Below are 51,225 nucleotides of genomic sequence, written 5' to 3'. Positions count from 1 at the left end.
ATAACCCCTCAATTTCCAATTCTTTGTCACCACAAAAAAAGCTGCTATAAATATTTGTGTAGATATGTGTCCTTTTAAAAAAAATCTCTTTGGGAGACAAATCTAGTAGTGATACTGCTAGGTCAAAAGATATGTAATGTTTTATAACCCTTTGAGCATAGTTTCAAATTGCTCTTTAGAATGGTTGAATTACTTCACAATTTTCTGTGCTTTTTCCTTCTCTTCATTCATGTCATTATTTTCCATTTTTGTTTATTGTACACTTTTATTTTCTGATTCATGACCTTTATACTTATTTAATCCTTCTTTCATCTCCATCTTTAGTCATGGGATTAAAGTTCTAAGGTATCTGTTTGGGATTCCAAATTTTTTTTCAGTCAATTTTTTTAAAATTAAAGCTTTTTATTTACAAAACATATGCATGGGCAATTTTTCCAACACTGACCCTTGCAAAACCTTCTATTCCAAATTTTTCCCTCCTTTCCCTAGATGGCAGTTAGTCTAATACATGATAAATATGTCAAATTATATATTAGATCCAATATATGTATATTATATTTATACAGTTATCTTGTTGCACAAGAAAAATCAGATCAAGAAGGAAGAAAAAGAAAAACTGAGAAAGAAAAATGCTAGCAAATAACAACAGAGAGAGTGAGAATGCTATGTTGTGTTCTACACTCTGTTCCCATGGTTCTCTCTCTGGGTATAGATGGCTCTCTTCATCACTGAACAAGTGGAACTGGTTTGAATCCTCTCATTGTTGAAGAGAGCCATGTCCATCAGAATTGATCTTCATATATAGTCTTGTTGTTGCCGGGTATAATGATCTCCTGGTTCTGCTCATTTCACTCACTATCAGTTCATGTAAGTCTCTCCAGGCTTCTCTGAAAACATCCTATTGATCATTTCTTACAGAACAATAATATTCCATAACAATCATATACCATAACTGATTCAGCCATTCTCCAACTGATGGGCATCCACTCAGTTTTCAATTTATTGCCACTATGAAAAGGGCTGCCACAAACATTTTTGCACATGTGGGTCCCTTTCCCTTCTTTAATATCTCTTTGGGATATGATCCCAGTAGAAACACTGTTGGGACAAAGGGTATGCACAGTTTCATAACTTTTTGAACATAGTTCCAAATTGCTCTCCAGAATGGTTGGATCCATGGGGTCCCATCTTTTAACAGTTTCTATTGTTGCCTTGTAGGTATTCTCTCGGGCCTAGTTTTTCTGTTATATCTCAATTGTAGAAATATTAATTCCTGCAAGTTTTAGAGTAAATGTTTCCCCATGGCAGGAATTTTCCTGTATCACTGATTGAGCAGTTTATTATTAACTTTTGTCCTCCACATGGTTATTTTTTCCCCATTTGTCATGCAATCTTTTCCATGAGTCAATGTTCTCTCCCTCTTCAGAGGATCACTTGCCCCAAGAATGCCAGTTCCCCTATGCTTGGGGTAGAATGAGTGATTTCTGTACTTACCAATTCCCTAAGGATTGCACACATTGCAGAGTTCTCATTTCTAAGGGAAATATATAATATTTCTTTATATAACATTTTTCTTTCTCCATAAGAATATTCAGCCGTGGAACATCCTCTCACCATCGAAACAAGATTCCTCCCATTGTCTTTTTTCTTTAGTATTTTATTTTTGCCCAATTATATTTTTAATATTCCTTTTTAAAATTTTGAGTTCCTATGCTCAAAAAGTTATCAAACTGTGCATACCCTTTGATCCAGCAGTGTTACTACTGGGATTATATCCCAAAGAGATTATAAAGAAGGGAAAGGGACCTGTATGTGCACGAATGTTTGTGGCAGCCCTTTTTGTAGTGGCTAGAAACTGGAAACTGAATGGATGTCCATCAGTTGGAGAATGGCTGAATAAATTGTGGTATATGAAAATTATGGAATATTACTGTTCTGTAAGAAATGACCAACAGGATGATTTCAGAAAGGCCTGGAGAGACTTACACGAACTGATGCTAAGTGAAATGAGCAGGACCAGGAGATCATTATATACTTCAACAACAATACTAGATGATGACCAGTCCTGATAGATCAGGCCATACTCAGCAACGAGATCAACCAAATCATTTCTAATGGAGCAGTAATGAACTGAACTAGCTATACCCAGAAAAAGAACTCTGGGAGATGACTAAAAACCATTACATTGAATTCCCAGTCCCTATATTTATGCACACCTGCATTTTTGATTTCCTTCACAAGCTAATTGTACAATATTTCAGAGTCTGATTCTTTTTGTACAGCAAAATAACGTTTTGGTCATGTATACTTATTGTGTATCTAATTTATATTTTAATATATTTAACATCTACTGGTCATCCTGCCATCTAGGGGAGGGGGTGGGGGGGTAAGAGGTGAAAAATTGGAAAGAGGTTTGGCAATTGTTAATGCTGTAAAGTTACCCATGTATATATCCTGTAAATTAAAGGCTATTAAATAAAAAATTAAAAAAAAAATAAAATAAAATTTTGAGTTCCTAATTATCTCCCTCCTTCCCAACTCCACTCATTGAGATGGCAAACATTTTTCAGTCATGAAAAACATATTTCTATTAGTCACATTGTAAAAGAAAACATAGACCAAAGAATCAAGAAAAATAAAAATTAAATTAAAAAGTATGCTTCAATCTGTGTTCAGATTCCATCATTTTTTCTCTGGGAGTAGATAGCATTTTTTCATCATAATTCCTTCAGAATTATCTTGGATCATTGTATTGCTGAGAATAACAGCTGATGATCATATAATATTGCTGTTGTTTTGTACAATGTTCTCTTGCTTCTCCTCACTTCACTTTGCATCAGTTTAAGTAAGTCTTTCCAGTTTTTTTTCTGAAATCATCCTCTTCATGTTATAACACAATAATATTCCATCACAATCATATACCACAACTTATTCAGCTATTCCCCCAATTGATGAGTATCCCCTCAATTTCTAATTCTTTGCCAGCAGAGAAAATATTCACTATAAAAATTTTTGTAGGTATAGGTCCTTTTCCTTTTATTTTTTAATCTCTTTTGGTATATAGACCTCATAGGTATTACTTGGTCAAAGGGTAATGCAGTTTTATAGCCCTTTATGCATAACTCCAAATGGATCTACATAATGGTTTACAATTCCACTAACAGAGCATTAGTGTCTCAATTTTCCCATACTCCATTCAACATTTATCATTTTTCTTTTCTGACCTACTAGTCAAATCTAATAAGTATTAGGTAGTATCATAGAATAGTTTTATTTGCATTTGTCCAAACAATGGTGATTTATAAAGCTTTGATTACTTTATCTAAAAGATGACTGTTCATATGTTTTGATCATTCATCAATACGGGAATGGCTCTTATTTTTATAAATTTGACATAAATTATAAATTCCATATATCTGGAAAATGAAATCAGACAAACTTACTTCAAAGATTTTATTCACAGTTATGTTTGCTAACTGTATTTTCCCTCCTCTTTATTCTATTCTTTCTCCTTTCCCCTATCCCTCCTCAAAAGTGTTTTACTCACTACCATCTTCCCTAATCCTCCCTTCCTTCTATCAGCACTATACTTTTTCTTAACCCTTTCTCCTCTTACTTCCTATAGAATAAGATATATTTCTATAATATTCTCTCTTTGAGTCAATTCCAATGAGAGCAAGGTTCATGTATTCCCTGATATCTCCTCCACCTTCCCCTCCACTATAAAAGTTCTTTCTTCCCTCTTTTTTTCTGAGATAATTTACCTCATTTTACCTCTCCCTTTTCTTTTCTCCCAGTGCAGTCCTTTTTCTTACCCCTTAATTTTAATTTTTAGATATCATCCCATCAACTTTGAGTTCTATCTTGGGCTCCCTTGCTCTTTGAAACATACCACTCCATTATTTCTTGTGATTTCTGGTGGGTGAAGCATGGTTTTGAGTCATTAAAATTTCCTTTTTCCCTAGTCACCTTTAAGAATTTGTTGTTTGTCAGTAAAATGATTGAATTTAACTATTATGTGTCTTGGAGTTTGCAGCAGCATGGATTTTTTATTGCTATTATTTTTCCTAGAAATAATCTGTTAATTATTTTAACTGGAATTTTGGCTTTTTGTTTAGATGTTTTGGGCAGTTCTCCTGTATGATTTATTTCATCGTGCTATTCAGGTTTTTTGACTTGTGTTCTTCTGGAAAACTTATGCAGTAATGCATAAGTTGTCTCTATGCATCTTGTATTCAGGATCAATTTTCCTACATGAAGATCATGTTTTCTTTTGATGATATTACTTTTTGCTTCTCTTCCTTCAGATTGTTTTTCACTTCTCTATATTTCCATGTCCTATCATTTAAGAATCTTTTGGTTTTTTGGTGAGACGTGCTTGGATTTTTCTATTCCCTGTCAATTATTTCTGCTGTGTTTTTATAAATTCTTATTTCTTTTTGAACCAGTCAGGAATATCCTTCTGTGGTTCTAAACTTTCTTGGGAATCAACAAATGTCAGTTAATTTTCCCTTTTCTTGCAATATTTATTCATAGATGTCTATCCTCTTTTTTTTTCCTGAGGCAACTGGGGTTAAGTGACTTGCCCAGGATCACACAGTTAGGAAGTGTTAAGTGTCTGAGGTTAAATTTGAACTCAGGTCCTCCTGACTTTAGGGTTTGTGCTGTATCCACTGTGCCAACTAACTGCCCCATAGATGCCTGTACTCTTTTAGCTAATGTGAAGGTTATATTCCCTGCTATTATTATCTATCCTGTCACTTTATCTGTTTATTCTCAAGTTCTCTAACTAATTAGACTTTTTCCTGAGATATCTGATATTTTCCATATTTTCCTCCTATTTTTCCGTTATCCATATTCTGACTCCTTTCTCTTTGATGGAGATTTTCCTGGAGACTAGACCTCAAAGCTTAAGTCCAGCTAGATGCTAGACTCTTTCTCTCAAGTTTAGTGACACAGCAAACTGACCAAAATACATACCGTATCTGTTCTCAGTACTCATCAGTATCAGAATCAGTATCAGCCCAACAGTGAGAGGAGAATACAATTCAATGAGTTGTTAATTTCACTTGTTTTACTTTTGGAAGGATTTATTTCCTTTCCTTTCCTTTCTTGCCCCAGGAGCAGTAAAAAAAAAAAAAAAAAAAAAAACAACAAAAACCCTTTGGGAAGTTTACTTCCCAAACTGCCACAGAGTGTCAGCCACAGAGTGAACAGTGGAAGAATTCAGGCAACAGAGGTCATATCCAAGCAAAAACCACTAGGGAGGGTTGTGACAGATCCAGTCCCTGGTCTCCCATGGTCGACTCAACTTCTATTACTGCAAATGACTGCTGGGGAATCTGCATGAAACAAGGACCCTTGAGTGGAGCAGTATGATTTCTTCATCATCTACAGAGACCAAAAATGCAAAAACTCTCATAGGGGTTGAGAGGGTGGAAAGAAGTACAGGAAGTCCCAGAAGAACCAACTGAGCTGACCACAGGTTCAGCCCCAACTCCCTGCCTCCCCTAGGGCCTGTTCTTTAATTTTTCCATTCCTGGTAGAGCCCCTTCCTTTTGTTTGGTAGAAGAGACCTATCCAAATTGACTACTCAGAGATCACTCATAAAAAGCAGAATTATTTATTAGAATCTCGAGAAGCGGACCATCCCAGTCTGTGAGCCAAAGCTCACAGAAGGAGGGCCATTCCCTTGAGAGTGCTCACAGTTTTTATACATTTCAGACAAAGAACCCCAAAAATCCCACCCTCTATATGGTGTGATGGCCACATAACTCTCTATTGTCCTCTTTGGTCAGTGGAAAGCAGTAGACAAGATGGTGAACAGCTTTCTACCAGTATCCTTCTTTGAACAATGGAATGTAGTCCAGGCCTTATCTAAAATCACATGCTTCCTAAACTGAGGCCTTTAAGGCTTTAGCTACCAGTCCCTGATCAATATGTGCTTGATCTGTAAGTTCTTCACTTTTTTCATACACTTTCCTACAAATACAGGCTTCATGTCATCCCTAAAGAATCACAGCAAAGAACAGGTAAAAAGTGTCACATCTCATTATAATGAGAAATCAGAGAAATCGATGACTTTCGGCTGAGCATAGGGGCAGAGGCAGCCATATTTGAAGCTTTTGTGTCAGTAGGATGAGAAGGAGATTTGGGATGGGGATGGAGGGGGAAAAACGGGGAGTGGAGAAAACCAGTCAGAGAACCAGGCTTTCTGCAGCTTGCCCAGTACAATCCTGAAGAAATCAAGACTTGCTATGCTGTGCTTTTAGCCTTTAGTCATAATTGGCCAATAGAAAAAAAAAGATGATTTTGATTAGAGTTATACCAGTAATTCCTATGACTCTTGAGCAATAATAATTATAGTGCTCTAAGAAAATGCGTTGTTGTATTTGATCCTCACAATTCTGTGAGATGTAATTATCCCCATTTTACAGATGAGGAAACTGAGGCTGAGAGAGGTTAAGTGGCTTGCCCAGAGTCACACAATTAGTTTCTAATTATTGGTTATATTTGCCAAAGAACCTTAGAAGACAAATTTTTTTTTCCTGCGATTTTCTTTCATTATGTCACTGACTCTTGTGTGGTAATGAACCAGGCATAGTTTTTAAGAGGTTCTGAGCACGATTCCTACTCACCATTCCCACCAAACTACAAGCTAAGCAGTGGAATTGCCTTCTGAGTCCTGTTCATATTTATGATACTAAAAGTCTTTGGTCTTGGGAGGCCTGATAGAATTAAAAGGGTGACAATGTGTAACTTGGTTGTGTATTTCCCCTGTGGGATAGAGAAGGAAATTATTTTGGGGAAATATCATTTCTGGTGTCTTTTGAAAAACAGTCTATTTTTTTTCCAAAGCAGTCTATTAATAGTTTGCCTGACTGTCAGTAGGTCATCAGTGATTAATAGACAGAATGATTTTGCAGAATTTCCTCTCAATATGCTTTTTCAGCATTTTACAGCTGGAGAATGTGAAGGGGAAGGAAAGGAAGAGTACATGTGACTTCTTGAAAGTCTCATAACTGACTTCTTCAAAATAGACATACCAAAAAAATTGAGAGAGAAATCAGCATAATTGATCATACATAAAAAAGTCTAAAAATGCATCACAGTTCTACAAGGAGATTGGGTGTAGATGTCAGAGTGTTTTCTCATCTCTCTTCTTTGGAGCCATGCTTGTTCTCTGAAATTTTGCCACATTCTTTTTTTTTTTCCTTTTTTGGTGTTGGAAGTGGTTTGTTCCTTTTACATTGTTGTAGTAATTTTGTATGTTGTTTCCTTGACTTAGCTTACTTCACTATGCTTGTTTTATTCCATGCTATTCTGTATTCAGCATATTCATCATTTCTTATAGTACAATAGTATTCCAGTACATTAATATGCCACAATTTATTTAACCATTTTCCAATCAATGACCATCTACTTTTCTCCTTTTTTTTCCCCCCTGTGGTAATTGGGATTAAGTGACTTGCCCAGGGTCACATAGCCAGGAAGTGTTAACTGTGAGGTCAGATTTGAACTCAGATCCTCCTAACGTCAAGGCTGGTACTCTATCCATTACACCAACTAGCTGCCCCTCCAATTCTTTATTACCATAAAAATGTTGCTATAAATACTTTGAAGTGTATGGGGAATTTCTTCTTATCAATGGCCTCCTTGGGATATAAGACTAGTAGTAGAATCTCTGGGTCAAAGAGTAAAGACATTTTTATCACTTTCCAAATTTCAAATTAGAATGGAAAATCCATTGGAATTCATTAATTACAAATTGCTTTCCAAAATGGCTATACTGACTTACAGATCTACCAACAATGACTAGTGGTGTGCCCGTCTTCCTACAGTCTCTCCAACATTGGTTAATCCCATCTTTTGTCATTTTGCAAATTTAAAATTTATGAGGTGAAATATTGTTTTGCTTTCCTTTTTTTTATTATTATTATTAGGGATTTGGACCATTCTTTCTTGTGGTTGTAAACAGATTCAAAATTTGCTGTGTTGGTGTTCTCAGAAGTAAAAATAACAGATCAATAGTCTTAAAAAAAAAAGAAAAATTTTGCTAGTTGGTGTAGTGGATAGAGCACCAGCCCTGAAGTCAGAAGGACCTGAGTTCAAATCTGACCTCAGACATTTAACACTTCTTGGCTGTGTGACCTTGGGCAAGTCACTTAACCCCAATTGCTTCAAGGGAAAAAAGTTTTATTGACTTGTTTTGTTTTCTCACAATAATCACTTCCCAGCAACACTTCCACCCTTTTTCCATTGTATGTTCCCTTAAAAACACTCAACAAATAATTAAGGATGACCATCTGTTATGGTGATTATGACTAACAGAAAATATTACACTCTTCTACCCTTAAAGCTTATCATTTCTTACTAGAGGAAGAAAATGTGATTTAATATTATCATCTGGAGTCAACATGTTAGCTAAGTAACAGAGTGGATAGAGCTCTGAGTATGAAGTTAGGTAGATCTGAGTTCAAATTTGTCCATTTAATACTTGTGACTTGAGCAAGTCATCAAACCTCTATTTGCCTCAGTTTCCTCATTTGTAAAATGAGAATAGAAAAAATAATAATAATATCACCACCAAAAAAGACAATAGCAACTATCTTCCAGGGTTGTTGTGAGCATTAAATTAAATAATAAATATGAAGTACTTAATACACAATAAGTACTATATAAATGTTAGCTATCAATCTTCATCATTCTACTTTAGTTGCATTCAAATTCTTATGCTTATTGAATCATTAATTTTGAGCTAGAAGAGATCTTAAAAATCACTTCAACTAAATCCCTTCATTTTGTAGAGAAGGAAATGTGTAATGTCCGGGCTAGCTCTCTGGAGGGCCTCAGGATGAGTCAGAATCAGGATCAGTAAAAGTCCTTGGTCTTTAGGAGGAGAAGTGAAGAAGACAGGAGAGCTGCCACATGGCTCATCAAAGATGGATCCTGGACTCTGGAGTCTGGAGCCTGAAGTCTTCCCTCCTAAGCGGGCTGAGGCAGAGAGACTCTGACCCTCTCCCTCAGCCCTCCAATCCTTCCCCACGATTACCTCACCACCACACATTCAGCAGTGCCAATTGTAAGGAGAGCCATCACATCATCATGTCATCTAAGAATATGTTTATAGAACCATTATCTCACATTGAGTAGGTACTTAGCCTTAAGTATTCCACTGTCTTAGATTCAAATACGCCTTTTCAGAGTTTCAGTCCTCTGCAATCATTCCAGCCCTCTACAGAAACTGAGGCCCCAGCCGGATGAAGTATCTTGCCCAGGGTTTCATAAATGGTTAAGTAGAAAAGGTAGGATTTGAATCCCGGTCCACTAATTAGTGCCAAATCCATTTTTCTTTTCCACTGTATTGTGCTGCCTCCAGTCAAAGAGACTCATTGCAGTAACCAAAGGGTAATTGCAGCTTAACCTTGCATACTTGTTAGCTTTGACACAGTAAGTTATTTCCTGCTTCTTAGCAACTAATCTACTTTTATATTTAGAAGGGAAACATTTGGTTCCCATTGGTTTTGTCATGAGGCAACTAATTTTTATTTTGACTTTCTCACTCTTGGCAAACTAATTACAGAAGATTAGCTGTCTGGGAATAATGATTCTATCTGTTAGTACAAAAATATGTGGAAAGACACCATATTTTGCAAATTTAGAAATTTGGCAAAGTCTCATTCCTATTAAAGAAGAGTTACTTGTTTCCAAAAATTTGCCCTCCCATCATTCTGTCTTCTGATTTTCTTGGTCTCTGTGTTACCTCTGTCTCTCTCTGTGCATCTTCAATCTCTCCTATTGACTCCCTCTGTGCTATATATGAACATGGCCAAGTTTCCCCCACCCCTTCACTTAACCATGCCCATGCCTTAAGTTTACCAAAATAGATATATGGACTTTTTGTTGTGTGACCAATCATGTATTTTTCTAATAACATCCCTTTTGCCATTTCTCCCCTTCAAGTCCATATTTGTAAGGTGTTATCAACTACTCATATCCATTACATTCAATGCCCTTTTGAGGAATACTCAAATTCAATTCTTTGCATACTGGAATATTCAATGACTCACACTCAATCAGTAGTTTCAGAAAAATATTGGTGTCAAAAAGATAGATCTTTGCTCAGACAGAAATTTCAAAGAATTGTATCATTTCCCAAAAGATGATTCAGCCTCCTGTTTTCCTCCTGTTCTGCCCTGAGCACAGAAGATTGCCCATTTGTAGTGTCTGTTCAAGATATGTGTGTGTTCTTTGAGTTGTTTATACAAAAGCGTATCATTTTTGTTATTCAGTCATTTTTCAGTCATTAACTCCTTATGAGTCCATTTGGGATTTTCTTGGCAAACAAACTGAAATGGTTTGCCATTTACTTCTCGAGTTCATTTTATAAGTGAGAAACTGAAGCAAACAGGGTTAAATGACTCGCACATGGTCACAAGCCATACTTAAGCACAGAAAGATGAGTCTTTTTGACACCAGGCCCAGAACTCCATCCACTGTGCCATCTGGGGGCTACCTGGAATCCCATAATCTGGGCAAAATGTCAGTTATAGACATTAATAAAAGAATTCCTGGGGAAAATATGTCCTCTCCATGCCGTAACCCAGACCAAGAAAAAAAATTGGCATGTGATAATATGGATCCAACTTTTTCTTGTAAAATATCATTTTATTACTTAACCCTGAGCAATCACTTCATCTGTGAAAGCTCTAGCATTACCTGATATTTCACATTGCCAGTCTCTCCTAATTCTCAAGGTGTCAGAATATCTCTGGCCACTGATCTTTGCAGTGTCAACTACTTCTACCCGGCTTCCTCCTCTGAGTCCTTCAGAGATCTCCGCCTACGATGTCTTGAATCGTAGTTTAATAACTGATAGCGCGCTCAAGAACAGCCATGTGCAAACTTAAAGCCTTTATTGTACTTGCTCACATAATGCTCTGACCTGTTAACTCCCAATTGAACACCTGGTCTGTGAGAGACCCACATGTTCACTATCGAGCTCCTTACCTCTCTTGGCTATCCATCCACTTGGCTCGGTTACCCCAGGATAAAGAGAGTGACCTCCAGCTGCAGTGGGCTTAAGAAGGGTCTGTCAGGTCACACTCACAGCCAATCAGAGAGGGAGCCGTCTCCCCTTAAGAAGCTATCTCAATATATCCGGGATCCCGCCCATGGGGCAGTCCCTAGCCACAGAGATTAATGCCGGGCCACTCAAACCTTCTGTTGCACTGTTCTGGCCCATTTAAAGAACCATTACATTTTCTTAAGCAAGAATTTTTCTTGAACTTTGTCTCTCTTGTACCAAATGGAATGAATCCAGAAGTGTGTCTATTAAGAAATTTTCTTTCTTATACCTGAATATGGTTTACAGAACTGATTTATTGCCACTGAATGATGTTAATAAATATCTAGTTTTAAGTCAAAGAATGAGAGCTTTAACTATAGGGAATAAGATGAGACAATGCATTAAGGCCATTCAGTATAAAACAATATAAGCATTGGAGATTTAGGAGATGTGATCTACTTTTCCCTCAATTCTTCACTTTTTTATTTCTGAGAAATAGAGCATCACGTTTGTCACCTTGTCTTGACTTGATAATCTCTGACCTAGCTAGCTGGGTTTTTTAATTCAGTCTCTCTTTCACATCACAACTTTCCCCATCAAAGTTTCAATATATTGCAAGTTGGCACAAGAATTTAAAAGAGAATTTTGGGGGAATTTTGTGGAAGCTGCAGACAATATGTGAAGACCAGAAGATATTACAGCGTTATGACCAAATAATTAATGCAAATTTTACTCAAAATTACTGTAAATATTCCACAAAAAGAAAAAGTCCAAACTTCTTCTCTGATAAGAAGAGAGGGCCAAAAAATTTATATGAATTTTCCATATCAGAGGCATACTCTGCCCTTAATTCCTATGATGTGGAAAGGATAATTATTATAAAAGACCTTATACATCAATCCATGAGTACTGGGAGGGGAGATTATTATTATCTGCCAAATAGATCAATGAAAACAATTTCAAAGGCCATCTTATCTTACCCCCTCATTTCATTTAGAAATACTTTTTTTAAATTTCTGAACTTAAATAACAAATAAAACGAGTATTTCTACATATATAGAATTTAAAAGGATATTATCCATGAAATTGCAGATTTTTATTATATATAGTTTTTTTGAAATGCATAGTGAATTCAACCTGAAACTTTCAGAGCTATCCTTCCTGTCTATGACTCTTTCTGACCTTTCTTCTGTTCTCTTTTGTGCATTTTGAAAAAATGTTTCAATAAATCTATTTTTTTTTCTGTTTCATAGATGTCTTATGCCTAAATGTACTTCCTTCTTCCATTTTCCCCAAATTGAAAAAAAGAAAAGAAAATAGCCTTGGAATGAATATGCATAATCAAATAAAACAAATTCCCACATCGGTCAAGTCTGAAAATATATTGAAAGGGGAGGGAAACTGTTCTCTTTACTGAAACTGTGTTCCCTTTAAGATTATCACTCTGAAACTATGTTCCCTTTTGATTTGTGATCCCTTTGGGAGTCTCATCCCCTCCTGGGAAGGCATATCCCCCCAGGGAAATTATCTTTTGGGGATGTCAGAGCCTTTGATTCAATTAGAAATCCTGGTCAAAAAGCACCCCTTGGAAGTGTGGTTAATTCCAATAGGAGATCTGGGCCAGATAATGATAAGCATCTAGGCTGGGAACCTTGGCTTCCTGAAGCCTTAAGACTCCTTTTAAAGGGCAATTTCTAAACTAACTCTTTGCAGAGGCTCAAGCAGCTTGCTAATACCCTGCCAGCTGAGAAGGCATTCTCTTCTCAGTGCCAGACTCCATTTCCCTAATAGGACTTTGCCATTATAGCAGTCAGTCTCTTAGCAAACTGGTTTCTATCCAACAATAAACTTTCATTTTTGCTAATTAATAATTTGGGGTTTCATGAATTCTTTGATGAAGAACCTTTGCGCTGATCATAAAGGGATTTTAACAACTCTCTGACTGCCACTAACCTAATCAGTATGACTTCTCTGTCAGGAAGTACCACCTATCATTTGAGAAAATTGATTTTTCAATGAGAAAACTGAAGACTAGGAAGTGCAATTGTTCAAAATTATACAAGTAGAAAATAGCAGAAGCAGAATTTGCATTCAAGGTCTCTGAATCCAGAGCCAATTCTAGTATGCAATTGTATATCCCCTTTTATATGTCTAAGTTGGATAGAATCTCAGGAAAGAAGGAAATAAATATTTATTGAGTTTATTGATAGGGGCATGTAGGTGTCGCAGTGTATCCAGAGCACCTGCCCTGAAGTCAGGAGGACATGAGTTCAAATCTGGCCTCAGACACTTAACACTTTCTAACTGGGTGACCCTGGACAAATTACTTAACCCCAATTGCCTCAGGGGAAAAAACTATTGATAGATACTATGTGCCAGCTGCTTTTTTTATTTATATTAACTTATTTGTATTTATATTATTTTGGTTGATCCTCAACAACTCTGGGAGGTAGGTGCTGTTATTACACCCATTTTATAACTGAAGAAACTGAGGCAGTCTGAGACTATTTGACTTGTGCAAAGTAACACAGCTAGGAAATATTTAAGGCTGGATTTGAACCTAGGGTGTTCCTGGCTCTGGCCCAACACACTAATCTCTGCAACATCTGTCTATGGAAAGAATGTTAGATTTGAAGGGAAAATACCTTGTTCCAAATCCCAGTTCTGCTACTTATTTATTGCAACATCAGATTTCTCTGGGTCTTAAGTCTTCTCATCTGAAAGGACTAGATCAGTGGTGTCAAACTGAACAGAAGCAGCAGGGGCTACATTCAATCCATACTAAGGGTTCCTGCTGGCCACACATAGATTTAGTTTTACAATATAATATGATCTATATTTTGCTGTATTTTTATTTATTTTAATAAATATTTTCCAATTGCATTTTTATCTGATTCTGGCTTCACTCAAGAGTATTGTGGTCTGTCTTGTAATCAATTTGATACTTCTGGACTATGTTACCTTCTGGCTCTTAAATTGTGATCTAAATATGTGGTCTTAGATATGCTATCTTAGGTGAGCACAAGAAAAAAGAACAAAGAAAAAGCCTTCATTATCAGAGAGGATAGAAGTACTGATTATGCATCTGCACCCAGAGAGTGGTAGTAAGTAAGAAAGGAAAATACAGCCCTTGGGCTCATCAATTCTGTTCAAGTCTTTTTTTTTGGGGGGGGGGTTGTGTTTGGTTCTCATAATAACTGCATTTAGGATTTTCTTGGCAAAGACACTGGAGTGATTTGCTATTTCTTTTCCATCTCATTTTACAAAATTTTAAACTGAGGCAAGCAAAACTGAGAGTTAAGTGACTTGCCCAGAAACACACAGCTAGTAAGGGCTAAGACTATGTTCAGTTCAGGTCTTCCTGACTCCAGACCCAGCACTCTATCTCCTGCCCCGGATTTCTCCTTTAGAAAAGGAATAGCAGGTCTAAGTCCTTCCTCTAGGTCTTTTTTCCTTCCAGATACAATCCCTCATTCTTCATGTTACACCAATTCATCAACATCCCATAATCCCAAACACATGTTCTTATATATTCCACATATATTATGTTTCCCTGACTTCCATCCCTTACATGAGTCCCATGGTAAAAATTGTTAGCTTATGTTCTCCTTTCGGACTAAACACCGCTGAACCAGGGAAGTTCCAAAGGTCCTTCAGGCTGATAAAGAAGGATCAAGCTTGGTGTTTTTCATGAATGGGGATGAGGAGCTTAGGCCCCCCTGAGCCTGAATACACATGGGAAAGGGAAAAGGGGGAACACCCAACCCAAACTCTGGATTTTGCTGATGGTATATTAGCTCATCACTTTATCTTTTCTTCTGGCCACCTGCAAATGTGAATAAGTACAAGATCCCTGAGAGGAGAGCACAGAACTAGACTTTTAAGGCTCTCCTGTGATTTTGATTCTATTACCTCCATCCCCCATCCTAGTGCCATTTCTCCCTGTCTGAGAGGAAAATACTTATGTTTAGATTGTTCTGGTGCTGAGTCTGCAACAGGAATGACAACCTGGCAGGGATAACTTATGTATAGGATGACAGAGTCTAGATCCAAAAAGGTTCTATCAGATTGGAACAGTGAACTGAAACTTCTGAAGTGAAATTAGATATATAGATAGGCGGACAGATAGATGCATCCAGTTTTAAAATATCTATTGTATGGCAATAACTGTGCTAAGTGCTGGGTTTACAAATGCAAGTGCACCCTGCCATCAAGAAGCTTATATTCTAATGGGAAAAGAGAAAATACAAAGAGAAACTGAAATGGGGAGTGACTGCACACTAATGACATCATGGTTTGGAAATGTTGGCTAGGAAGTGATGTGGATCTAATAAAATTGGGACATTAATGCATTGTTGATGGAGTTGTGAATCAATCCAATCATTCTGGAGAACAATTTGGAACTACACTTAAAATGCAATAAAACTTAGTATATCTTTTTTTTCCTTTTCTTTTCTTTTTTGCTGAGGCAATTGGGGTTAAATGACTTGTCCAGGGTCACACAGCTAGGAAGTGTTAAGTATCTGAGGTCAAATTTGAATTCAGGTCCTCCTGACTTCAAGGCTGGTGCTCTAACCACTGTGCACCTAGCTGCCCCCTTTGTATATCTTTTGACCTAGAAATATTACTACTAGGTCTGTATCCTGAAGAGATGGAAGAAAAGAAAAAGGACAGATTTGTGCAAAAATATTTATAACAGCTTTTTGTGATATCAAAGAATTGGAAATTGAGGGGATTTCTATCAACTGGGGAACAGTTGAATAAATTCTATATGATTGTAATGGTAGACTATTGTGTTGTAAGAAATGATGAGCAGATTTCAGAAAAACCTGAAAGATACGTGATTTGATACAAAGTGAAGTGAGTAGAACCAGGAGAACATTGTACACAGTAAAACAATATTGTTAGTCTTTTTCGTTCTTCTTAAAGAGGACCAATGACCTCACTTGCATATAAATTGAATTTGCATATAAATTTGAATTGAAGCAGAACTGTGCAAAGCACCAGACACTATACTTTTGATGACTCTGGAAGAGAAAATGAGTCATAGCTTTGTGTAATTGTCTCAAATCAGTTTTCCCCAAATCCTTCTGTCTTCCCAATTATTATTATTTTTAAAACTAAACTTTATTTTTATTTTCACAAAGATTGAATATTCCTTTATACCTCTACTCCATTCCCAATTGAGAAAGCAAGAAAAACAAAATATTTGTAACAAATATGTACAGTCAAGCAACACAAATTATAGCATTGGCCATGTCAAAAAAAAAGTCTCAATCTATACATCTGTATCAGGAAATGGATTTCATCATAAATCCTCTGGAATTGTGACCCTAAATAAAGATCATATAATATAAAAACTAAAAATATAATATAATAATAAATGATGTAGTATTATATTATAATATGTTATGATAAATATAAAAATTAAAAGGAAAATGGAGAAATCTTTCACAACTATGGGTTAGAGATGATCATAAAAGAATTATCCATTTCACTTACATAAAATTGAAAAACTGCACAAACAAAATAAATATGGTCAGAATCAGAAGGGGAAACAATTGATTTGAAAAATAAAAACTCCATCATAAATTCCTCTGAGGGAGGTTGTTATCTAAGATATATCCAATCCAATCCAATTCAATAAAAATTTATTAAGAGCTTACTATGAGTTAGTCCCTATGCAAAGTGCTAGGAATAGAATCAATAAATAGACATTTCCTGCTGTCAAGGAGCATGCAATATAATAGAGAAGACAATATATAAAAAGAGGAAGGTTGGGGTACAATAATGGGTATGTAGGGGGGGCATCTTGTTCCATGGAGTTAAAGCCAGACAGAGCTGCAGATGAAAAAAGATACATAAAGAATGTGTTGTTTCCATGTTTCTTTAATTGAATACAGGTATTTGATTGGGGTGAGGAAAGACATCTCTCTGATTTCAGGGAATTGTACTTGTTCACTTTGCCCCTCCCAAATTGGAAAGTCCCTAATTTTCCCTCCAATTAGAAATCAGATTTTATTTTATAGAAATCAGATTAATTTAATGTCCTGGTTAATAAATTAGTCTAAAACACAAAAATCTATTTCATTCTGTATTGAAAGTCTTTAGACTGACTGGGGAGTCCACTGACCCATTTATTATGCCTGTTTTGTTAATAAAATGTATATCTCAGTCTCTTTCTTCAGTTATTATTAATTATTCCACCACACTCAGGCTCCTTTACCTTCTGCTTGGAAGGATTGAAGGACAGAGCACTACACGCCTCCCAAAGTTTTCCTTTATAAAAGGATAAATTGGACTTCTGTTCACTCCACTTTGTATCTGAAGCTTTGCTTGGCTTCATCTCCATGCTTTTTGGCCAGGAACCCTCTAGAATCCCCCCTCCACCCTTGCTTCCTGACTCCTTTTGAATATTGTCTTCCCTCATTAGACTGTAATTTTTTGGAGGTCAGAGACTGTCTTTCTCTTTTATTATTTGTATACCTGGCATTTAATATAGTACCTGGCACATAGTGGCCACTTAATGTTTATGGAATACAATTGAAAAAGTTATCAATAACTATATGAAAAAATGCTCCAAATCACTATCATTAAAAGAAATATAAGTGAAAATAATTCAGAGGATTTATCTTCTTCCAATTAGATTAGCAACAAAAGAGAAATATTAACTACTGTTGGAAGGCTTGTGGGAGAATAAACATGTTATTTTACTCCTAATAGAGTTGTAAATTGGTACGACCATTCTGGAAAATAATTGGAAGCTATAAACATCACCAAGCTATATATACTTAGTGGCCCTGTCTGTGATGCTATTATTAGGCATGTACCCAAATGAGGTCAAGGACAGACAAAAAGAATCCATGTGTAAAAGAATATTTATAGCAGCACTTTCTGTTCTGTAGCAAAGAACAGGAAACAAAATAAATATCCAGCAACTGAGGAATAGATAGACAAAATAAGAAAAATAGAACTTTACTGTGCTATAAAAAATTAATAATATGACAGATTCCTAGAAACTTGGAAAAACTTGTATGAAGTGACATAGAATGGAAGGAAAATTTACTTGATAACCACAATCACAAGGTGAAGAGGAAAAAACTCTTAAATGTCTTAGAACTATGACCAAAGTATTGATCAATAATGATTTCAAAAGATTATAGATGAAGCGTAATTCCCAATTTGTAGAAAGATGATCAATTGGAGCAATGGCCTCCAGAGTGAGTTCTGAGACTGTGTGGGAGAGGTCATGACTTCATCTCCGGGGGTCCCAAGAACTCATCTCAAGGAATATTTGATCAACCAATCAGAGAGTAGAAAAATGAGTGGCAGACTTCCTCCCACAGCATTAGTCAAATATGGGCATCACCTTCAATAGACCTGTACCTAGCCTTATCTTCCAACACTAGAACACTGCATATAATGTGATATTTTTCTGTATTGATTAGTTTTGCTGAACTTTTTCCTGTCTTTTTTTATTCTTTGTCGTAAGATATGGCTCTGTGAGAGGAGGCAGCAATACGATGGAAAATACAGGTAATGTAAAAACAAACAAAAAATCCATTAAGTTTATTTTTGAAAGAAAAACATTATAATAAATCAACTCCAAATTGTATATGCACATGATAGCAAGTTTTAATTATATATAATGTGCCTTTCTTCTGGGATTGTCTTCAGTTTATCCTATAACTGGCTTATTTGTACATAGTTGTTTTCAATAATCTCTCTCACTAGACTGTGAGATCCTTGGGAGGAAAAACTGTTTTCTGTCTCTGTATCCTCAGTACTTAGCACAGACCCTGGCATATAGTAGGCACCTAACAACTTTTCTTTTTCTTTTTGGTCATATAGCCATGAAGCTGGCCCTCACTGACTTTTAAAAAAGTATATATTATTCGGTATATTATATTATTCAAAATCTTATGAAAATAAATGTTAAAAATGATTTCTACATGTAATTGGAAAAATAATATACTATTAAAATGAAAAAAAAGATTATGAAGAGTATCCCAATAGGAAAAAAGAAAGGGGAAATCCATTTAAAAGTCCTTCACAATATGGCTCCAACTTCTCTTTTTTAGGTTGCATATAATTTCTCAAATGTGCATAGTAAAGCAAAAAAATTTTTTTTGGTAATTAACTTTAAAAATGAGGAAACTGACACCCAAGATGTGATTTCCCCAAGTCTTGCCCAATATTGTTTTCCCAAATTGACTCCAGATCAGCTGACTCCAAATCCTGCATTCTTTTCTTTATTCTAAGATATTTCTCAAATGACTTGTCATGAAAATAATAAATGGGAGAGATAGAATTTGAAACTAAGGTCCTCTGACTCCAAAAGTAGTATTTATTACATTGCAACACTCTTCTCACCAATGTAGAATAAATAGCTTACAGTCTCTCATACCTTAGTTTCCTAAGTTATTATAGCAAAAAAATAATAATTTATCACTTAGCAGGCAACTATGACTTTGGGTTGGGTTGTTGTTTAACTTGTCCAGGTTTGCCATTTCCTTTTCCCGGTCATTTTACAGATGAGGAACTGAGGCAAATAGTGTAGAGTGATTTGTCCAGGATCACACATCTAGGAAGTGATTGAGATCAGATTTAAACTCAGGTCTTTCTGGCACCAGGTCTGGCGTTCTGTCCACTGCACTATCTAATTGGGTTGGGGTAGGTGTGGGAACTATAAAACTTTGCACTGGATGTTTATTATATGTTTGTTATATGTATATTATAGTGTTGTGATGGAGAGAGCCATCTTCATACAGACTATGGAGAATAAATGTGAATCACAACATAGTTTTTTCACCTTTGTTGTTGTTTTTATTTGTTTGCTTTTCTCTCTCATTTTTTTGCTTTTTGATTTGATTTTTCTTCTGTAGCATGCATGATAAGTGAAGAAATATGTTTAGAAGAATTGCATGTTTAACCAATATGGGATTACTTACTATCTAGGGGAGGGAGGAAAGAGAGAAAAAATTATGGAACACAAGGTTTTGTAAGGGTGAATGTTGAAAACTATCTTTGCATATATTTTGAAAAATAAAAAAAACTATTATTCAAAAGAATGAAATTTTTTATCTCAATATTTTTCCAAAAATGTAAAGATAGTTTCCAACATTAGTTTTTGTAAGACTTTGTGTTCCAAATTTTTCTTCTTCCTTCCCTTCCACAGCAAACAACTTGATATAGGTTAAATATGAGCAGTCCTTTTAAATGTATTTTCATATTTGTCATGTTGTGCAAGAAAAATCAGAACAAAAGGGAGAAAACCACGAGAAATAAAAAGCAAACAAATAAACAAAGGTGAAAATACTAAGCTTTGCTCCACATCCATTATCCATAGTTCTCTCTGGATGCAGATGGCATTTTCCATTACAAGTCTTTTGGAACTGTCTTGAATCATCACATTGCTGAGAAGTCATGTCTGTCACATTTGATCATCACATAATTTTGTTGCTGTATACAATGTTCTCCTGATTCTGCTCACTTCATTCAGCATCAGTTCAAGTAAATCTTTCCAGACGGTTCTGAAATCAGTCTGCTCATCATTTCTTATAGAATAATAATATTCTATTACATTCATATTCCATAACTTATTCAGCCATTCCCCAACTGATAGGCATCCACTTAATTTCCAGTTTCTTGCCATTACAAAACAGCTGCTACAAACATTTTTACACAAGTAAGTCTTTTCCCCTTCTTTATGATATTTTTGAGATACAGCTCCAGTAGAGACACTATTGGATCAAAGAATATGCACAGTCTTATAGCCCTTTGGGCATAGTTTCAAATTGCTCTTCAGAATGGTTGGATCAGTTCACAACTCCACCAACAATGCATTAGTGTCCCAGTTTTCTCACATTCTCTCCAACATTTATCATTATCTTTTCCTGTTATCTTAACTGATCTGAAAAGTTTGAAGTGGTACCTTAGAATTGTCTTAATTTGCATTTATTTAATCAAAAGTAAATTTAAAGCATTTTTACATAAATAGAAATGGCTTTAATTTCTTTATCTGAGAATTGTTCATATCCTTTGACTATTTATTAATTGGGGAATGACTTGTATTCCTATAAATTTGACTCAGTTCCCTATATATTTTAGAAATGAGGCCTTAATCAGAAACACTAGCTGCAAAAATTGTTTCCCAGCTTTCTGCTTCCCTTCTAATCTTGGCTTCATTGATTTTGTTTGTGCAAAACTTTTTTAATTTAATGGAATCAAAATTATTCATTTTTCATTTTATGATGTTCACTAGTTCTTCTTTGTCCATAAATTCTTTCCTTCTCTAAAAATCTGACAGGTAAACTATCCCTTGTCCTCTTAATTTGCTTGTACTATAACTCTTCATGTTTAAATCATGAACACATCTCCACCTTATCTTTGAATAACGAATGTTGGTCAATGTCTAATTTCTACCATACCATTTTCCAATTTTTCTAGCAAATTTTGTCAAATAGTAAGTTGTTATCCCAGAAGTTAAAGTATTTGAGTTTATCAAATAGTAGATGACCATAGTCAATGGTCTTGTGCTTAACAAATCTCTTAATAAACTCTAGTTCTGGAAGGCTAGAGAGAAGTTTAATAAACAAATGTATTTCTCAATCAGAAGATTTTTTGAACATTCTAACAAAATCCTAACAGACATCTCAAATGTAAAAACCAGAGCTAAAGGGGTTTTCAGTTATGAGCCTAACTTTTAAAAATGACTATAACTGAAATACAACAAATATTTTTGGTCTAGGTTGAACGATCTGTGAAAAGCTTCAAACCTAATTCTAGATTTGTTTATTTTCAAACTAACTCCCCAAAGGATACTCAATGACAAAAATATACACACTATTGAAATAATAACAAACTTGTTGAACTTTCTATCTTCTATCTTCTATTTTTCTATCTTTATCCAAAGGACAAACCTTTGGATTTGGAGACATTTGGGCAGAGCTCTTAGAACCAAGCGGAGAGATAGGCCTGAGCTAACCAGGCTATATTGAAGGTTGTAATAAAAGATCTGAACTTTTATCACCTGGCTGCAATTTTGGAACAAGAATCCAACAATTTTTTATTATAACTTTTTATTTACAAGTTATATATGCATGGGTAATTTTTCAGCATTGATAATTGCAAAACCTTTTGTTCCAACTTTTCCCCTCTTTCCTCCCATCCTCTCCCCTAGATGGCAGGTTGCCCAATACATGTTAAATATGTTAAACTACATGTTAAATACAATATATGTATACATGCCCATACAGTTATTTTGCCGAATAAAAAGAATCGGACTTTGATATAGTGTACAATTAGCCTGTGAAGGAAATAAAAAATGCAGGAGGACAAAAATAGAAGGATTGGGAATTCTATGTTGTGGTTCATACTCATTTCCCAGAGTTCTTTCACTGGGTGTAGCTGGTTCAATTCATTACTGCTCTATTGGAACTGATTTAGTTCATCTCATTGTTGAAGAGGGCCACGTCCATCAGAATTTTTAATCATAATTCTTAATTTCTCTGCAACATTTGACACTGTTGACTTGCTCAATATTCTCTCCTTTCTGTGTTTTCATGATACTGCTCTCTCCTGGTTCTCCTCTTGTTTGTCTGCCTTCTGCTTCTTAGCCTCCTCTAGGGTTCGTCATCAATCATATATCCTCACAAAAACCTGTAGGACTACTCTAAATTGAGGAGTCAGGGCTTTTTAGGTTTAAGAAACTTCTCACCAGAATCTCCTTATACCAATGAAAAAAGGTCGCATTTTATAAATAAATATATGTGGAATGGAACTTATACACATATGTGTATATACACAGAAATATATGTATACACCCACATACACAACCTATATGGATACAAATTATTTCTTCCAAAAGTATATAAGCATAGTTAGAGAAAGGATTCTCCTGCTTTTCTATTTTCACGCCCAGTTGCACTGGGCTTTGCATTAGTAAAAGCTTAATTTTTCTTTTCTATTCATTCATTCACCCATTCTTCCTTCCTTCATTCCCTCACTAATTCCATTTCTTTCTTCCCTGGGCTATTGCATTTGTTCTAGCAGTTGAACCCCTGTTCTCATTATGCTTAACTAGAAGATGGAAGTCGTCCCAGGCAACGTCATCTTTTTACCTACACAACATCCCTGACACCTCCCTGACACCACTGCCTATTTTCTCTTTCTTTACTCCACTCTTTAAAAACAGGGACCTTTCTTCTTCTCAATTCCCACCACCTCTATTTGCAACCGTGAGCAATTCTCATTCCTTCCTAGTCCTTCCATTAAGCAATAAACAAGCATTTCTGTGCGCTAAGCACACAGGTGTCAAGGTTACCAAGATGAAAATAAAACTCCTTGCTTTCCAGGAACTTACAAAGAAACGAAAAGTAATTTTTTACATTATCAGTTAGGAAAAATCAAGAAAGAGGAAGCTCCAGTTGAGTTCTGAAAGGAAGTTAGAACAAGAGGAGGAAGAACTGGAGTGGCGGTAGTGGGTCTGTGATGCCTTATTTAGAAACACGCCTACATATTAAATGAAAATAAATAATAAATTTAAATAAATAGAAATAATGAAAGAACAAGATTATTTTATTTTATTTTTTTTTATTTAATAGCCTTTTATTTACAGGTTATATGTAGGGGTAACTTTACAGCATTAACAATTGCCAAACCTCTTGTTCCAATTTTTCACCTCTTACCCCCCCACCCCCTCCCCTAGATGGCAGGATGACCAGTAGATGTTAAATATATTAATATAAATTAGATACACAATAAGCATACATGACCAAAACGTTATTTTGCTGTACAAAAAGAATCAGACTCTGAAATATTGTACAATTAGCTTGTGAAGGAAATCAAAAATGCAGGTGTGCATAAATATAGGGATTGGGAATTCAATGTAATGGTTTTTAGTCATCTCCCAGAGTTCTTTCTCTGGGCATAGCTAGCTCAGTTCATTACTGCTCCATTGGAAATGATTTGGTTGATCTCGTTGCTGAGGATGGCCGAACAAGATAATTTTAAAGGAAGCAGTCGAAAATCTGGAACGAAACCATTTTGGACTCTGCACGTTTCTGCAGCCTGAGATGGGAATGAAAAAGTGGAGGGAGAGGAGTGATTTGAATCTCTCTTTATCTTCTTCCCGTTATCACTCTCTTTCCCTCCTCGCTGGACCAAAAGGACAACAACCAATGAGAAAGTAACTCCAGCCGCGTCGGCCAGCGATTGGACGACGGCTATGGAGGAAGCTAGCGAGGCTGGGGGGAGGAGGGGAGACGCAGCCTTAGAGCATCACTTTCGGCGCTACCTAGACGTCACTTCCGGTGGCTCGGCGCGGATCGGTACGATCAACGGACCGCGGAGCACCATGCCCAAGTGAGGGGGAGGCCGAGAGGAGGGCGCGCCGGGGCTCCGTGCGGGGGCGGGGGTGGGCTCGGACGGGGGTGGGGCTCCCGGGTCTGCCCGAGAGAGGGTGGGGGAAAGAGAGAAGCAGGGCGTGCTCCAAAGAAAGGCCCTTCAACCTCCTTCCTGCCTTCTCCCCTCCCCATCTTTTCCTATTGCTTCCCTCCCTCCCCGCATCCCTCTCTTCCCCTCCCCCTCTTTGTCACCGGACTCGCCCCCACCCCCAGCGTCTCTCCGACCCGCCTGAGAATCTGGCCCAAACGTGATCCTAAGTCCCCGTTACATCGGACAAAAGAACCCGCGGACGTTCTTGCTTTTGAAGACCAAATGGGAAAGAACTCACTACCTCCTGAGGCGGTTCATTCAGTTTCTCTGTCTAGCTTTGTCATTGTTAGAAAGGTTTTTATTTTATTTTATTCCCAGTCGAGGACAAATTCGTTTCTTTGAAACTTCTACCCATCCATCCTATTTCTGACCCCCGAGGCCAAGGACAACACATTTCTTGATAGTCCGTTATGCACTTGGAAGATGGCCGTCACATTCCTTGTTAAGTCATTCCCCCAGTTCCTTAAACAGAACCTCATAGGTCTCAACCTATCAACAGCCTGATTGCTTTTCCCCCCCCTCCCCCTTGAAGAGCTTAGTGTACCCATAATATGGTGCTTGCTTGAGACTAAATTACGCGAGTGTTACAAGTTATGATGAAGAAGACCACCACTCTAATCCTAGATATTTTTTTTACCTCTTAAGGTGGACTCCTTTCATTTATTGGCAATCCACTAAGATTCCCCCAACCCGGGTGTTTTTCAGAGGAATTACTAGTTTAATTTTGCCTCTCCATCTTGTATTTGTAAAGTTGAAATTTTCAATCCAACATTGAACATTTAGATGCCGGCTAAAAAGCCAAAGTGAATTTATCTCTGACTTCAAGAAGTTTACATTCTATTGGGCAGACATATGTACATATTTGGGAATATACAAAGTAGAATGTGGATTTCGGGGGAGGAAGGGAAGTAGAAACAAAGTTAATTAGGTGCATGAGCTGAATCTTGAAGGAACAGGGATTCTAAAAGGCAGAGGTGAAAGGAGTAACAGATTACATTTTTCACTATTTACATTTGATTTTATTTTGGCTTTACATTCAACACAAAAATATTTTTGGATCCCAACTCTTGTCTAATAATGCTTCAAGTTAGCCTTCCTTTGTGTCATCTGCAAAGTTTATAAAACATACCATTTATACTTTTGTCCAAAATCATTAATAAAAGTATTAAAACTGCATAGGACCAAGGATGCTCTGGAAGACCTCATTTTATGTGATTTAAATGAAGTACATGAGAAAAGTTAGTGATGCCATCATCACTCACAATGTTCCACCACCAACTGTACATAATACTTGTATTTATCTGACCATAACCTCATTCCATATCTCCCCCACTTAAGCCCTTCTAAATCTTTCTTTGTCTTCCCTACAACCTTGTTACTCCATATCTCTGAATTCTTCTGCATCAAGTCTTAACTTCCTTTAAAATCTTAACTCTTAAATTAACTAATTCAACTTTATACTGTATTCTTCCCTCCTTCATCTTTGTTTTTATGCATGAGTTTGAACTTTGAAAGAGGAAATTATATGGCTATTCTGACTGAGTCTGTTATAGTCTTCACTGAGCCTTCAAATTACATGCCAATCCTTTTCTTTAACTTTCTTTCCTGGTCCCCTTCAACTTCTACAGCAACTTTTTCTTCTTTCAGCAGAGGACTTCATCAAATATATACTTAAGTGAAAAAGTTGAGACTATCTATTGCTACCTCCCCAATTCTATACTCCACATCATCTCCCACTTTTTTGTTCTTTGTAACAGGTTTGGAGGAAGTCCTTCTTGAATATATCAACTTTTTCATTTCTGGTTCAGTTCCTCATTTTTCTTTCAGAAGTTTCTACTTTCATCATTCTGCCCTCTCTCTCAGTAATTTCTTTCTTTATCCACTAACTTCTTTCCTGCTGTCTTCAAAGATGACCAGATCTTCCCCTAACCTTAAAAAACTTCAGTGAATTCTACCATTGCCTCAAATTATTTAGGTATGCTTTTCTTTTTCACAGCCAAACTCCTAGAAAAAAAGCTGCCTTACACTCATTGCCTCTGCTTTCTCATCTTGTATTCACTTTTCAACTCTAGTGAAAATTTCAAAATCCAATGGTCTTTTAATTAGTTTTTATTCTTGTTGATTTTTTTTTAAGCATCTGACATAGTTGACACATCTTTTCTCCTCTGGGTTTTTATAATACTGCTTTCTCCTAGTTTTTATTTCTTTTTTACTTTTTAATCTTCTTTGAGGAATCATCATCCTTATCCTATCTGCTATGTGTAAATGTATCTGAGGGCTCTATCTTGATTCCTTTTCCTCCTGTGTTCTTCTTTTTGTGGGTCTTTTAGCTGGTATGCATTCAACTACTTCTATGCAAATAATTCTGAAATCTATATGTCCAGTCCTGCTTTTTTCTGAATTCCATTCTCATACCACATACTGCCTATTGGACTTCTCTAACTTCTTATCTTATTGGTTTTTCAAACTCAGCATGTCTAAAAAGAAAATAATTCCCTTCCCCAAAATCTCACATTTCTCTCCTACTTCCTTCTTTTTGCTTAGAATATCATCCTTCATGTTATCCAGGTTTGCAAACAATATTCCATCCTTACCTGTTCCATGTTGTTTACCCTTCATATTCAATCAGTTGCTAAGTAAGATTTATTTTATCTCCATAACATATCATGTATCATTTTCCTCTTCTGTGCTTATCAGAGCCATTACCCTAGTTCAAATCATGACACCTCATCTAGACTGGTCCTTCTAATTGATCTGCCATCCTCTAGTCTTTTTCTTCTCCAATCCATCCTCTATATGACTGCTAAATTGATGTTTCAAAAGCACAGACATCATTGCTCAAAAAGCTCCTAAGGGTTCTTACCGCAAATCAAAATGAGTATGTGGCTAGAGGGGAACTATGAACTTGGAGTGAAAAAAAAGTACAACATTATTTTCATTAACCTTTAATTGAAATTTAGCATTTCTTTCAATTTTGAATTTAGGCAACACAACATTTCACCAGATTGCCAAAGGCATACACAACACAAAAAAGGTTAAGAACTCTTGGTTCTTTTTTTTTTTATTATAAATGATTTTATTCATTAAACTTGTATGAAAATTCAGAGGTTTCATAATTACAAATTATTTTCTTCATCAAATTTAAAAAATCTTTTAAAATTTATAACTAAATTTTAAACATACAGACTTTAAAACAAGGCAAAACAAAAATCCCAAACTGATTAAACAGATTAAAGTTTATTCATCTTACTGTCTTACAAAATAAAATGTGACTCACCAGGTACTATGGGCTTAAAATCTTTAATCATATCATTGTAATTAATTGACAGTTGCAATTCTTGAAGAACTCTTGGTTCTAAGACAAAAAATAAAAGACTCTTGTGTTTGGTTTCTGCCTATCTTTCCAGGCTTATTGCACTTTATTCTTTTGCATACCCTGCATTAAACCAAACTGGCCTGCATGGGGTTTCTTGTTCATGGCATTTCCATTCTCACATTTATGCCTTAAATAGACCTTAAACAGACTGTCACCCATGTGTGGAAAGCACTACCCCATTTCTCACCTCTGCTTCTCGGAATTCCTCATTTGAATAAAAACTCAGCTCAAATGCCACCTCTTACAAGAAGATTGTCCCAATGCTTCCAATTATTAATATTTTCCCAGGAGATTACTTTGTATATATTTTGTATTTAGTTTTTTATATGCATGTTTCTTCCCTTCAATAGACTGTAAGCTCTTTAAGGGCAAAGGCTATATTGTTTATGTCTTTATGTTCTAGATCCTTGCATATATTAGGCACTTAATAAATGCTTGTTGAATTTATAAATAAATAAAACCTCTTTCCAGGTTGATATTGAACCATTCATTAATGACTGTTCTTTGGATATAGCTATTCAATTGTTCTGAAGCTATTGTATTATTGTGTAGCCAAATGGTCTCCAAAGTTTTTGATTGTGCATCCCTATCAGTAAAATTATTTTCAGTATATGGGGGAGATGGAGGTGGTGGTGGACCTATGCTGAGAAAAGTGGGACTTCCCCAATGCAGCTGCAGTTATAGGTGCCCAGATCTGAGTTAGGTTATAACTGCCCTGAAGGGCTGATGTTGGACTCACATTGGGAAAGGCTGGGAGTTTGTACAACTGTGGAAGTTGGGGCAGTGGGGGAATATTGGACTACTATGGGTGATAGGTGTGGCTGTGTTGGACAGATGCCCATGTTGATTATAGTCGGGAGAGTGAGATCCAACCTATTTTCCCACCCTTTAGTTGTTCACATTCTCCTTGGTTATCAAGCCATAACTCCCACTTTAGAGCATACTGGTCTAACCCACATCCCCAACTTTCCACAAGAACATTAAAAGTGATTTTTGTCAAATGCTTTTCCAAACTATACAATATTTCCTGATTTGCCAGTTTAATAACCTTGTCAAAAAAAGGAAATGAAGTTTCCTACTCTTCCTGCCTCTCTTCCTTCCTTCCTCCTTTGCCCTCCCTCTCACTTTCCTTCCTTCTTTCCCTTCTTTATCTTCCACATCCTTTTCCCTTCTCATCCTCCTCCTCCTTCTCCTTTTTTCCTCTTCCCTTTTGCTTCACAGTGGGCAAGAAGAAGAGTGCTGCTCCTCAGGTAGGGAATTAAAGTCCTTTTCAGGACTCAAGTCAGATACCACATGATCCACTATGATTGCCCTCAGTTGGAAGTCCCCTACAATTTTTGCAAGGATTCTTTGTCTAGATCTCTCCTTTGTCCCCATCACAATCTATGTTGTATAGTCTTTATTAGTGAAAATTACATCTCCATAGGGTTTCCTCATCCCCTCTTAGACTATAAACTCCTCATAGGCAGGGACTGTCTTCTTGTTTCATCTTTGTAATAGTTTACTCATAGGAGGTGCTTTTTTTGTTTTGTTTTGTTTTTGTTATTTGTTTAAATTGAACTAGAAAAAGGGAAATGAAAACAAGTTTGTCTCAAAGGTTTTGCTTTCAGTCAGAATTTGCTGAACTGCCTGGCGTTGCTGTTCAGGTGATTATACCAGCTCCGACCCCTTTAGCTGAGTTAAAGCAACTTAATATTGTTAACATGGTGGTGGCCATCTCTCTCCTTCTCCCCCACAGATTTTACTGTGACTACTGCGATACGTACCTCACCCATGACTCTGTAAGTAGTGTTGCTCGTGTGCTGTAGTTTGTACACCATGGGATGATGCAAAGTAAATTCTTTTTGCACAAAGTGTGCTGTCCTCCCCACCATGTTGTATTCTTAGTATCCCTACACTTTTCAGGCCTTTGAGTTACAGTGTTGCTCAAGAAGTTGCACTGAACTTGGAGATAGGAAGCCTAGATTCCCAAAACCTGATTCATGCCAATTAGAGCTGAGAAGCCCTTGGTAAGGCATTTTTCCTCTTTTTGGGCTTCAGTTTCATCCATTAAATTCACTTGTACTACCCTCCTCACAGAGTTGTGAGGAAAGTAGATTGTAAACTGCAAAGTGTTACATAGATAAACTGTGATTGTTGCTTTGGAGAAAATCAGTCTGGATTTTCCTTTAGTGATTTTATTTTCTCTCAAGTATCTACTCCAATGTTTGTGCAGCTAAAGTGGTCTTTTTATAGCCTTTCAATAGGCAGAATTCTCTTGTGTGAGACCAAAAGTTGGATTTCTCAAGTGTGGTTTTTGTGACAAGGAAAAAATTGGGAGAAGCTGTTTTATGAATGGCATAGCAATTACTTTGAACTATTAATCATGTTTTTGTTTGATTCTACAAACTTAGAGCCTTAGAAGTTGCCTTGCAAGTTAATTTATTTTAGAAATAATGAAGCCAGAGACCTTAGTTTGTATATATAAAACTAATCGTGTCAGAGAAATCTTTATCTTCTGTCTTCCTCCCAGCTGAGATATGATATAAAGTGAACACCTTTTTAAGTAAGACACCAGAACACATCCAATCATTTCTATATTATTAGTCTTTACTTACTGTATTCTAATCCTACAGTTTTGGAAATGCTTCTGGTTAGATATATTGTGTTATATTTCATTATTGATGGTAAATATCATGCAGTAATTGCTCCTATAGAGACTAATTGTAAATATTCTTATAATATTGTTATATTGAGATTCCCACTGAGAAGATTAAGATCTGCCAATAGATCTTAAACCATATCTGGTAGATCTTCAGTCTGGCTGCAGCTGGCAATATTCTTTCTTGAAAGCTTTCATGGTCTATATTTGCATAGCTACTTACCTTCTAGTTATCCCATGCTTTCACAGAAATAAAAAGTAGTTCTCCAGGAAAGGGTTAGAGATTTTTGTAATATTGTTATTTTTTAGCGGTCCATTTGAGATACTGAACAATTGCCAAGGTTCAGGAGCAGCTCCCACAGATGGGCTTAAAACAGTTCAGTTCTGTAACATTTTTATCTTCTGACTTTGGGGACATTTCCATAGGCTTGCTTTTCTTACTTAGGGTAATCTTTTCTGTTACCTTGTGGCATCTAATATAACTTGTGTTTAGGTGAACAGTTTTTTAACGGCTTAGCATTTATTGAAAAGTTGACCTTTTCCTTCAAGACATTAGCGTCATTTTTGTATTTTGAGATTCTCTGACAGCTTTATCTGTTGTCTATTGTTCTGTGGGAACTTGGAAGGCAAATTGGGGAGCAGTGCTTCTAGTATTTCGTTTGGACTGTGGGAATATTTGGTGCATTATATTCTGATAGACTATGAGACCTGTATAATTGGTGCATTGGGATTTCTGACATATATTTAAAATAACAAATTTGATCCTTTAGAGAATATATTGGGCACAGAAACTTTTGGCACTGGGCCACTGTGCTGAATGTATATGAGTTAAAAAAGTGATCCCTTGGAGAGGTACTTCCAAGATAGGTGTCTTGTAATGGTCGGACTTTATATGATTTTTGGTTTTGCTTTTGTTAAAATCTGGATGTGGCAAATTTCAACCTGGTATCTTTTTTATTTTGCAGCCATCTGTACGAAAGACACATTGCAGTGGTAGGAAACACAAAGAGAATGTGAAAGATTACTATCAAAAATGGATGGAAGAGCAAGCTCAGAGCCTGATCGATAAAACCAGTAAGGACTCATCTCTTGTTCCCTCTGGTCAGCTGGTGCCTTCCTTCTGCCAGCTGCACCTGGCTACATCTATGGTATTGGGGGTAGTTTCATCATTACTCAATTAACAAGACTTTATTAAGCACCTATTTTGTTCTGAGCCCTTGGGATAAAAAAACAATCCTTGCCTTCAAGGAGCTTGTTTTCTTTTGAGGGAAGTAACATGTGTACATATAAGTAAATACAAAATACACACTTAGTAAATAAATACAAGGTAATTTTTTGAACAGAGCTAGCAGTAGTGGGCTAAGAGATGCCAAAAGGTCTTATATTTAAAGTTGAATTTAAACTTTGAAAGAAGCTGAAGATTCTAAGGAATAATGATGAGGAGGCAGAACATTCCAGGTATGGAAGGAGGGACTTGGAGGAAAGCCTTTGCAGAAAATGGAAATAGGAATAGGAAGAATAAGGTCATTTTGGCTAGGCTGAAGAATAATTGAAGGGAATAATGTAATAAGCTTGAAAAATAATGTGTAAGAAGTTACTTAGGACTTTAAATGCCAAGCAATGGTCCTAAGTATTAAGTAGGGAGTTTTTTAAAGCAGGGGATTGACATATCTAGAGCTTTGCTTTAGGAATATTTAGTTTGACAGCTCTGTAATTTGGAATTGGAAAAGGGAGATATTTGAGACAGGGAAGCCACTTAGGAGGCTATTGCAATATTTAAGTCTAGAGGTCCAAAAATAGGGTAATCATGTGAATGAGGAGAAAGAGATGGATGGGAGAGATGTTGAGGTAGAATTGACAAGATTTATCATATGGATAAAAAGAGTATCTTTCTGTTTCTTAAGGTTGTGTAAATTGTTTAGTTAATTATTGGTGATAAAACTTGCTGAGATCTTTCATAGCTAAAAGGAGGAGGAAAGAAATTTGTCATTTTACAAGTCATTCCCCAATTGATAAAAAATTATGAACAGAATATAAACACAAAATTTTCAGATGAAGAAATTAAAGCCATTTCTATTCATGAAAAAAATGCTCAAAATCAGTATTGATTAGAGAAATGCAAATTAAGATAACTCTGAAGTACCCTTTCACACCTCTCAGATTAGAATGGCTGAGATGACAGGAAAAGATAATGATAAATGTTGAAGGGTATGTGGGCAAACTGTAACACTAATACATTGTTGATGGAGTTGTGAAATGATCCAACCATTCTGGAGATCAATTTGGAACTTTGCCCAAAGGGCTAAAAAACTGTGCATACCCTTTGATCCTGCAATCTCATTACTGGGTCTGTGACCCAGAGAGAAAATTAAAAAGGGAAAAAGACCCATATGTGCAAAAATGTTTGTTAGCAGCTCTTTTTCTAGCAGCAGGGAACTGGTAACTTTAGATGCCTTTTGGGCATCTCAAGAACAGCTCATCTATCAGACCTTTCCCAATTTACCTATAACTATTGAGGGCATTTTCAGCCTCCTAATACCCCAACCTGTGACCTTGTTGCCATTTTAGACTCATCACTCACCTTTCATATCCAATTCACTTCCAAACTTTTTTTCTATGCTCACAATATATATCTTATACATATTCCCTTTTCTCTTCTTTTTCATCCATAATCTAGTTCATGCCCTAACCAACTTTATCACCCCTTACTGAGACATCTAATTGGTTTCCTTGCTTTGAAACCTCTAGGTCATCCTCCACTCTGATGTGAGGTGGTTTCCTTGCAGAATAGGTTTGGCCATGTTACCACTCTGCTCAAGAATTTTCAGTGGCTCCCTTTTATCTTCAGAATCAAATGTAAATTTCTCTATTTGGCATTCAAAGCCTTATAGCCTACCCCTTCCCTACTATTCCTCCTTAATATTCTGCTCTACTATACCATCTAGTTTCACTGACCAAATTACAAGTTTCTTCAAAACAGCATATTATCTCCCTCCAATGGCTGTCCCACATCTTGAGTGCTTTTCCTCCTCCTTTGCTAGGTTTCTTCAAGGCTCAGCTTATACTCCACCTTCTGCAGGAGGCTTTTCCTAATTCTTTCAAATTAGCTTTATATGCTCATCAAAGATCTTCTATGTACCTAAATATTTACAGGTTAGAATATATGCTCCTCAATATGGAACTATGCCCAAAGGGCTATCAAACTGTGCATACCCCTTGATCCAGCAGTGTTTCTACTGGGGCTGTATGCCAAAGAGATCATAAAAAAAAGAAGAGGACCCACATGTGCAAAAATGTTTGTAGCAGCCCTTTTTTTGTAGTAGCAAGGAACTAGAAACTGAGTGGATACCCATCAGTTGGAGAATGGCTGGATAAATTATGATATATAAATGTTATGGAATATTATTGTTCTCTAAGAAAATATCAGCAGGATAATTTCAGAAAGGCTTGTAGAGACTTACATGCAGTGATGATAAGTGAAGTGAGTAGAACTATGAGAACATTGTACACAGCAATAGCAAGAAAGACCATGATAAATTCTGATGAATGTGATTCTTTTAAACAACTAGGTGATTCAGGCCAGTATCAATGGTCTTGTGATGAAGAGAGCCATCTGCACCCAGAGAGAGGACGGTGGGGGGGACTAAATGTGGATCACAACATAGTATTTTCACTTTTGTTGTTGTTGTTTGCTTGTATTTTATTTTCTTTCTCTTTTTTTTCTCTTTTTGATCTGATTTTTCTTGGGTAGCATGACAATTGTGGAAATATGTATAGAAGAATTGCACATGTTTAACATATATTAGATTACTTGTCATCTAGGGGAGGGAGTAGCAGGAAGGGAGGGAGAAATTGGAACACAAGGTTTTGCAAGGGTGACTGTTGGAAACTATCTATGCATATGTTTTGAAAATAAAAAGTGTTATTTTAAAATATGCTCCTTAAGAAGGGCTATATTTTGTCTTTCCTTCTGTCCTCAGGGTTCAGAACTGTAAACACTTAATATTTGACATATAATATGATTGTTATTGAAATGCTTTTAAAGTATTTATATGATTGTTATTGAAATGTTTTTAAAGTATTTATTTAAAAAAAACAGGATAGAAAAATTACATCTAAAATTCTTATTTATATTTCTTTTTTTTTTTCCCTCCCAAAGCGGCTGCATTTCAGCAAGGAAAAATTCCTCCTACTCCATTCTCTGCTCCTCCACCAGGAGGGGCTATGATCCCACCTCCTCCTAGTCTCCGTAAGTTTAAATTTTTTTTTTTTTTTGATTTGTTTGGAATTTGGGGCATAATATTCTCTTAGATTTTATTCAAAATGAACTTTACCTTAAAAATAGTGTTCAATAAATGTTTGGTGAATGAATGGATAATAATAGAGAATAGCTTTAATAGGAAAATTTTTTTTGACCATTTCAACAAATTAACTTTTGTACTGGGTTATAGTATGTACCACCAGTGGTTCTATGTCTATAGGCTGATTCAGATACAAAAGTCACCATATGTTGTCACTGTTTACACGTAATTAAACTATTGCTAGAAACTTACCAAACTGCTATATGAATGTTATGGAATATTATTGTTCTGTAAGAAATGAACCAACAAGATGATTTCAGAGAGGCCTGGAGAGACTTACATAAACTGATGCTAAGTAAAATGAGCAGAACCAAGAGATCATTATACATGGCAAAAACAAAATTATACAATGATCAATTCTGATGGATGTGGCTTTCTTTTACAATGAGATAATTCAAATCAGTTCCAATTGTTTAGTAATGAAGAGAGTCAGCTACACAGAGAACTGTGGGAAATGAGTGTGAACCACAACATAGCATTTCCACTTTTTCTGTCATTTTTTTGCTTGCATTTTTGTTTTCCTTCTCAAGTTTTTTTCTTTCTAAATCCAATTTTTCTTGTGCAGCAAGATAACTGTATAAATATGTATACATATATTGGATTTAACATATACTATAACATATTTAATGTGTATTGGACTACCTACCATCTAGGGTGGGAGGAAGGAGAGGAAAAGTTGGGACAGAAGATTTTGCAAGGATTAATGTTGAAAAATTACCCATGCATATGTTTTGTAAATAAAAAGCTATTATAATTAAAAAAAAAAAGAAAGAAACTTACCAACTGCAACTTAATACTGAGGAGACATCAGACCTGTTTTCCCTTCCACAACTACAGTAAACTAAAAGATACTCTTTCTTAGAGAACAATTTTTATTCTCCATCATTACCACCCCTACTCTCATACAGTGGTAAGATACATAGTTTATAAAGTTTCTTTGGACTTACAAGTCTAGTCTGTGGAGAAAAGTTTAAGAATCTAAGCCAAGGGCTTATAAACTTGGGGTCTATAAACTTAATTTTTAAAAAATATTTTGATTAACTTTCAACATAATTGATTTCCTTTGTAATTCTTTATATTTTATTGTACATATTTTAAAACATCTGAGAAGGGGGCCATGACATAGACAAGTAATGAAATGACAAGATTATTCAATATTCTGAATTATTCATACAAAATTTCAGAATGGTAAAGGACCTCAGAGGTCATATGATTCATTCCATATTTAAAACAGATCATCAGTAGGTAGCTTAACCTATCCTGTGCTTGTTTTTTCTTTTTTCATTTTTTCTTTTCTCTGCCTCCATTTTCCCTTACTTCATGGGGGAAAAAAAAACCAGTGCCTTTATAACAAATATGCATAGTCAACTAAAAACAAATCTCACATTGGCCACGTTCAGAAATATATGTCTTTTTCTGTTTTCATCACCTCTCGGTCATGAAATGGGTACTATACTTTGTCACTGATCCTCTGAAATTGTGGTTGATCATTGTATTGATCAGAATTCTTAATTCTTTCAAAGTTGTAACTTTATAATGTTTGTAATTGTACACATTGTTCTCCTGGTTTTGCTTACTTCGCTCTGAAACCAGTCATCCAAATACAGGCTTCTCAGAAATTTCTTCAGCTATTCCCCAATTGATGGGCACCCCCTTGATTTCCATTTTTTTAAGGTCTTGGTAGTTTATCTTTTTCATGATTTTTTTTTATTTTTCAAAATACATGCAACAGTAGTTTTCAATATTTACTCCTGCAAAACCTTGTTTCATATTTTTCTCTCTTTCTCCCCACCTCTCCTCTCCCTCAAGTCATTCAATAGCGATTAAACCATGTGCAATTCTTCTAAACTTATTTCCACATATATCATGCTGCACAAGAAAAATCAGATCAAAAAGAAAATGAGAGGGGGAAAAAAGTCAGCAAATGACAACAATAACAAAGGTGAAAATACTATGATGTGATCCACATCCAGTCCCCATAATCCTCTCTCTAGATGCAAATGGCTCTTGAAAAGAGCCAAGTCCATCACAGCTGGTTTCTGTGTACAAAGTTCTTTTGGTTCTACTCACTTCATTTATCATCAATTCATGTAAGTCTCTCCAGGCATTTCTGAAATCATCCTGCTGATCATTTCTTATAGAACAATAATATTCCATTACAATCATATGCCACAATTTATTCTGCCATTGCCCAATTGATGGACATCCGCTTGATTTCCATTTCTTATATCTCTTTGAGTTAGAGCTCTTGTAATGCTATCATTGAATCAAAGTGTATAAATATTTTTGTCAAGTGAATAAACATTTATTAAGAGTCTTCCATGTGCCAGGCATTCCAGACTGCTTGGACTAATTTCATTGCTCCAAGAACTATAAAACCAAGTGACTTAGTGGATAGAGTGTTGTACCTGGAATCAAGAAGACCTGAGTTCAAATGTGGCCTTTGATACTTATTACTTCTGTCTGCTTCAGCTTCCTCAACTATAAATTTGGGACAATATTAACATCTATTCGTCAGAGTTGTGAGGATTAAATGAGATAATATCTATAAAGCACTTTAACGAATACTTGTTTCATTCCTTAATATACCTTTCATCAATAACTACAACGACATTTGTAAATTTTTTGGTTATAATAACCAGAATTTAAATAGTCTTTTATAAATATATCTCATTTAATCCCCACAACAACCCTAGGAGGTGGGTATTATTATTATTTCCATTTTATAGGTAAAGAAACTGAAGCAGTGAAAGGCTGTCATTTGTCCCAACACTTTTAGCTAGTAAACATCTGAAGCTGGATTTGAACTTAAATCTTCTTACCCAGAAATCCAGCACTAATCTACTTTGCCAGTCTGATGAATAGAAATAGGAGCCTTACAATTACTTTAATTTTCATTTTTCTAATTATTAGGAATTTGAAGCATTTTTTCATGTAGTTGTTGATAACCTGAATTTCTTTCTTTGAAAACTTAGTGTTAATATCTTCTGACCATTTATCAACTGGAGAATGGTTCTTATAAATTTTGAATCAGTTGTTTATATATAATCTTGAGAATCAGGCCAATAGGAAACCTTATTCTATGCTTGAAATTTTGAGAAGCTTTTCATTTTATTGATCCTGTCAGCAGAGCAATCTCTGAAATTTTTATCTTTCATTCTTCTTCTACCATATAGGATCTATCAAAACAAATTTAATTTCTTTTCCACATGATAGCTATTTTAAAAAAATACATACACATTATTTATTTTTAACATCCTGGTTTTTTTTTTCTCCTGAGGCAATTGAGGGTTAAGTGAATTGCCCAGAGTCACACAGCTAGGAGGTGTTAAGTGTCTGAGGCCATATTTGAACTCAGGACCTCCTGACTTCAGGGCTAGTGCTCTATCTACTGCATCAGCTAGTTGTCCGATATTCTTTTTTTTTTTTTTTAATTTTGAATTCCAAATTCTCTCCCTCCCACCCCATCTACCTACTGAGAATACAAGCAAAATATCAAGTATACATGAGAAATCATGAAAAACATTTCCATATTATTCATATTGCCAAAAAAATGAGTGATAAGATTTCAAACTGCACTGAGTTAATTGTCTTTCTGGAAGTGGATAGCATTTTTTTCATCATGAATCTTATGGAACTGTCTTAGAGCACTATATTGATCAGAGTAGCCAGTAGATGATCACAGCTGATCATCATTACAATATTGCTGTTACTATGCACAAAGATCCCCACTTCTTGTTTCATTTTGCATCAGTTCATTTAGGTCTTCTTTGTTGATGTTTTTTTCTGAAACCAACCCTCTCATCATTTCTTATAGTACAGTATTACTCCATCACGATCATATGCAACAACTTGTTTAGCTATTCCCCAAATGATTGATTTAGTCTTTCAAATACTTAGATAAATTGTGTGCTTTAGCTAAATCTTCTTCAGGTTAAACATGTACAGTTCTTTCAGCAAATCTCTTTTAAGGCATGATCTCCAATATTTTTATACCTGGACACTTTGCCTGCCTGCCCATGCCTCTGACCCTCTCAATTAGTCTGATAAGGGCCCAGGAGAATGGAACGTTAGACTTCCTCATTCTGGACACAGAGCTTCTAATAATGAAGCCTAAAATTAAATTCAGTTTTAGTTATGTCATAGATTGCAAATTAATACTATTAATTTATTTTGCACTTGCAGTACACTAAAAAAAACCTCCAAATATTTTTTCCAGGTCTTGTTTGTCCACGGTTTCTCTATTCTGTATTGTATAGTTGATAGTTTTGAACTCGAGTATACAACTTTGCATTTATATCTATTGAGTTTCATCTTGTTAAATTGAACCAGTAATTCTAATTTGTAAGGATGTTTTGAGATCCAGCATATTAAATACCTCTCACTTTTGTTTCAGCTATGCATTGATTCATATCATTGTATCAAGTGGTTCTACTTGGTATTACTCTTGAATCACTCTTAAGGTTGACTTTGTTCCTATAATCCCTATTCTTTGAATCTGTCCATTTAATTAGTATCTAATTCAAACTACTGTACTTTTATTTAGACTCTATTTCTCCATCTTGTCTAATAGGATATCAGGGTAGACTTTGTTAAATTTATGGTTTTTTGGACATTATGTATATTGTTCTTTAGTGCAGCTTATTTCATTTTGCCCCAGGTCATAGAAATCTTTATATTTTTTTCTGAATCCCTCATTCATCATTTTACTATAGTTACCCATTTTGTTTCTAGTTCTTTGCTGCCACAAAAAGTGCCGCTATGAATATTTTGATATATAGACCTTAACTTCCTCCTATGGGGTAAAAACCTCAAGGAAGTTAAGGTCTATAATCCTATGTTCAATTCATGGTCCTATCATCATTGTACTTATTTTTGTGTCTGTCTTTACACAGTTCCTCCAACCTTAACTGTTCCTATTTGGGGTATAACTTGTTCTTTTTTAATCTATATTAAATTTTAGTTATCACTGTTGCTTTTTGTAAGTACTTATCAGCCATACCTTTATTAGTTCTTTCTAGAATTTTGCCAGAAAGTTAAGTTCAGCCCTTTGGCCTATAGTTTGAAAAAAATCATCCTCTTTCGCCTTTGGGAAACTGATTAGGATGATGTTTCACTATCAATAATCATACATTAATATCCTTTATTTCCCAAGATTTTTTAGTTATCACTGACAGTGGCTTAGCAATCACATTTACCAGTTCTTAAAATACAGTGGGATATACTTTTCTGGGCCTTTTGACTTGAACCTATTGGGAACATCTTTAGTATCAACTCTCTATTAACCTTTTTCAAATCTCTGTTAAGCTTTTTTTTAAATATCTGAAGATTGTTCTTCTTAGGAAAAAACAGAAGTTATTAGAAACATTTGGGGGGGCAATGTAGTAGAATAGAAAGAACATGGGACTTGAAGTTTGAAGAGACTTGAGTTCAGATTTTACCCATAAGAGTGATGTTTGATAAACAAAAAGCCTTACCTACTGGTTTAAGTATTCGTTGTTTGACAAAAATGACTAAAGAACCTGGAAAGCGTTCCAATAAAAATTATATTTAAACTAACTGTTCATATCATATATCACAATAAGCTCCAAATGGATTCATAATCTAGATATAAATGGTCACATCATAAACGAATTAGAGGAGCAAGAAAGAAAACATCTTTTTTGCAATTATGGATAGAAGAGTTTATAATTATACTGAGGATAGAGAGGATCTTGAAAGATAAAATGGGAAATTTTGATTATATAAAATTTAAAAGTTTCTACAAAAAAAGGAAAAGGATTCATCAGTACAAAAATATTTACTTTTTATTATAGCAAAGAGTAATAAACAGAGGGGGTTCCTATCAGTTGGCAAATGACTAAAACAATGATAGGATAAGGATAGGTACTGGACCTTTTATTTCATGGGTATAAGGAGTTCTTGGGGAAGCAAAGTTCATTTGTATTCATATAGTATCACCTCTATAATTTATCATCTTAGAAAAATGATAGTTTTAAGTGACTTGTTTAAGGTCACAGAGGTGGCATTTGAACTACAAGGATTTCTGGTTCTGAGGCAAGCTATCCTATAAGTTGGGATAATATTTTAAGATCTACCTCATAGAGGTAGTTGTTGTGAGGATTAAATGAGATAGTGTATATAAAATGTTTCACAAACATTAATGTCCTATATAAAAGTGAGCTACAATGATCTACACAGAAGTAGGAGTATTTTTAAAACCATTTTTATTTGTTAACTTTTCTAATTACATATAAAATGTTAACACTCTTTTTAAGAAATTTTGAGCTCCAAATTCTCTCCTTCCTTCTCTCCCCTCCTCTTTTTAGAAAACAATTTAATATAGATTATATGTGTGAAGTCATGCAAAACGTATTTCCATATTTTAGCATCTTTCATCATGGGTCCTTTGAAATTGTGTTGAATCATTGTCTTGATCAGAGTAGCTATGTCTTTCACAGTTAATCATCCTTACAATTTTGTAAGCATGTACACTATTCTGATTCTGCTCAATTCATTTGGCATTAGTTCATATATCTTCACAGGTTTTTTCTGCTTGCCATTTATTATAGTAGAGTAATATTCTATCACAATCACATACTACAACTTGTTCAACTATTCCCAATTGATGGATATCCCTTTGATTTCCATTCTTACACCACAAAAAGATTTGCTATAAATATTTTTGTACAGTATCTTCATTTCCCATTTCTTTCATTATTTTGGAACAACAGACATAATAGTTATAATAATTTTTAGGTCCAAGGGTATGCATATTTTTATAGCTCTTTAGGCATAGTTTCAAATTGTTCTCCAGAATGATTAGATTAGTTTAAACTGCATCAACAGTGAATTAGTATCCCAATTTTCTGCATTATTTCCAGCATTTGTCCATTTTTCTTTTGTGTCATGTTAGCCAGTCTGATAGATGGGAGTTGGTACTTCAGAGTTGTTTTAATTTGCATTTTTCTAATCAGTAGTGATTTAGAACATTTTTTCATATGACAATTGATAACTTTGATTTCTTCTGCAAACTGCTTGTTCATATCCTTTATCCATTTATTAACTGAGGAATGGTTTTCATTTTTTTATAAATTTGGCTCATATCCTTTTATATTTGAGAAATATGGCCTCTATCAGAGATACTGTAAAATGCCCCCCCCCTCCACTTTCCTGTTTTCCTTCTAATTTTGGGTGTTTTGGTTTAGTTTGTGTTTTAATTTCTTGTAATCAAAATTATTTATTTTACTTCCTGTAATATGTGGTCATAAACTTTTCTGTTATTCATAGACTTGAGCTGAAAGGTACATTTTCTCAAAATCCCTTTATATATAAATCATGTATCCATTTTGATTTTATCTTGATATATTGTGTATTGGGATGTTGTTTAGAAATATTGGTTTGTGCCTAGTTTCTGCCAAATTGCTTTCCAGTTTTCCCAGCGATTTTTGTCAAATGGCTTAGTTCTTACTCTAAAACACTAGATTACTATGGTCATTTACTGCTGTGCATTGTGTACCTAATATATTTGGCTCACACTATTGATCCACTACTCTATTTCTTAACCAGTACCAGATTGTTTTGATGATTACCACTTTGTAATATTGTTTGAAATCTGGAATTCTGCTGCGTCACCTTGGGAGTACTTTCTGATAGACTTTCTATTGAGAACTGAATGGAACTAGCCTCTTCACCTGCGAGGGGCTGGAGCCAAATAGAGCAGACTAGTCAGGAATCAAGGAGAAGTTTAATTACAAATGAAAGGAAATGGCTTGCAAGCAAGGACATGTGTGTTGGAGCTTCACCCCTCATGGGGGAAAAGGGGACCCAGCTTTAGTGTAGGCAAATCTCAATACTTATACCTATGACTACAGAGTGAGCAATGAGAGATAACAGTAATAATGTGACAAATTTGATTTATAGCAGGGTTTAAACAGTTCTGGGATTTTGCTGTGGCTGAGATCATCCAGGAGATAAGCACAAAGGATTGTTGTTATGCCAAACTAGGGGCACAGCTTGTTTGCTGGACCTTAGTTCTGGAAAACAGGGTATTTCCTAATATCTTGACATTTTCCCCTTTTGGCCAAAGGTAGGAGGTTTGAAAGAATCCCTACTCTCTAGTCAGTAAAGGAGAGGCAGGTATAAACCAAGATGCCACAAGAGGCCAGTTGGGCCAGATAAGCATTTTTATTCTAGGAAGTCAGTTTCTTAAAGGGATCTATTGGGAAACTGTGTCCCAGATATCATTGCTAATCATTATTTGCTTGCAAGCAGAAAAGGGGAAGGGAAGAATATAGTGAGAGACAATGCTAACACACTGAAATCAAGGCCTTGGTGGCTGGATACATAACAAAAAGAAAGAAGAAAAAAAATTAGAGCATATACTTAGCCCTCATCCGGAATCTTGGAATAGCTATCTCATCTGGATGTCAGCTGCTTTTGGATCTGTACTAGGTGAACCTTGAGTTTCTTAGAGGGTTCTACCAACCATTCAGAAGCAGGGGCTTTCTTTATATGTGTCCAGGAGGATACATCCGCAAGTTTGGCAGCTGTGGGAATAATCAGAAGGACCTAGTAGGGGCCCTTAGAGAAAGTTCCTTGTATCCATCTTTGAATCTGAGTTAGGATTAACAATAGGTCCTTAATTAAGAGTCTTTAAACAGTCCATAAAGATGATCCAGTTTCCCAGCCATATAGGGCTAGGTCCAAACAATGAAATAAAATTTTTCTCACAGTTCCCATAAGTGCATAATTACATTATATCAGGGACAGATTAAACTACTTAGAGGACTCACAACAGAGTAGTTTTGAGAAGGGAGATTTATGTCATCAAGGTAACCAAAAAAATTTATAACATAAACATCTTGAAAGACCAAACCAATAGAATAATTATCACCAGTATTAATTAACATCAAATTTCCTTGTATCCTAGTACCCATTCCCAGTATCCATTTAACCAGCACATTTCGAGCCCCAGATGTTCCATGTAGTTAGATGTGATTTGTGGATATCTTTCCTTGGACATTATATTTATCCTCAGGGCAGTTCTAAAAGAAGTTCTGCTTCTCTGGTTTCAAAACTAGAGGCTCCTAAATAATTTTGTTAATATCATTTAAATTGGGTTCTTCACTTTTGAAACTTATCCTTACCTAATTCTGTACCTGATATAAGAATATTTTAAATATTCATGAGATTCTAAACTGCAAAATGAACCTTTAAAATTATTGGATACTTTATTTCCATTATCAATATAATTGATATGTAAAATCCTATTTTCAGAATTTATTGCCAAAACATACTCAAGGCCTGAATTTCCATGATAGGTAAATTTTGAAAGTCAATTATATACATATAGTTTTTAGAGAAAAGATTACTCCTGTTGCTTTTGTCAAAATTTATTATTCCATTTATTTAGAAAACTTTTATATTACCTTTTTTTCCTTATTATTTTGTTTTGTCATTTCTCCTTTAGGAGGATATTATCCCTACATTATAATTTGATATAGGTTAAAATTTTGAAATGTTCATACTTGTATTCTATTATAGTAATTTGGAGATGTTTCTGCATCAATATATTATTTAATAGATTTAATATTGTACTTAAAAAACTTCTTGATTATAGAAATTTGCTATAAAAGGAAAAGATGGGATATAGTCATAACAGTGTCATATGTCTGATGGTCAATTATGTAGTCACAGGATGTTAAAAGCAGGACCCAGGATTTACTAGGTGGGAATTTTCCTTTTCAGCAAAAAAATAGAATCAGGAGGATCCTACCTAGATCATCCCCAAAACTTTTCCCAGACACAAATATCCACCATTAGTAGTTAACACATGCCATTTTATACTATTGGCTTCAAGACAATTCAGGTAATTTTTATCTTAAATAGCAAAATTTCACTAACTGTAACTTAGGGCTTAGATATCTTTTCTAATGTTTCCCTAACAGTTAACATTTAATTTATCTTTTACTCATAAATTAAAATTATCAATTTTCTGGGGTTTTAATCATACAGAATTACGTGATAGTTGACTTCTTAACACACTGAAGCTACATTTTTAAACCACCCTATATGCTTTCATAATAGGCAAGAATTTCAAATGAAAAGTTGTTATTATATATTATTATCTGCTCTACAACAAAATATACCTTATTAAATATTTAAGTTTTCAAAAATCTGTTTTTAATCACATCTTTTTAAAAGCCTAATTCATGTTTAACATCATCCAACTTAAAAAGGATTTTTTTTTTTTGTTTAACAGCATTTCTGTTACAGTGGTCTCTCAAATTTTATAATATAAGAGAATTTAGAAGTAAAAATAATCAATTGTATTTCCATATTATTCCTATAAAAATCACTATTATTAATCTGTTGTATTTTAAAACCACTTTAGAGTCATCATGTATGGAACAAATACTTTTAATTAAAGAAATAATAATATAGTACTTACGCATGTTCCAGTCACTGTGTGACTGCACTTTACAGTCATTATTTTGATCTTACAATAACACTAGGAAATAGGTGCCAATATTATGTTTCTCTTTACAGATCAGGAAACTGGGGTAAACAGAGTTAAGATAACTTGCCTAATATTGCACAACTAATCTATTTCTGCAACCAGAACAGAGAAGTGGGCTTACTAAGGACAGAGTCTAGCCTCACATTTCATACTGCTACTGCCAAGAGGCATCAGGACTTAACTAAGCAGCAGCTGGGTAGAGCCTACCATGGTCAGGGCCTCCACTGGAGACACTGACTTTTTTTGTAAGCGATAGCAGAGGGCACTAGCTGCAGAATGGAAATTCTAGGACTTGGGATGGCTGGTGCTAGGACCTTCCCATTGGTGGCAGTTCCGGGTGGGAGGGCAAAGGGCTGGCAATGGGGCCTAATGCCCCCCAAAGCTGTAGCTGTGGGGCCAAGTATTGCTGGGACAGGATGGGCAGAATGTATTGTACCAGGATGATGCCCCCAGGTCTGCCTAGAGGGGTGGGCTGAAGGATGCTCAGAGGCATGCAGCCATTGGTACCATTGCCAATAAGGGGCCTTTATTGTAGCTGCTCGTTTTTTACCAACTCCTCCCATCACCAGGTGGGCCCTGGGTAATGAATTGAAAGACTGGAGGGACAGAATGTAGTTCAAATTTCCCCACAATTTTCCAGCATTTTTCCAACACACATTTGGGAGTCTGATCTGAGATGGGACGGATTAACAGGGAGAGGGTCTTTTGACCTGAAGAAATCACAGGAGTCTTTTTTGGTTTAAACAATCTTTTCTCTTTTCATGGTCAGAAATGTTAAGAAAGGATTAACAAGACATTGCCATGAGGTACAAATCATTTACCTAATTTTTTTTACCTTTCTTCATTTTGGGATGACTTCCAAACTAGCTGCCTTCCTTCATCACCCTAGAATGAAACTATTAATCTTTTTTCCCCTTTTTTATTTATTATAGCTTTTATTGACAGAACATATGTATGGGTAATTTAACATTGTCCCTTGCAATCACTTCTGTTCCAACTTTTCCCTTCCTTCCCTTCAGCCCCTCCCCTAGATGGCAGGCAGTCTCATACATGTTAAACATGTTAAAGTTTATCTTAAATACATGTGTACATATTTATACCGTTCTCTTGTTGCACAAGAAAAATCGAATTTAGAAAGGTAAAAATAACCTGCAAAGAAAAACAAAAATGGAAACAGTCCACATTCATTTCCCAGTGTTCTTTCTCTGGGTGTAGCTGGTTCTGTTCATCACTGATCAGTTGGAACTGAATTGGATCTTCTCATAACTGAAGATATCCACTTCCATCAGAATTGATCCTCATATAGTGTTGTTGAAGTATATAATGATCTCCTGGTTCTGCTCATTTCACTTAGCATCAGTTCATGTCTCTCCAAGCCTCTGTATTCATCCTGCTGGTCATTTCTTACAAAACAATAATAATCCATAATATTCATATACCACAACTTAATCAGCCATTCTCCATGGAATGAAAAGGCATCCATTCAATTTCCAGTTTCTAGCCATTATGAAAAGGGCTGCCACAAACATTTGAGCACATACAGGTCCCTTTCCCTTCTTTAGTATCTCTTTGGAATATAAGCCCAGTAGTAACACTGCTGAATCAAAGGGTATGCACAGTTTGATAACTTTTTGGGCATAGTTCCAAATTGTGAAGCTATTAATCTTGTCATTCACTTTTAACTTTTATAAAATTTAATCTTTATTTTTCCTTAAAACAAATTCTACAGAGTAGTACCCCAAAATTTACTAAGATATTTCAGAAGGGAGTGAGTTTCAAATCTCAGAAATTCTCCCCTGCAATGTTAAAATGATTATTCTTCAAACTCCTGAATCTGCTAAGATATTTTTAGTAATTCTACAAATTTTGATTATATGATTTTTTTCCCTCTTACCTAATCTCCTAAGGAAACCCTAACATGGGAATTAGTCTCGCTTACTGGGATAACTGTTTCAACTATGAAAGTTCATTAATCCTTCCCAGTGTTCTAAGCTCTCTGACTACAGCCTTAGACGTTTTTCTGGTTGGCTGCATTTTAAATCTTTCAAGGTAACATAATCTAGCTCGTAACACAGACAATTTATATTTTACAAAAGATACACTTTCAAAATGACAAGACACACACAAAGAAATATTAGTATGTTTATAAGAACATGAACTGATGATGAATGAAATGAGTAGAACCAAGAGAAAACTGTACACAATAATAAGATTATCTGATGATCAATTGTGATAGACTTAGCTCTTCTCTACAATGTGGTGATATAAGACAATTCCAAGAGACTTAGGATGGAAAAGGCCATCCATATCCAGAGAGAACTATGAAGACTGAATGTGGATCGAAGAATAGTATTTTCACCTTTTTGTTCGTTTGATTTTTTTTCTTTCTTGTGTGTTTTTCCCTTTTTTAAAAACAAATATTAGATTTCTTGCTGTCTTGGGGAGGGAGAAAAATTGAGAACACAAAAGTTTTACCAAAATGAATGTTGAAAACTATCTTTAGAAAAACAGTATTTGGAAAAATAAAATACTATTGGAAAAAATAATAAGAACCTGTTTTATTTGCCCATAGGCTTAGAAGTGCATATTTTATATATGTTAACACCTCTAACCCCAGGATGGATGCTTTCTTTCAGCGGGACCGCCTCGACCTGGTATGATGCCAGCACCACATATGGGAGGGCCCCCTATGATGCCTATGATGGGGCCCCCTCCTCCTGGAATGATGCCTGTGGGACCTGGTAAGTTTGAAATTCTTTTGTTCCCCCAAGAAGATTAAATAGGAACCTTAGTTTGCCATTTTCTTTCTAGTGAAATAATTTCTGATGAATCCTATTTATAAAGAAGTAATGAAGTTTGTTGCTTGATGATTCTCAGTGTAGGTAGGAAGGTGCCAAATGACTTTATGCTTTCATTACAAATAAAACAACACCATAACCTGGTTCTGATTGACTTTTCTGTGTCTTCAACACATCCTCCTTCCATTCTTCCTCCTCAATTTCTGACCCTATTTGCAATAAGACTATGGATATATTTTATTAAGGATGTATAGAGAAATATTTGTACAACCAACTTGGTTACACAATTTGGAGTAGCTTTTCGATATAACTCATCAGTTCCCGTCAACTAAAGAGACAAGGCCACTTGCTGATTAAAGATCAAACCATTTATAGGCAATGACGTTGAAGGGTCATTTTTCATCTAGTTCTCATACTTATCATTGCTACAATATGTAATTAATACATAGTCTCAACAAAATAGTTCACATTTATCTAGTGCTTTAAGATATAAAAAGCATTTTTCATCACAACCATCTTATGAAGTAGGTATTCTGGGCATGTTCCCTTTTATAGGTAAGGAACATGAGGGATAGTCACATTGCCTTATTCTGGATTACATAGCCAGTGTGGCCAAGTTGTTACCTGAATGTAGGTTTTTGGACTCTTTAAGTCCAATGCACTTCCAGTTATACCATACTGACTTTCTAAAATCATGACTTTTGGCAACTTTAGTACACCATTGGATAAATTATACATACCAAAATTCTTGCCCATTACCCATTTCTTTTGTATTTTTTCAATTTTATAGTCAAGCCTTAGGACAGTGGAATCCATGCTATTTGTTTAGTTTAGTAAATATGAGCATTGGATCAACTGAAATATGAAAGATCTCATAGCTCTAAAATCTTGTGATTCTATATTGATAATAAAAATCAATTGTTCTTTTAATTAAGATTTTATATATACACATATGTATGTGTGTATGTGTGCATATTATATATACATACACATAAATGTCATTATTGAGTAACTCTTAGAGATTTTTAAGTGGTTTTAAGCAATGTAATTTTTAATCCTGGAAAATGATAATAAAAGGGAATAAAGAATAAAAAAAAATTTGTTTAGTTTGCATAATGATAGAACATTTTATAAACTTTATTGGTTACAATTGCCAAAGAGTTTTATTATATCATAGTCTCTTGTGTGGCCATGAGCCGTATATAAGTATTAACAAGTTCTTATCATGACTTATACTCACTATTTCCCTCAAATTGCACACTCACCTTTGGTGCCTGAATTAACTGCTGTTTTCTGTTCACATTCATGACAGTGAAATAGCCTCTGGTTACATGAGATCCTACAGACTTTAAAGAGTTGATGTGACTTAATTGTGCATTTCCCCAGTGTGAGGAAAATGAAGGTAATTTGGAGAACTATCATTACTGGTGCCTTCTTAAAAGGAGACAGGTTTTTTCCCCAAAGTAGTATGTTAATAGGTTTGCCCTATATTGGGTCATCCATGATTTAAAGACAAGATGATTTTGCACATTTCCTCTAAGTATGCTTTTTAAACATGTAACAGCTGAACAATGTGAAAGAGAGTAAATAGCAATCTAGATTGGCTTTCATTACTGCTTCTTCTTAATGTACTTTTGTTTTTGTAGCTCCTGGGATGAGGCCTCCCATGGGAGGCCATATGCCTATGATGCCTGGACCCCCAATGATGAGACCTCCTGCTCGGCCTATGATGGTGCCTACTCGACCGGGAATGACCCGCCCAGACAGATAAGAATAAAGGGAAATCCATTCATGTCATTTTTTATTCCTTGTTCTACTCCACCCAAACACCATGGTGCTGCACCTCTGGGGTGTTTCCCAACAGCATGGCAAGGAAGACTTGCTCTCACTTCTGTCAAAGAAGAAACCGTTTGAAAGGGAGCAGTTGGACAGAAATGCAGCTTACATTTATATTGTGATGTGTAAAAATAAAAAGTATTGACTGTTTTAGCTATAGAGGGTTTTTTTTCAATGAATTTTGTTGCTGCAAGATGAAGAATTCCATATGTGACTCTCTAACTTCGATGTTTAGTTCATATTCTCATTTCATTGTATTTTCCCCCCTTAGATTCTTATCCCTTAGCTGCAGAACATTTTCTTAGGGGACTGCCCCCTAGACAAAAGTTCCTTATGTATTATATGCTTTGTAAATCTAGCACTTGTAGGCCTTTTATTGACTCAAAGAATAAATAAAAACACACTTTCTTCATCAGGTCCCAGTGACATCACTTCGTATGTAGAATTAAGTGTGTAATATTGCTGCTCTTCAAGATGGAGTAGGGATGAATGCTGCATGGTATGTAGTAGAAATGATCAGAATTCTCCTGCTTTTTTTTCCTTCATATTTCTAGGAATTAAAATTGAAAGAAAACGATACAACTAAGCAGAACCAAGAAAACAAAATACATGATAACTTAAAACTTAAAACAAAATACATGATAAAAAGAAAGAACAAAAAATGAACATCCACATAATATTAAAAGTCAATCTTGCCCTAAGAGAGAATTTGCTTCCCTCCATTTTTTGCCCAAAAAAGGGATTATGGTTATGGGATGTTGCATGTACTGTCAGAAACTTTTCGAACATTTATTCTTGTTTTTATTCTCTATTATGAGAAACAATTCAAACAGCTCACTCACTGGGTAAGAGAACAAGGTGCTTCATGATTGGAAATGAAGATGATGTAAAAACAAAAGGTAGCAATAAAAATATTTTTAAGAAATGAAATTGATACTTTGATGCCAATTGGTATAGCATCATCTTCTCTAGAATGTTGTCCACTACCTCTCTGTCCTGGAAAGAGAGCATGCTTGCTAGAGAAAAGCCTGAAATCAAGCCAAAGGCACAGCAGGCAAGGAGCTATGTTTGTATTCTTAGCAATGAGAATCAGAACCCTCAACAATTGTCATCCGAAGTTGCCACT

General features: G+C 35.5%; 1 protein-coding gene across 2 annotated transcripts; it reads left to right on the top strand.

The window, feature by feature from the left end:
• Positions 1–24,281: 24,281 nt before the first annotated feature.
• SNRPC (small nuclear ribonucleoprotein polypeptide C) lies at positions 24,282–50,514 on the top strand. 2 transcript variants are annotated; one of them, XM_031965031.1, is made up of 6 exons: positions 24,282–24,433; positions 29,680–29,722; positions 31,548–31,656; positions 34,742–34,831; positions 48,102–48,206; positions 49,910–50,514. In XM_031965031.1, the coding sequence occupies exons 1-6, from the start codon at positions 24,297–24,299 to the stop codon at positions 50,032–50,034; spliced, it is 609 nt and encodes a 202-aa protein (XP_031820891.1). In that variant the 5' UTR covers positions 24,282–24,296; the 3' UTR covers positions 50,035–50,514. The 2 variants fall into 2 exon arrangements, with proteins under 2 accessions (XP_031820891.1, XP_031820890.1); XM_031965030.1 differs by having other exon boundaries at positions 48,038–48,206.
• The last annotated feature ends 711 nt before the right edge of the window (positions 50,515–51,225 follow it).

The sequence above is a fragment of the Sarcophilus harrisii genome, chromosome 4 (genome assembly GCF_902635505.1).
Source record: "Sarcophilus harrisii chromosome 4, mSarHar1.11, whole genome shotgun sequence".
Lineage (NCBI taxonomy): Eukaryota > Metazoa > Chordata > Mammalia > Dasyuromorphia > Dasyuridae > Sarcophilus > Sarcophilus harrisii.
The sequence above is the reverse complement of the archived record's forward strand: the minus strand, read 5'-3'. Positions and strand labels throughout refer to the sequence as shown.

What these genes read in the sequence shown, in the direction of transcription:
- SNRPC (XM_031965030.1), top strand. Translation starts at nt 24,297, where the DNA reads ATGGAGGAAGCTAGCGAGGCTGGGGGGAGGAGGGGAGACGCAGCCTTA. An exon ending in CCGCGGAGCACCATGCCCAA is followed by an intron (nt 24,434 to 29,679) that starts GTGAGGGGGAGG and finishes TCTCCCCCACAG; the next exon opens with ATTTTACTGTGACTACTGCG. An exon ending in CCCACCTCCTCCTAGTCTCC is followed by an intron (nt 34,832 to 48,037) that starts GTAAGTTTAAAT and finishes ATTTGCCCATAG; the next exon opens with GCTTAGAAGTGCATATTTTA.